This window comes from Nicotiana sylvestris, chromosome 5 (assembly GCF_000393655.2).
Source record: "Nicotiana sylvestris chromosome 5, ASM39365v2, whole genome shotgun sequence".
Lineage (NCBI taxonomy): Eukaryota > Viridiplantae > Streptophyta > Magnoliopsida > Solanales > Solanaceae > Nicotiana > Nicotiana sylvestris.
In genome coordinates this window covers 119,711,009-119,783,097 of record NC_091061.1, presented here as the reverse complement: position 1 = coordinate 119,783,097, position 72,089 = coordinate 119,711,009, and the positions used below count along the sequence as shown (strand labels likewise).

General features: G+C 36.1%; 2 protein-coding genes and 1 pseudogene across 5 annotated transcripts; 2 read left to right on the top strand and 1 right to left on the bottom strand.

The window, feature by feature from the left end:
* The first annotated feature begins 20,786 nt into the window (after positions 1–20,786).
* On the top strand, positions 20,787–23,154 carry LOC104215018 (uncharacterized). Its single transcript, XM_070146829.1, has 4 exons — positions 20,787–21,750; positions 21,849–22,061; positions 22,143–22,656; positions 22,737–23,154. The coding sequence occupies exons 1-4, from the start codon at positions 20,787–20,789 to the stop codon at positions 23,152–23,154; spliced, it is 2,109 nt and encodes a 702-aa protein (XP_070002930.1).
* A 1,868-nt stretch (positions 23,155–25,022) lies between these two features.
* Positions 25,023–38,059, top strand: LOC104215014 (uncharacterized). 4 transcript variants are annotated; one of them, XM_070174612.1, is made up of 8 exons: positions 25,023–25,178; positions 25,752–25,847; positions 26,326–26,518; positions 34,094–34,627; positions 35,695–35,756; positions 35,869–36,128; positions 36,244–36,527; positions 36,661–38,059. In XM_070174612.1, exons 2-8 carry the CDS (start codon positions 25,798–25,800, stop codon positions 37,876–37,878), a joined length of 2,601 nt encoding a protein of 866 aa, XP_070030713.1. In that variant the 5' UTR covers positions 25,023–25,178; positions 25,752–25,797; the 3' UTR covers positions 37,879–38,059. The 4 variants fall into 4 exon arrangements, with proteins under 4 accessions (XP_070030713.1, XP_009763052.1, XP_009763051.1 ...); XM_009764750.2 differs by lacking the exon at positions 25,752–25,847; XM_009764749.2 differs by lacking the exon at positions 25,752–25,847 and having other exon boundaries at positions 26,221–26,518.
* LOC138891285 (actin-66-like) lies at positions 31,976–33,888 on the bottom strand (annotated as a pseudogene).
* Positions 38,060–72,089: the final 34,030 nt, after the last annotated feature.

Sequence of the window (72,089 nt, the reverse complement as noted above, 5' to 3'; positions counted from 1 at the left end):
ATACTAGGCAAAGAAGTAAGCAAGAAAGAATGCAGAATATAAAGAATACATTGAACAGGCAGAGTTTAGACATGCTGAGCAAAGAAGTAGGCAGGAATACAAGTTGAACTCATAACTGATGAACAAGTGCAGGAATGAAACATATAGGGTTTGGATTTCAAAACTTAACTAGAGACATACCAGTTGAAGAAAAGGGTGCAGAATATAAAGTAAATGAAGTTCCAATATCTAGCCTTGACTTTCAGCCGGCTAGATCAGTATGTATCACAAATAGCAGAAGAGAAAAAGAACTTTTAGAGTGTAAGTGTGTGTTTTTTGTGAACTAATGTTCTATTTTGAAGTGAGGATAGGAGAGTGCTTATATAGCAGTTCGAGAGTAGAGTTAATAAGGTAAAAGGATCAGAAACCAGCAATTAAGGGCAAATCAGAATCCAATCATATAAGGAGTTCCGAATAGACTCCTTTAGTTAGGGGCAATTAGCCAAACAGTAACAACAGGATTTAATTAAGGCAAAAAAGACAAAACCATACCAAATAAAGAATCAGTAAGAATCCCCAAGTTATACGGGAAAGCAATAAGGGCAGAGATGACCAATTAAGGTTATAAATAAGGAAACAAATAAAGTCTATGCATACCAATCTTTAATGGAGTAATCAATCAGCCAAAATTTCAAAGTAATACTGATTTCTAGAAAGAATATATATCAATTCCCATAAATATAAAAATAAACTAAGTAAAATTTCACAGAAACATAGAACTTAGACGAAAAAATTAGGTTAGAACCCTAAGAGGTCTCAGTTAGAGGGAAAATCACGAAAGAGTCGGCAAGTTTAGCAGATAAGATAAGAAATGAATAGTTAGGATGAACACAAACATATAGAATTAGTGAAAAGTTGAATTAAGAATCTCAGTATAGGCATGTTAGGGTAAGAAAACCACGAGACATTTAAATGGATAAAGAGAAATCACTAGAACCAAAGCAAGAACACAGTCAGCATACAAGTACTTAGAAACCAAACAAAGAATATCGAAAACAGTTAGGGCTTTTAGTATAAACGAGTTGAAATCAGAGCAAACCCAACAAAATCGGCTAAAACATACAAGAAACAGGAGATTAAACACCCAAATCATCAAATGTTTTTAGAAAAAGAGATTTTAGGAAACCATAGTTTAGAGAAAGATGAAAAATCACTCGAAAATAATACGATTCTTGTAAAGAATCACAAGGTTATTGCAGAACTCATATGAAACAAGTCCAAATCGTCTCAGATCTGTACAGATCTAAGAGGTTTAGAAGAAAGAGATTAGGGTTTCGAGGAGAACAACACAGAGGTGAAGAAACATGCTTAGAAACCCATTGATCATAGTCGATATAGGACGATCTTACTCGAAATCACATTGGAATGGCCTGAAACAGGCGAGAAAGGGACCATAGATGCAAGTCACTGACCCTGGTCCCTTGAGGACCCTGGAGATGGCAGTACCAACGTGAGGGAGCCATTAGAGGCCTGGGGAGTGGTGAGGAACACTATGGAAGGCAGCAGACGACTGGCGATGTGCATAGTTTAGGGTTAGGTTTGAGAGCATTTAAGAGATGAGAGGAATTTCAGGGCGGTGGACGGTGGAAAATAAAAGGGTTTGGGGGGTCGTTTGGTTTATTTTAGGCAAGGGTCAATCCGGACCGTTGATCACAATAATCAACGGCCAGGATTTGCCCGGGTTATTGGGCTAGGGCAGATGGGTATTGGGCTGGGTATATTTTGGGTTTAAAATTGGGCTGGGTATTGGTTTGAATTAGGGCTGAAATTGAAATAAAAATAGACCAGATTTTAAGTAGCCAATTTTAATAACTATATAATTTATAAAAATAATGAATGATTTCCAAAAAATATTTTCGTGTACTAAAATGATTTAAAATAGTTATTTAATATTTAAAATATAAAAGACCATTTTACGCATCAATAATGTAATTATGCATTAGTAGGGCTATTATTGCAAAGATGTGCAATTTAGCCTAAAAATATAAATACAATTACAAAAAATGCACTAAAAATATTTAAACACTATTTTGGCATAAATAAAGAATTCAAATGAAAAAATCATCACCAAAGTAATTTGAAGGATAATTATTGGATATTTTATAAATAAAAGAGAAGAAATAAATTGATTTGGAACTTTTAAAATTATGGAAAAATTATAAAAAATGTTTATGCGTGCTTATAATTGCATATGTGCTATTTTGAATGTGTATGTGTATATATATATGGGAAAAATTGGGTATCAACAAGGGGCTCAAAGAGGATGTATTGACCGAGCCTGCTTCACCCGCGATTTTTGGTTTTGGAAAGGCGGTTTCTCCTCTGCTGCCGTCTTCTTTTTCCATCGAAGGTACATCGAGGGATACTCAAAACGCGGGATCGTATACACTAAGAGACAGTATCCCAACCGGGTTCGGCTCTTCTGGGGCTAAGAGAGCCATACTAGCAGATGTACGCTCGTCCTTTGAGGAAGCTCAGCGGCTTTATTTTGTGGTGAGTTTTGTCACAGGACTTTTGAGTTTCGCGTCTTCCCTTTCTTATTGAGTTTTCTTTTGCAGGCCTTTGACAAGCTTAAGTCCGAGCTGCTTCGCCGTGAGGCCAGGCTACAGAAGGCTTTGGATGGGGAGAAATCCTTTAGGCTCCTCTGCGACGAAAGGGAAGTCGAGTTGGCACACCTATGGTATGAGGCGAGTTGGAGCTTGAATTATGAGAGCTACCTGAAGGGACAGGTAATTTTTGTTCCGAGGGAATGTGTGTTCCTTCTTCTAGCTCCTGAGGCTCATGTTTCGTTTATTTTAGTTGCAGAAAAAGATGGAGGATCTGGAGCGCCTTTGGAATGGTGTTGGCCAAGCCAGGCATGAGTATGATAAGTTTAAGGCTCAGGTGGACGCTCAGGCTTCGGCGGAGAAATGAGCTTTGGCTAAAGCTTCTGCCCTTGAGGTTCAACTTCGCTTAGCTCATGATAATAGCTTGGTTCAAACAGATATGATTACGAAACTCGAGTCTGAGCTTTTGAAGATAAAGGCCGAGGTTGTGGATGACCAAGATGAAGCTATAATGAGCCAGACTAAGGCTGACCAAAAAATGGCAATCTATTTGAAGGACACTGCCGATGCTCAGGCTGAGCTGAGAAGGACTCTTGACCGCAAGGGAAGGAGCAAGGAATATGCTCGGTGCAAGTCTCAAAGGGAAACCTTCGAGGAGATCCATGCTAGGGGCTTTGACCTCTCGGAAAGGTGAAGCGGGCAAGGGCGGATGAACGTGGTGCTAAGTCACTTCTGTCTGACGCCGAGGATAGCAAGGATGAGGCCGACAGGCCATAGTCCCTATGGGGGACGTAGATTTCCTTTTTTGATTCTGTACATAGTACTTTCGAAGTATGTTGTATATGGAGCTTGTATTTTTCCGCATATACGTATAAAATGAAAGCTTCGCGGTTTCATTTCTCCTGCATTTCTTTTTGCCTTCATTTTAACCAGATGAAGTGGTTTTAGAAGAAATCCTTAGATTCGTGGTATGGCCCTGAGGCTCATTAAGCTGGCTCGTAGGCTCTTACGCACTTGGTCGATACGACCTTTTAGCATAATCCGGCGTTTGATCTCTTATGCTTGTGTTCTTAGGCGTGTCTGGTTAACTATTTTGGGTTCAGTCTCCGAGTCGGGTATCGACTCGAGCTCATTCGACCCTCAAGTTTTTTGAATTGCAAGTTGGCCCTTAGACTCTTATGCACTAGGTCAGCGCGACCTTTGGTTTTAGCACAGGCGACAGTGGCTCTTACGTGTTTGGTCGGTGCAACCTTTGATTTTAGTGCTAGTCTTACGTGTTTAGTCAGTGTGACCTTTGATTTTAGTGCTGGCGAAAGTGGCTCTTACGCATTTGCTTTTAGGCATATTCAGTTAACTGTTTTGGGTTCAGTCTCCGAATCGGGTTTCAACTCGAGCTCATTCGACCCTCAAGTTTAGAATTTCAAGCTGGCCCTTAGGCTCTTACGCGTTGGGCCGGTGCGACCTTTCGTGTGGGCTGGCGATAATGGCTCTTATGCCTTGGGTCGATGCAACCTTTTATATGGGCTGGCGATAATGACTCTTACACCTTGGGTCGATGCGACCTCTAATATAGGCTTTATTTTTCCCTCGTTAAGGACTTTTTGAAATAATGTTTGCCTGACTCTTCGACGGTTTAATAAAAAACCTCGATTGTGAGTTGTTATATGGCGATGATCGAGCACCTCGAAAGGTTTGGCTTAAAGGATGAGTATCTCGAAGCTAGTGTTTAGGAGCTGACATGGTCGAAGCTTTTTTACCTATGTAGAGGGTAGCCTGTTTAACCGGTTCTTTCCGAAGTATATTCGAAGTAATTGAAGGCCTATGATTTATAGCGACGGTCGTGTGTCCCCGAGTCGCGTTAGTTTGGCTGGTACAGCCTTGTGACCGGAGTCATTTGTGTTTGGTCGGAGCCTTTAAGTCCCGAGTGAAGTAGTTTCGGCGTCTATATCGAGGGTATGCCTTTTTAGGGGTCTTACAAGTTCGATATATAGCCTAAACTTTGAGATCGGGTTTATGCCTTTAGTAAAGTCTTACAAGTTTTACATGTCTTTGAGGTCTTACAGTTTTGGATACTTGGTACAAGTATGGTTCATGTCGTACTTGAGGTCTTACAGATATTGCTGTTGCCTTATATAGGCCTTACGAGACCGAGGCTGCCCGTATGTGACCATACGACCTCAGGTTTTATAAGTCAATAGAGATAGTGATTGACGGCAGTCCCCGAGTTGTCGAGGATTTCTCAGCTCAGGAGATATTACTTGAAAACTTGGTATTGCCTCTTTGAGGGCTTACGATTTTGGAGTTTCCAACACGGAGGTCATGTGGCTTTGAGTTTTCGACGCCAGTCCCCGAGTGTTCGGGACATTTTCTACTCTGGAGTTGTTTTGTGATCTCGTTGTTGCCTCATCTAGGGCTTAGGAGTTTGAAGCTCTGACCCCGGGGGTCGTATTGTTCTGAGTTGTTGATGCCAGTCCTCGAGTATTCGGGACGTTTTTTGGCTCTAGGCCATTTTTTGCAAAACATATCGAGCTTCCTTAAGATGCAAAATGCTTTTGGGAAGTATTCTTTGATTACTTGGTACAAGTACACATGCCTTTGCTGTTAGGGTCTCGGTTGTTCTATGCGGACACGGTTCATTTGACCGTTTGGCCCGGTACATTATTTTCCTATCGAGACTCCATTTGGCGTATCTTGGCTTTTCCAAGTAGGTGTCCTTCCGAGGGGATGCCCCCCCAATGTTCGAGGTTGATTGCAGAAGAAGCCTTGAATATTTGTTGAGTCTTCCTTAGGTAGCATATGGATGTTTCCTCGTTAAAAACCTTGCTGGTAAAACCCTTTTTGGGATAAAACCCGGTCGAAGGAAAAGAGTGCAACGCATACTTTTGAAACCTAAGGCTTTTGAGTTGGAGAGTGCTTTGGTCGTTTCGATCGGGAACCTGCACTCAGGTCAGTGTAGAATGTAATTGAAAGAGAAAGGATACGGTCATACCTTTAGTGTAGAATGTGTCGGCGATGTTTCGAGCCCTGATATGTTTTAGTCGTTTGTGATGAGGACGTGGTACGGTCCCCTACTTTGTTTAGTCGGGGATAGTCGAGAGTGTAGCTTGTTATCGCTATTTTACTGTTTGCTTATCCTTTGGCTCATTCGAAGGTGGAGGTACCAGTGTTGGGGCCACATCGTGCACCACAAACATTTCTCTTGCCGCATGTTATTCCCCGTAGACGGTCTTAATCCAATCCTTTGTCGGGAATTTCATCATTTGATGGAGGGTGGATGGTACTTCTCTTATGGAGTGTATCCATGGCCTTCCGAGTAAGGCGTTGTACCTCATGTCTCCCTCGATGACATGGAATTTGGCATTTTGGGTTGTGCCGACCACGTTGACTGGGAGGGTGATTTCCCCTTTTGTTGTTTCGCTCGCCATGTTGAATCTGTTGAGGACTCGAGAGGCGGTACGATTTAGTCAAGCAGTCCGAGCTGCTCTACTACCCTCGACCTGATAATGTTGGTCGAGCTTCCTGGATCCACAAGTACACATTTAATTTGAAATGTATTTACGAGAAAAGAGATTACCAATACGTTGTTGTGAGGCTGAGACAAGGTCTCGATGTCCTCGTCACTGAATGTGAGAGCATCCTCGGGTACATATCCCCGAGTTCGCTTTTCTATAGTGATGGATATTTTTGTTCTTTTCATCATGGGCTCCTGTGGGGCATCGATGCCTCCCAAGATCATGTGGATGACATGTTGTGGCTCATTTGTTTCGTTCTTCTTGGCCGCCTCTCTTTCCCGGAACTGATTTTTGGCCCGATCGCTGAGGAACTCTCGGAGGTGACCTTTACTGAGTAGTCTGGCTACTTCTTCTTGGAGTTGGTGCCAATCCTCGGTCCTGTGGCCGTGAGTGTTGTGGAATTCACAGACTAACTTATGATTTCTTTGCGAAGGGTTTGATTGCACAGGCCTGGGCCACCTGGCGTCTCTGATTTTACTGATGGCGAACATGATGTCTGATACATCGACATTGAAGTTGTATTCCGACAAGTGAGGTGCCTCCGTTGGCCCTGTGTGCCTACTGAATCTGGCTCTGTTGATGAGTCCCCGAGAATTCTGGCCTCAGTCCATCATTCGGTCATTGCGGGGTATGTTACGCCTCAGGGCGTTTCTCCTGTCATCGGTGTATGGCCGGTACCTTTCCTTGTTTGGCTTTGGCTCCTTCGCCAGAAGCCTACTTGGGTATATCGAGCCCGAGGGGGCTCCTAGTTGGTCGTCCTCGACCCCTGATTTTTGATTGATATCGATTATGAACGTCCGACCAGATCACGGCGGGATATTCGACCAGATTCTGTTTCAGCTGCTTCAAAGCCACCGAGCTTCATTCATTCAAACCTTGAGTGAAGGCCTACACTGCCCAGTCGTCAGAGACTAGTGGCAGTTCCATTCGTTCCATTTGAAAGCAAGATACGAACTTTCGCAGCATCTCATTCTCCCTCTGCTTGATCTTGAAGATGTCTAACTTCCTTGTTGCTACTTTGATGGCACTGGCATGTGCCTTTATGAAAGAATTTGCCAGCATGGCAAATGAGTCTATGGAGTTAGGAGCTAGGTTGTGATACCACATCATGGCCCCTTTCGAGAGTGTTTCCCCGAACTTCTTTAGCAAGACGGACTCGATCTCGTCGTCCTTTAGGTCATTGCCCTTCACTGCACAAGCGTAAGCAGTAACGTGCTCATTGGGTTCAGAGGTTCCATTGTATTTCGGAAGGTCTGGAATTCTGAACTTCTTTGGAATGGGTTTTGGAGCCGCTTCCTCTGGGAACGGCCTTTGTATGAACTTCTTTGAATCCATACGGTGCGCCCGGAATTTGGTCGACCCTGGAGTTGTAGGTCTCGACCTTTTGGTCGTTGGCTTCTATCTTCTTCTCGACCGATTCGATCCTCTTTGTGAGGTCCTCAAGCATCTTTACGATGGCGGGGTTGGCTGTCGACCCATTGTTGCTTGATCTCTCTGGTACCTGCTCGGCTGGGGAAGCTGTCCCCGGCACTACCGTGCTAGGAGTTTTCTGGTGACTTTGCAGCTGAGCAATCGCTAGTTGTTGTGCCTGCAACATTTCAAAAATAACGTGAAGGCTAACCTCTCGTTCTTCCCTAGCCGGAGTTTCCTGAGCTTCTTGTTGGTCTCTTTGGTGTACGCTCCTGTTGGTGTGGGAGCTTACACCGACGTGTTGAGCATCGCATGAGACCGCGCCCAAGGGAATTGGTTCTGGTGCGTTCTCAGGGTTTCGTGGTGGCACACCAACACCTGGAATATCCACACCATTCTTTCCATGGTTCTCGAGATTATTATTTACTGAGTCAGACATTTTGACCTGAAATCAAAGATTTTGGGCAAGAAAAAGTGTGAAAGATAACTTGCGTTGTGTAGTAAAACCAGCAAGAAAATAATCACTATTATTTTGAGCCCCACGGTGGGCGCCAAACTGTTTACCGCGAAAATGGTAATAACAATTAAATTTGATTTAGTGGTTCTAAAAATACATGATCTATTTTTATGTTAGTTGTTAAACAGTTGATGCTATGTGAAAGACTTAGAAACGAGATAAGAGCTTGAAAGCAAGGTGATAACCAAACTGAATGATTAATAATCGGGGCCTCGGCCTCGCCTATTCGAGGGTCTTTGGGTCGAGTATGGAGCTTGGGTGGGAACTATCGAGGGTAATCGATGGGTGACTAACAGTAGTAATAAATCAATGACGGCTCTTTATGGCCAATAATAAGCAATAAATGATGAACAATAAATAGAACACAATAAATATAAGCAATAAATGAATCAATGAGATCAAGAGAATATGTTAGAGAGCAGAGAGAATGTTCTTGTGTGTTTTGTATTGAGCAACAGATGTTTATAAAATGACAAGGATCCCCTTTATATATGAGAAAAAATCCCAACATAGTACAAGTACATTTATTACAAAGATATGGAGATGGGAAAGCTAGTTAATGCCATGATGCGGGCTTAGACTATCCTGACAGACTTTGTCGGCTCTAGTTTCACGTCTTGGGAACTCCCCACTTTCTTTCCGTAACCGTCGGCCCGTACTTCTCTGAGGTCGAGCGTCAATGACCCTCGAGGGATGAAACTCGACCGTGGTCTTGAGCCTCCGAGACGTGCCTTCGAGGCGTCGTAACGATGGAAATTTGGACCCTCCGATTTTACCGTACACAGATATGCAAAGCAACTAAAAGAAAGAACTATAAATACTAAAACTGAACTGATAATTGATAACTAATAAATGATAACTAAACTGGACAAAGGAAGTAAGGATATAAATACTCCCTCTTCTAAATAATGAACCATCTTTTTATCTGAATAAATAAACTGCAGCCTCGGGCCCAATATATATGTGCACAAGCTGCGGCCTCAGGCCCAAGTATAGTATATATAACTGCGCCTCAGGCCCAAAGATGCATAAAGCATAAACTGCGACCTTAGGTCCAAAGATGCATAAAGCATAAACTGCAGCCTCATGCCCATTTAGGTGTTCAACATTCAGGGATTTAAAATCAAGAATTGAGAATCATACTGCAACTCATGATACTGAAATACTAAACCATACTGAGTTATATGATACTGGAATGTTGAATAGAACTAGACTGAGACATGTATTCATGAACTGATTATGAAAACTGAAACTTCAACTGTTTATGATATGTTGAATAGTCTAGACTGAGACTTTGGGCATCAAACACAAGTCTTTGTTGATTACGCACTGAGCTCACAATGTTCGGAATGAAAGTCATAAACGAATTACAAAGCTTGAGAATAGAAGTCCTGCAACTATTCGATGAACTAAGCTTAACTATATTTCTGAGTGAGTAACGTTATAAAAGAAACGTAGTATAGGGAGAATCATTAACATTTTGCTCCCTTTAAGCGTACCATAAAGTTCGTCACCTCTTTCACCTGTAATCTATGGCAACATATATCACGAGGAACCAATATTAGCATTAATGCTCATATTTTGGTCACTTAATTATTTTATCAAATACTTTATGGGTTCCATAATATATCATTAGAAATGTATTTCAAAGGGCTACAACTTTTATGTTTTACGTTTTTCCAAATACTCATCAGATTTTTATGAAATTCTGTTCGAAAATAGACCTTCCATAAACTTAGTCGATTTTATCAAATCTTATGCACCTCACTCTGCGTCTTGATTCTAAAACAACTATTTCCACCCACATTCATCCCGATAGGATTTCACATATCTAAAATATCAAATTAATACTCATTTAAAACATCGACACCTAGTTCAAATTTCCGGAGTATTACAAGTTCTTTGGGTTCTTGATGGATTCTCTTGATTCCTACCAAAATCTATTATCTTGATGTTAAATTTCATGTTAAGGCGTGTCAAGCCCTAAATCTTGATCATAAAAATTAACCTCTATGGTTAGAGTGGTCAAAGAGGCTCTTGGAGGCGTGCCCTAGGTTTAGAAGATGAGAAAATTAACATAAATCATGTTTTGGAGTCTTTTATAGGCTGACCTGCCAGATGAGCGTGCCTTTTTCATGCTAAAGCACAAATATTGTTATTTCTAAAATTCTCTACAGATGACCCTTATGCCTTTTCGTGCTAAAGCACGAATATTGATGTTACTAAAAATCTATACATGCAACCTCGTGCCTTTTTACCACTCCAAGTCTTCCTTGATATATACCATAACCTTGTTAACATATTCCAAGGGATATAACAACCTTGCATGAATTTTACACATACCAAAATTTTCTAAATCATGTCATCAGGCATGTGCTTCTTTGAAAATAACGTTTTAAAATTTATGGGACTTTACAAAAGAATAGCCTAATTTCAATATATTATTTTTTAAATTAAATTAGTATGTAGTTAAATCAATTAATTCCTAATATAAGAAAAGCAAAACTTCACAGTTGAGATGGTTAATTGTTTAGTTTTGAAATATATAGGGTGTATACTAAGGGAGTCAAATATTTGCCTTTAAAGTATATCATTATATATTCATAATGAAAGCGAGCTAATTGATTAATTTTAAATAAATAGGGTTGTAAGCAAAAAAGTGAGTTATAAGTTAATTCTGTACGGGTAAAATGTATAGATGTAAAATGCAAAGGAGTTAGTTTAAATATACCAAATGTGTACTATATATATGCATAGTTTAATAAATTAAATTGCCATAATTTAATAAGTAGTTTAATTTCAATACATTAACTGTAATTAAATTTAATGATATTCATTCAAATTCAGTACATATAATTCAGCACTAAGAATAATTTAGTTATAAATTTATTGTAAATGTTCTATGTATTGAAAAGATAAAAAGCTTAGCATGCTAATGTATATACATTTTTTTGGAGAAACTCATTGGACAAAAAAAAAAATAGTGTTTGGAACCAAAAGTAAATAAGGTCATAATAGGCTTTTTATATTGTTTTCGATCCCACGCCCATTTAGCAGCTCCCATAAATCTATTACTCGGTAAACTGTGTTTTCTCAACTTTAACTAGCTTTTGGCTTTTACTTTCTGTGTCTATAATTTTACCAGAAAATTTAGAAAATGTTTTAATTGCATCGTTTCTCTTGTTGATGAAATTTAATTTAATTGCCTGTTTGGTTAAATTTTTTTATTATTGCCAAAAGTATTATTTTGGGGGCTAAAAGAGTTTTTTCCTCCCAAATTTAAGGTGTTTGGAAAAAATTTTAGAAGAACAAAAAATATTTTTAAGTAAAAGCTGTTTTTGAGAAGCTCAAAAAGTAATTTCTTCCAATATTTTTTTGAAAAGAACTTTAGAGAAAATACACTTACAACTTGTTTGGATGGTTGTTACCTATTGTATTGTATCGTATTGTTACTTTAAATACAATATTTGTTTTGATTGTTACTTAAATTTTATTGTATCGTATCGTTAAATCCGTCGTTATGTAACGTTGAAATGTGCCACTTTATGTAACGACCGATTTGGTGTGGTCGCGTCGTTACCTTGTCTTTTTCTCTCAATCTTACCCTTCATTATTATTAAATAATTTTTTTTATCATTTACCCTACCTTTTTATATACCGTATCATAATTTTTCTTTATAGTATTGCAAGTTTATTCATCATATTACTGGTGCGTGATACCATGAACGATGACAAAACGACAGAATTCATCCAAACATTGTATTCATCAAACGGTACAATACAGTACAATACAATACGATACGATACACTATCAAACAATGTGTAACAACCATCCAAACAAGCTGTTAGAAGCACTTTTTTTAAAGCTTGACCATATACTAATTGCTAGGGGTGTCAATGGATATTTAAAAATCGATCCAAACCGATTTTATGTTTCTTTTAATAAAATCATAGGTTTTTATATAAATCTATAATCATACTAATAATTAGGGTATGTTTTTTATTTTATTAAAATAAATCGAAAAAATACTGAACCGTACCGAATAAATTTACATATGAAAAATATATTTATAGATTACATTCAAAAATAATAAAGCATTAATTTTTTCTTGGGCCTTGAAATTATGAAAACGGTTACAAGCCAACAAGTAATTAAACTCAAAATCCTAATTCCCACACCTATTATGCTATTCCTACTGAAACTAAATTATTCCCAGCATATTCACTAGCAAAACACAAAATATTCTAGCGATTATGAGTAAGAAACTATAATGTATTGAATATGTTTCCTTTTGTATGATTTAGATTTATCGTTTTGAATATTTAATCTTTTATAGACTTTATTCTTGAGTTGCAGCTTGGTTAATATATTTCAGCTCATGTTATTTAGTATTTTTTTTTCTTTGCTTAGTTTCTTTTACGCTAGTGTAGAATAGTTAATGGATCTATACTCTGGCCATCTTTAGTGTTTTCTTAATTTATCACCCGTTAAACAGTAATAATGTCTAGAGAATTTTGCTAAGTCTTATATAAGTACGCATATTATTGCATTCTTCTACTAGTGACTTTTACATGACGTTTAAAAAAATTACCGAAAATTAATCGAACCGTACTGATACCAAAGAGAAACCGACATAATTGGAGCGGTTTCGAAAAGTCAAATTTTGATTATACATAATAGAATAACCGCAAAATTGGTATGGTATAAATTTTATAAAATAACCTGCCGAACCGAACCATTAACATTCCTACTAATTGGTGCTCAAAAGTTTTTTTCACGTGTACAGACGGACATAGGGTTATGTTGTAGACTGCTATGAATGTAGGGATGGCAAGCGGTGCGGGCGGTGCAGGTTTTCTCTTAACCCGCAAAATATCAACCCGCCCCGCATAGGAGTTGCATCCACGTTCACCTGCCCCGCATCCACACCCGCGCCCACCCGCCCCGCATAACTGTTTTTTCTTCTTCTTCTTTTTGTTAGTTTTACGTGTTCTCTTTTTATTGAAGCGCTTTGCACAAAGATGCCACTAGTTGTAGCTTTAGACCGCACACTGACAGTCATGATCTTAACATATCAAAATCTTGTGTTCAATTTATCTTAGAAAATTTAGTGAAAAATAATGTAAAACAACAAGTACAATGGATATATTAACTCGTTTAAATATATTTTACAATTGTTCGAAATACTTATCGTTTAAACATTCATGTAGATATATTACTTTGATCAATAAAATATATTAATAATTAATTAATCATTATGTGTTAGATATTACATTATCAGTACTTGTCATAAAAGAATACGAACTCGACGTGCAAGCATTGGGTTTAAAGTTCAAACAATATGAAACTTTATTTTGCTTCAATATATTACGTAGAATCAATTTCATCTCTAGAAAGTCAAAAAATTGAGTTTTCTTTTTGACGAAGTTTTTAAACCCGCACCCGCAAAGATTTAAATTATTTTTATTTTAATCCGTCCCACACCGCACCCATATATGTTTAAACCCGCACCGCTCTACATGTATCTAAACCCGCACCGCCCCGTTGCCCTCCCTATGTGAATGTGAATGGGGGATATATTGGAAATGGGGGGCTTACCATTGGAAAAACTAAACTTGTCGAGTGGTGACATTCAGAAAAGTATTTAAAGGAGAAAAGTCGAGGAAGGAAGGTAGCACTAGGTTTCTGAGCGGGCTATTGCGTGTATGCGTGTAATATTATTGTATGAAGCAGTATTGTATTCCCTCTTTTTCTCATCCGTCTTTCAGCCTTACGACTTTCAAGACTGAAAGGCAACAGAAGCTGGCACTCTGTAGTTTGAATTAAAGCAGTGTGACTGTGGACCCTCTTCGTTTCTCTCATTTGGATAATAAAAGTATGACAAGTTACATATTTTGCCCATAAATCAAAAATAATTATATTCATTAGTTAATATAAAAAATACATATATATTAATTACGTATAAAAATATATATTTTTATATATATATATATATATATATATATTATTATATATATTTATCTGCTATTATTTTTTGGAGGGTCTATACTATATAATTTTCCTAATAAAGTACTCCCTCTAATTCAATTTAGCTGTCCTATTTACTACTCCAACAAATAACTCGTTGGAAATGCTTATCATTTTAGAAAATTAAGATATAATTAATTTTTTTTGTTTTTAATATTAATTGTTCTTAAAAGTTATAAATATTGACTACATAGCATAAAACTTAAATATGAAGAGTAAATAAGGGTATGGTAGTCAATTTTTTTTATTAATATTTTCTTAAGGGACACGTAAAAAAATAAAAAATTAAAATGAATAGGAGGGAGTAGCATTTTAGTTTTCAAATGCTTACATTTTGTTTTTATTTATGTTACTTTATTATTCTTTGACCGGGAACGTCGTCCTGTTTAGCATGATAAGGAATATTTTAAATGTTCATTTTGTTTAATTACTTGGATCCAGTGTTGTACTAGAATTTAGATCAATTTGCAGTCCATTTGCTTGTGAAATTACATAATTTGGCATTTAATAATTAAAATAAAACACAAGTTGAAGCACAAGTATTAGTGGGATGGATAATTCATTCAAAAGATAAAAAAATACAAAAAGTAATGTAATGTATGAATTACCAGGAGAACCAATGGAGGTCTTGTACATTAGTCGAAAGGGGAAAAAAGCAAAAGGAAGAGCAAAAAGAAAGGAGCATTGAAGTATCATCACGATTTAATGATTTATTCAAATTCGATATTTAAGTAAATAATAAATCTAGGTGATAAATGATAGTAATACTAGTTTCTCGGCACGTGCAACTATGCCTAGCTATATGCATATAATTTTATAAAACACTATAAATATTATTATAATAATTAAATTTCGGTGAAAAAATCAATATAGATCATCATATGAAGAATTTTTGTCGAGGTCAAGATGATTAGTCAGCGTAAATATACATAGATGTATATGATAACTTTTACTTATTTTAATTTTATGAGGCCCAACCTAATGAAGTGTATCCCTACTAAGTTGTAATTTTATATAGTACATCAAAATATTTGCATGTGTGTAATTTTAATTTACTTTAATTAATGTACTATCTTCTCCGGGTCCATCCTTCTCGAGGAGTATTTTTCGTGTTACAACATGCAAATTACATCTAAAAAGAATGAGATTAAGAAATTAGAGATAAGTATAAAAATAATTCATAAACTCATATAAATTACTCCTTCCGTTCCAGTTTATGTGAACTTATTTCCTTTTTTATTTGTTTCAAAAAGAATGACCACTTTCTAAATTTGGAAATAATTTAGCTTAAACTTACAATTATACCCTTAATGAGAAGCTTTTATAACCACACAAATACTCTGGACCCTTTTTTGACTTGTTTAGAACCACAAATTCCAAAAAAATTTATTTTATTTTAAACTCCGTATTCAGTCAAACAATTTCACATAAATCGGAAGAGAGAGAGTATTAATTATCAAAGATAGTGTCATCACTAAATTATGTTGCCTCTTCCAAGGATACAAAATCATTTGAAATATTTGTGGGTGAGAATGTCATTAGATGATTCCTTTACTATGGTATTGTTAGTTAAAACTATTTTAACTTCCTTGTGCACTGAAGTTTGTAGGGAATAAAATAATTTAATAGTCATTAATAATATATTAACTCTTATTTGGTTCAAAGAAGTCCTTCAACTTTTTCACATGATTATTGATAGTTCCAATTTTTACACTGCATTAACAAATGCTACTGCCAGCACTATTTGTCTGTCATTACGAATGCTATAATCTATTGTCTATTGGAAATGATACAATAAATCATAATAGAAACATCAAGATCGTTACTATTATATTATTTTACTTTCGTCCATCTATCCATCTAACCATCACAGGCTCAGTTCAAATGGCGACTGGAGTAGAATTATCTAAACAATGCTTACCTATTAGCAAGGTACCAAAATACTCCTCCGATTGGGTTATAAAAGTCTTTGTTGTTCGAAGGAGTAAAGTAATTCCATACAAAAACCAAAGGAACGGAGGTGTTTTCAAAACTCGTATACTAGTTGATGAAGAGGTAATACTTTTTACATTTATAATGTATACTTTACTAATTTATATTGTCTTTCTTAATAGCATAAAATGTTTGTTGCACCTTTAATAGGGGACAAAGATCCAAGCAACACTTTTTAATAAGCATGTAGAGAAATGGAAAGACTTCTTTGAACCAAATAGGAGTTACTTCATTATAAATGGTCGCCTAGATCGTGTCAACCCAAACTACTTCTCGGTTCACAAAGAAGTTGAAATAGCTTTTACTGACAACACTATCATCAAGGAATCTGAAACAGACATTTCCACCCAACAATTCTCAAATGGTTTTTTGTTCTTGGAAGAGGCGGTTAACTGACGACACTATCTTTGGTAACTGTTTATAGGAATAAACAAATCATTTTCGTGCATAAATTCTATATACTTATAACTACTTCTCTAATGACCTACTTTGCAGATGTAGTTGCCATTTTAGTTACAGTGAAACCACTTATTGGAGAAGGTCGTAGCAGGAGAAGAGAGATAATAGTTACAAATGAAAGGTCAGTTAATCTTACGCATGTTTCAATGAAAACCAAAAATTTTAGGTATTATATAGGTTAGGTAATACAACTAATAAAATTTTAATTTAAAACACAGGTCTGATCTTACATCTATCACTTTATGGGAAGATTTTGCTGAAAATGATGGTGAACTTCTTGAAAAGATGAAATACGATAAACCAATCCTTGGCTTTTGCGATGTTAGAGTCTCAATTTACAAAGGTATATACACCAACAATTGTTTTTATTATAGTATTCACACTTTAGCCTCTATTTATATTATTCACACTTTATGGACTAAAACTATTCTAAATAATTTCAACTTCTTTAATTAGGAAATTTTGGAATATCAACTATTCCTGTCAGCAGTGTGCTAATCAATCCAACAATCCAAAAGGCAACAGAACTCCGAAATTGGTACTTATGATAATTCTATTGCATTAGTAGTCATGGATATATTGCTGGTATTATCAACTCTTGAACCTTGTTATCATGATTAAAACTATAGGACCCTTAAATTTACAATCTCTACTACATAATTTTACACTACTGACTGCTTCTATTTTTAAAACAAATTTTGCTATAAAAAAATTACACAATACAATACCAAATAATAAGCATGCTCCTCTCTTAAGTTTATTCCAAATATTATGAGGTAAGCCTCCCTTTTTTAATTGAATGACAAAAACATGTGCTGCAAATAGGGCCAAATATTTCTCAGTTACAAGGTTTTGGTTGTAAGTTTCCTTTAACAAATTTACAATCGTCACGTCTACATCTTATTCATTGTTCTAATTATTGTTTCATAAATATTTTGATGTGTTAAATTTTTTATCCTATAAATATATTATACATTTCAATAATACTTACTAAAATATAGGCGTGATTCCATGAAGGCGGAAAATAAAGATATTGCATTAATACCAACTAAGACAATGAAAAGTGCCAAAGAAGTGAAGTTAGTTGATATTATGGATGGCGTACTTGCAGATGCACATGTAACTTCCTACAAACCTGTTCTCAATATACATGTTTTATAATTCTTATATAATATAATATAATCTATTTCTTATTGTTTATGTCCAGGAAATATATTACAAGTTCAAAGTAAAAATTACAGACATTATAAATAAAGATGAGCCATGGTATTCTTCATGCAAAAAATATTTCAAGAGAGTTGATGTTATAAAAGATACTGCAACTTGTGGTAACTGTAACATAGAAAATGTTGATTATGAAAGCAGGTGAGATTGAACAACTCTTTTAATTATTTCATTTAAATGAACCAGTTATGATTTTTTTTAAACAATCGACAATATTTTAGATATTGTTTAAGAATTGAAGTTTATGCTGGAGAACGACGTGTTCGAGTTATACTTTTTGACGCTGCAGAATATTTGTTTGGTTGTGATGTCAAGGAGTATATTCAATCAATCTCTACGAAGGTCTGAATATTCTTTATTATAAATTTAAGTGTACTAATACTTTGAAAGTATTTCAATAAGAAAATACGTTTCATAAATTTTAATTTAATACATAAATTAATTTCAACTGTATTCTTGTTCTTCAATTGTGCAGAAGGAAGAATCTAATTACTACCGCAAGTTGGTGCTGAGTAAAGATAAAGAATTTATTTTTCTTGTCAAGATTGATAAGAAAAATGAAAATTCAGGAAGGAGTTTAATAGCTCAAGAGATACATGTATTTCAAGACGTTGACACAATCAAAGTTCTGGAAGAAGATAAACCAGCAAAGATACGAAGGAAAAGGTCGAAAATAAACAATGAAGATCAACGTCCTATTTCTAATAAAAGAATCAAAGTAGATAAAAATTAGTGCTCTTTCTTTATGGCCAAATAAACTATGAAATACTATTATTTCTCAAGTTGTATTTGTAGAAGTATTATTGTATTCTGTAAACTTAATTATTTTTATATCATTATGTAAAGACAAATTGTGCTGGCAGAGCATTAAATGAAATTTCCATTCTTCACTAAATTATTTTCAACCGTAATTCTTCTAATACGTTAATTGTATCCATTTTACAGATTATTTAATCTATTTTTACATAGAGGCAATTATTCAATCGGAAGAGGCATTACGCCCCAACCTATCATAGGTATATATTTAGCTAAATAATTTATTTTTATTGTAAATTTAAATATCAACTGAAATCGTTTATGAAACAAAATATTATTTTACTTAAGGAAGAAGCCTGTTGAGGTACGGACATTAAAAATTATTACTCTATATTATATTGGCTATTGTTAATTTATCTTATTCAATCACGTTATTAATTGATCTATGTAGGATAACATAAAATTATACAAAATATCTGAGAAATAAAAAATAAAATTATGTCTCATGCAGGCAAATTAAGCATGACAATTCGTGACAAACCCCAACCCAAAATAACAGGTAAACTTCACCAAGTTCTTTCAATTGATATTAATATAACCTTTTCTCAATTACTAATATCATAACATAAAAAATTTAATAGGAAACAAACGAAAATCAATTGCAATATCTAACGTAACTGATAAAGATGGAAATAATGCTACAAACAAGATGGGTCATTCAGGTGACGCAATTTATACCTTAGAAAATAAATTAACTCATGATCAACTATCCCTAAATTAAAAGAAATAAAATATATACGTTATTTAATCTTCATATTTTAATTTGTGTATATATTATATTAATTGTCACAAACTATTAATATTTGTGTATATACATACGTTTTTTAATGCTTTATCATTAAAAAAGCATTGCGAAGGGTGCAAAAATATGTTGCATCCACTCAACCTATTAGCGATGCACCCTTTGAAGATACATGACCTAAGAGGCAAAGAAGAAACTGGTCACTTATTGCTTTATCAGAAAAAAACTAAAATGGAGGTATATTTACTGCACTAACTTATTTTGATTTTCTTTATTTCATTACATTTCAAATTTCAAATAATATTACAATATAATATTTTTCGCTGCTTCATTTAGACGGAACTACTTGCAACTTATCATCTTCAAATACTCATAAGTTGGAAAAAATCCCAGAATGTACATTTTGTCATGCCAAGAGGTTTCAATATGAGCCTCCAAAATTTTGTTACGGAAGTGGATATATCAAATTGGCAACCCATGACGTTCCGTCAGAGTTATATAAATTATTTGTAGCTAAGTCTGAAGAAGCCAAATTATTCCAAAAAAATATCAGAGCATATAATAGCATATTTTCTTTTCTGATATTTTCTTTTACATCTTTTGGAGTTAAGCTCGATAAAGAAATATCATCTTCAAGGAAAGGAGTTTATACTTTTAAGGCACAAGGACAAATATATCATCATCTTCCGTCATTAGTTCCACATGATGATAATCCATGCTATTTTCAGTTGTACTTCTATGATACAGATAATGAATTGTGCAATAGAATATCAAAACTTCAGGAAGCAAACTTATCGGAGGAAATCGTGGCAAAAATCAGGAAAATAATGGATGAAAATCCATATGCACAATTCTTTTCCCAGCTAAAAGATCAACCGACATTTCAAAATTTACAAGTTCGAATAGCAGCGACTGCTTTTTTAGATCAACGGGTGTACAACAAACCGACAGTAGATCAAGTTGCAGTAATTTGGATAGACGGAAACAATCCTAATATCCATTTGAAAGAGATATTTTGGTCCATGAACATTCAGGCAACAAACATCGAGTTAGACATTACTATGGTTATTATGACCCCCTGCAATATCCTTTACTTTTTCCTAATAGTTGCAGTACCACAAATGAAAGTGCCAGTTCCAGCACAAATGCACAAACATTTGTATCTGCAAGTGAGGTGTTTGCCAATGAAGAACAAGATAATATTTTTGAATTAGGCAAATACATTTTTAAGAGTTTAAAATTATTATTAATTATCACTTTAAAAATCATACTTATAGGTGTCCATCGTGAAACTGAAGGATATGTGTCTTGTAGAGAGTATTATTATTACAAACTACATATTCGCAAAGAAGATAATTGCATAATACTACTATGTGGTAGATTATTGCAACAATTTGTGGTTGATATGTATATAAAATTAGAAACAACAAGACTGGAATATTTTAGATTTGAACAATCAAATTTCAGAAGGGAGATATATCAAGGTATCGTGGATAGTGTCATGGCAGGAGAATGTAGAGGAGAAAAAGTTGTTCAAAGGGTATTACTTCCAACATCATTCATTGGGGGTCCTAGGGATATGCGGCGACACTACATGAATGCTATGACTTTGGTTCAATATTTTGGAAGACCAGATATATTTATTACGATGACATGTAACACTGAATGGGTAGAGATTCAAGAAGAGTTGTGCGAAGGTCAACTCCCTCAAGATAGACCAGATTTAGTGACTAGAGTTTTTAGAGCAAAGTTGCAAGACCTTAAAGACCAAATTTTCAATAAAGAAATATTTGGCCCTATTGCAGCACATGTTTTTGTCATTGAATTCCAAAAGAGAGGCTTACCTCATATACACCTTTTGGTCATACTTAAAGAAGGTCACAAGATAACAACACCAGACCAGTATGATAGATTTATTTATGCAGAATTGCCTGACAAGGACAAACAGCCGCACCTGAATGAATTAGTTATAAGGCCTATGATGCATGGACCTTGCGGTGAAAATCGGCGCACAAGCCCATGCATGAAGGATGATCAATGTAAATTCCATTATCCACGACCATTCAGTAACAAATCAATACAAGGAAAAGATGGATATCCTATTTATAGGAGAAGAAATGATGGAAAAACAGTAAATGTTCGTGGAATGAATATGAATAACCAATGGGTTGTGCCTTATAATCCATATTTGTTGATGAGACATAATTGCCATATCAATGTAGAAGTTTGCTCAGGAGTAAAAGGAATAAAATATCTCTACAAATATATATATAAAGGGCATGATGGGTGTGCAGTTTATATTGAGTCAGATGATGGCGAAAAAATAGTTGATGAAATTAGAAATTTCCAAGATGCACGATGGGTCTCTCTGCCAGAAGCACTATGGAGAATTTATGAGTTTAATCTAAGTGAAATGCAACCTCCGGTTATTAACCTTCAACTACATCTACCCGTCAATCAAGCAAGTACTAAAATTAATTAACTCTTATAGCAATATTTAATGCAATTTTTTTACCTGCAACTACATCAATATTTATGTTCTACTATTGTAACCATACTTTAGTGTACTATTGGAAGAAGCAAAATCTCAGAAATGTGATGGCCTCAGACACTGTAAAGCATACTATGCTCACCGAGTATTTCAGGATGTGCTCAATAGACGATGATGCACGAAATTATCTTTACAGAGAATTTCTAGAGCATTATGTTTGGAATCCGCAGCCTAAAATTTGGACAAAAAGAAAAACACGATCTGTGATTGGTCGGATTGCTATTGGTAAGACAACTATTACTTAAATTCAAATAATTGTTCGCTTCTTAAATTATGCATATTAACATTTATAAATAAATAATATAGCTAATCCCCGAGAAGGTGAAAGATATTACGAGAGATTATTACTGAACCACGTTAGAGGTCCATTTTCATTTGAAGATTTGCTAACTGTTAATGGAAAAAAATGTGAAACATTCAAAGAAGCTGCCAAACAAGGAGGATTATTAGAATCAGATAATAGCATTTCTGAATGTTTACGCGAGGCTGTCTTTTTCAAAATGCCATCAGCTCTTCGAAGTTTATTTGCAACAATTTTAGTTCGTTGCAATCCAACGGATATTAGAAATCTATGGGAAACATACTACGATGATATGTCAGAAGACTTTCGAAGGATGCATAGAAATTCACCTGCTACTCAACTCCAATGTACACTAAAAAGTGTTAATTATTATCTGGAGAGTATGGGTAAAAGTGTTGAAAAATATGATTTACCAAAAATCAACCAACAGTCATGCCAAACAATCACTTCAGAATGTAGAGAAACAATTGAAGAAACGTCTATGAAAGTACCTGTGGAAGATTATGAGGCACAATCAAAGTTGAATCATGAACAAACACAAGCTTTCAAGACCATATTACATAGTGTAGACTCTGGAACAATAAGATTATTTTTTGTAGATGGACCTGTGGAACTGGAAAAACATTCTTATATTGTGCATTACTAGCAAATGTTAGATCAAGAGGTATGATAGCTTTGGCAACTGCAACCAGTGGTGTAGCAGTTGCAATATTACCAGGAGGTCGTACAACTCACTCTAGATATGGCATACCTCTTCAAACAAATGATACAACTATAACAAAAATGTCAAAACAAAGTGCTGCTACTAAGCTAATAGGACAAGCAAAATTAATAATATGGGATAAAGCACCCATGACAAAGCGTCAAACAATTGAAACAGTTGACAGGAGTTTTCGAGATATAATGGATGTCAATGTACCTTTTGGTGGAAAAGTAATGGTCTTTGGAGGCGATTTTCGACAAGTATTGCAGTTGTTCCAAAATCTACAAGAACAGAGATGGTTAACGCAAGTTTAGTGAAATCCTATTTATGGCCTTTAATGGAAAAAATACATTTTATAACTAATATGAGAGCAAGAGCAGATCCAAATTTCAGTGGTTTCTTACTACGTGTTGGTAATGGGGACGAGCAAACAGTAAAGGATAACTTATTACGCCTTCCAGAACAAATAGTTGTCAAACACAATAGTGTTGAAAGACCAGATGAATGCTTGATAAGAGAAATATTTCCATCACTACATCAAAATTCCAAGTCTGCATAGTTCATACCAGAAAGAGCTATCTTAGCAAGTAGAAATGAATTTGTAGATCAACTAAATGAAATGTTGATAGCCAAGTTTCCAGTGAAAGCAAGATATTTATTAGTTTTGACTCTGCAGAAGATGATACCAACAACTACTATCAAGAAGAATACCTCAATATTTTAACACCAAATGGTCTTCCTCCACATAGGTACATCGTCAAACCTAATATGTCACTACAGTTTCTTTTAAACTATTTCTTTCACTCACTCTCTCTCTCTCTTTGTATATATATGTGTGTGTACTTTTTAATTTACAAAAACACAAAAATTTAAACATATCTATATTTACATAAATAGGTTAGTTTTGAAAGAAAATGCACCCATTATGCTACTTAGAAATTTGGACCCTTCAAATGGCTTATGCAATGGTACAAGGATGATCTGTAGAGGATTTGACAATAATGTTATACATGCCGAAATTACAACGGGTCAATCTGCTAAGAAACATGTTTTTATTCCAAGAATCCAACTTAGTCCACCTAAAAATGAAGGATATCCTTTCAAATTCGTGCGGAAACAATTCCCTGTACGTTTATGTTTTGCCATGACAATAAATAAAGCACAAGGACAAACAATACCCAATGTTGGATTGTATCTACCACAACATATTTTCTCACATGGACAACTTTACGTTGCACTTTCAAGAGGAATATCAATGTCAACAACAAGAGTGCTGGTTATGACAGAACAACCAAAACAGATGGAAGGAACATACACGAGGAGTATCGTCTACAAGAAAGTATTAGGTGAGATACACTTAGTTATAAGTTATTAACCTCAAATTCATAAATAAATATTCAAATCACATGTATGTAATTACACTTTGATTGTTTATCTTCGTAGGTTCGGATGAATAAACCAATTGAAGATGATCCTCAATGATCATTCACTGAAATTTATATTATATTCTTTCATGTATACTTATACTTGCTTAAAACTTTATTTTCATAATTTTAATGTTAGTTTGCGATAACGTGCATTAATGAACTCGATGCACACGTGCAACGCACGTGCCAAGAAACTAGTATATACAGAAATATATATTACTCCATTTGTCTCGATTTATGCGACAATATTCCTATTTTGAAATTTAATCATTTTTTTACCGTAATTTTTCCATTTATCTTTTAAATATTTTAAATTGCTAATTATTATGACTAATAATACCTTTTTTACATCATTTTCAAATATGTAAACTTTATTTAAAAAAACTTAAAGATGCTTTGTCTGAATTCATGACCAAAATTAATTCGTTTGGCTCTTGAAATTTGAATAGCATTACACAAAATTGAGATAAATATATATAATTATTATTAGTGATAATTACGTATATAAAAGATACTCTATGTTAGCTTCTAAGGGTATAATATAATGATTAATAAAATAAAAAAATTACGAGATCTCAAATTTAAATTCTCTAATAGAAACAAAAATATTACGCCATCATTCGAAAAAGATACAATACCAAAATTTGTCTTATGGAATATTTAATTGAAGAATAAATTTAGTGAAGATTTTGAAGAATAAGATAAGTGTGCAACAAAAAGCTGACTAGTGAAAGAGTCCAAAAAGAGAGTACGCATACATTACATACATACACTCTTTCTCCTTCCCTTTAATCTTCGCACACTACTCTAGAGAAACACAGCTTAGTACAAGCTAACACTCACTGGCGCCACTGTCAAACCGAGCTATATTTTGTCGGAAAGTTAGTCGCCGTCGATTATCTCCGTTTCCGGTACTCCTAACTTCTTTCTCCCCATATTTCTTTCTTCAACTTTTTCTTTTCTCTTCTATTTGAAGGAATGCTCTCTGTGTATGTAGAGTACTCATTATCCTTTGAACCCCCCCCCCCCCCTCCCTATTTTTGTTCCATTTTGATTCATAAGTTTATCTTTTCAAGTGTCTGCTCCCTTGGTTGGAAGTACCTAACTCCTTTTTTTTTTGTTTAATTCATTCTTTTGAGAAGAATCTGGGACTACTTGCATGTTGGGTTTTTGAAATTTATTGGTCTTTTCTGTTGGTATGTTGGGTCTAAGCTGATTTTGCCTTTCATGCTTTTTTTTCTTTTGTGTGTGTGTTTGTGTGTGTGTGATATTTAAAGGTTTTGGTGAAGGAGATAATATATGCTATTCGTAACAGATAAGCTTGTTTAAAAAATGGTCGGATTCTGCTGAGTATAATGAATGTTGTTGCTTGATATGTTCTATTTTGCTCCTGGTTATTCAGGCCTATAGCCATTGTGTTGAATTGGAAAAGATAATGTTGCATATATTAGCCCAGAATATATGGTTAATTGCATGCTTTGTAGGTTGAATGGGCCTACGTGGCGCGAATCCGGATATAGTCGGGCTCCAATGCGGGTACCGGACACCGGGTGGGAAACCAAAAAAAAAAGAAAAGAAAAGTAAGCTGTATTTAGTATGAATCTGGAAATTAATTCATTTTCTAGCAACGAAACACCAAAAAATATTTTCCTTGAAAAATAAAACATCTTTCTTAATTTATGTTTTTTTCCGGTAGTCCATTTGAAATAATTTCTAAATTTAGAGTGTTGCATAGTGAGACAAAGTTTCTTCTAAAACATTTTCTAGAAATCACACCAAACACATCTTAAACGTTGCTTATACTTTTTCTCGCTTGTTGTTTGCCTAAATTGTAAGGAGAGGACATAGTTAAAATTCAATAATGCGTCCATGCTATGAGGTGCAAAGTGTTTCGAACAATGTTGAGCACGTGTGATGTCATTTTGATGTAGTTTCTTTTTTATGGTTTTGCAGCATATATGTCGTGTGGCTTTAGCTTCCAGTCAACGACTTTGCAATTCGTGTTGTTTTAAGTTTGTTGCTGAAATTTTCGTACCTTTCTGTATAACCTTTACAAAGCTTAATGATTCGGAAAAAAGTGTTCTTGACTTACAAGCGAAAGAGGCAACCAAGTTCAGTGGATCTTTATCGGGAAAATGGGATTCCTAATACACCTTCTGGATGTCAAAAATCAAACGGCCTAGCCCCTTTGCTGAAGAAAGAGGAGAAGTATGAGAACCATAGCATTAAGGATGAAAACAAAGACTTTGAGGTGATATATTTGGTATACAGTACTTTCCATTTGGGCCTAGCCCCCTTTGTTGTGCTTGTGATTGAGGTGTAGCTGTAGTAGTTGTTGTATGAGGTCTTTGTTGCGGCTTGATTTTCTTTGGATACTCATGTTCTAAGTTATGTTGTCACATTTATAAATGAAACCGTGGCAACGATTCTGAATCAAAACTTAATCTACATTTGGTCCCTCTCCTAGTTTCTGACTTACTAGTGATTCTTGGTAATCAATAAACACAGATGTGTAGTGTGGTGCATGAGCTAACACTTGTGTCTCTTGCTTTCAGAAGTACATTTTACAAACTGTAAACTATATGATTCTTAGCTGCCATTCTACAATGTCCTTGTTTTTGACCTGTCAAATGTGATACTTCCTTTGTTACAGTTTATGTGAACCTATTTCCTTTTTGGTCCGTTCCAAAAAGAATGACCCCTTTCTAAATTTGGAAACAATTTAGCTTAAACTTCCAACTCTATCCTTAATGAGAAGCATTTATAACCACACAAATACTCTGGACCTCTTTTTGACTTGTTTAGGACCACAAATTCTAAGGACCCGTTTAGCCATAGATTTTGCCAAAATATATTTGGTTTTTTTTTGGGCAAATACATGTTTGGCCATAGATTTTATCTACATTTTGGCAAATTCCCAAAATCCAATACTCAAATCCCAAATCACGATTACATTTTTTAAAAATTGCCCCAAACTTTTGTATTTTATAAAAGAGCCCACAATTTATTATTTTGTAACAATGTTGGTTCGTCTTCTCGCTCACCTGATAGCGTATTATGTAGTTCATTATAAAAATGATAATTGTATACCACAGGACTATGATTTGCGATAATATACTGAATGTTATTGATAAAGGTACTGTTTTTAGAACTTGTGGGTACAAGTCATGTTTCGTGTTTTTCCAAAAAAAAAGAGTAAAATATGATTTGAAAACTTATTCCAAACACATTTTCATCTTTAAACCAAACTTCACCCAAATCAAAATTTTCAAAACAAATTTGGGAATCTATGGCCAAAGGCTAGCTAAAAAACTTCATTTTTCTTAAACTCCGTGCCCAATCAAACAGGTTCACATAAAATGGAACGGAGGGGGTAGCTTATTTGACAGCTCAAATAGCCATCTGTTGATTGGCTTAATTATTAGGAAAATATTTGATTCTGATTGGGAAAGATTTGATTCGGATTAAGATTTGACTTTATTCTGATTGATTATAATTTATTTCCCTTCCTAAAATAGTCAATAGTACCTAGTGTATAAATACATTTGCTTAGGGATGTAAGAAATATACAGAAATACAAGAAGCCTTTTCTTCTTCTCAAAATCTACATGGTATCAGAAACATTGCTGCCTTTTTGAGGTGAGTTATCTCCCTTGCAACACTAGGGTTCCGTTTTTATCAAAGAGGTCGAGTTTTCTCTCGTGATGGTTGTCCGCAACACAAACTCCTTCTGGTCAGTTGTTTTGGAATTTCCTTTCTATTAGGGTCGCTGGAACATTCCTAGCCTATCCCTACAAGTTTTGATTTTTCCGTTCACCGGAGTTAAGGTTCCGTTGAGACAAATTTGGTTTTTGGCGAGACAGATTATTTTTGAGCAATTTTCTTCAGATTTTCTTTTGATTGGGTGGAAAATATGGAGACATTCAAGGAGACGATTTCTGGAGAAATCTTGACTTCGGATGAAATTCAGCTTCTCTATCGCCTCCTAGTCAAACTTGACTCCGCTAATGTTGCCACATTCAATTATGTGCAATCTGGTACCGCCTTTGTTGCTCACCTTAATTTTTGGATTGTTGATTCTGGTGCAAATAGACACATAACAGGCTCTTCTAAAGGCATTCAAAACGATTATTCGTGTCTGAAAGGGGATAATGTCAAAATAGCCAATGGTTCTTTAACACTTATCTCTAGAACAGGTTCTGTCGTTTATACTCCTAATATTAAACTATCATTCGTACTCCATGTCCTTGAGTTCCTCGTCAATCTTTTATCTGTTAGTGCCATCACCAAAGCTCTGAATTGTAAAATCGAGTGCTTTCCCGATCCTTGTATTTTCTAGGATCTTCAAACAGGGAATAGGATTGACAATAATAGATTGCGTGATTACTTTATATATTAGATGAAATTCAAAACTCTGGTCAAGTCTTCATTGGGTATTCTTCCACACAGGAAGGTTACAAATGTTATCATACTCCTTCTAGGAGATCTTTTGTAAGCATGGATGTTACTTTTCGAGAATCTGAGCCCTATTTCAGTATTATCTCATCACCTCTTCAGGGGGAGAGCAATAAGGAGGAAGAGGTGATTCTACCTAGTTCCATTACTGAACCTCTTAATGACATTGCCACGAGGGAAAGTGAAATTGGAGAAAGAATTCAGGCGGAGACTATTGGGCGTTTGGATAGGCCTGATTTGAAAACTCACTCAAGGAGAAATAAAGCAGAAGAAGCCATCATGCAATCTACCGAAGCTGAACCTTCTTCTACTTGTAAGTAATCTACATTTCCTAATGAGTTAGATATGCTTATTGCTCACAGAAAAAGGAGTCACATCTTCTACCACCAAACACTATTTATCTAATTTTGTCTCCTATAATTATTTGTCTCCCTTCTATAGAGCCTTTGCCTTGTCTATTCCCCAGAATTGTAGGGAAGCTTTTGCAGATCCTAAATAGAAGTAAGCTATGATTGAAGAAATGAAGGCCTTGTCAAAATGAAGAAATGAGACTTGTCACCTCACCACCCGACAAGAAGTTGGTTGGCTGTAAATAGGTCTTCACTGTGAAGCACAAAGTTGATGGGTCGATTGAAAGATTCAAAGTAAGATTGGTGGCTAAGGGATCCACTTAGACTTATGGAGAGGATTATCAGGAGACATTTGCCCCTATTGCTAAGATGAACACTATTAGAATTCTTTCGTCTTGTGCAACTAATTTTGATTAGGACTTGCAATAGTTTGATGTGAATAATGCATTTCTTCATGGGGACTTAGAAGAAGATGTGTGTATGGAAATTCCTCCTGGATTTGATACTGCACAAAGTCAAGGAAAGGTATACAGATCGAGGAAGGCCTTGTACGTACTGAAGCAATCCCCAGAGCTTGGTTTGAAAAATTCAACAAATCAATCATCTCCTTCGGTTACCAACAAAGCAATGTTGATCACACCCTCTTCATAAGACATCAAATGGGTAAACTCACTCTTCTTATAGTATATGTTGATGGCATAGTAATGACAGGAGATGACAAAGAGGAGATGGCCCGATTGAAGAAGTTGTTGGCACATGAATTTGAGATCAAGTATCTAGGAAAATTGCAGTACTTCTAGGGAATTGAGGTTGCTAGATCAAAAAGAGGAATCTTTATTTCTCAAAGGAAGCATATTTGGATCTCTTAAAAGAAATTGGTATTATAGGTTGCAAACCAGCAGAATCGCCCATTGAAAGTAATCACAAGTTACAAACATGAGTTGGAGAGCCAGTTGATAAGGAGAGATATCAGAGGTTAGCTGGAAGACTCATTTATCTCTCTCATACAAGACCTGACATAGCCTATTCAGACAGCTTGGTGAGCCAGTTCATGCATGATCACCGAGATCCTCATATGCAAGTTGTCTTTCACCTTCTGCGGTATCTGAAGTCTGCTCCAGGCAAAGGTCTGCTTTTCTCCAAACGTGGTCACCTTCAGGTAAAAGCCTATACAAATGCGGATTGGGTATCTTTAAATGATAAAAATCTACATCCGGTTACTATACATTCGTAGGAGGGAATTTGGTACTTGGAAAAGCAAGAAACAAAGTGTAGTTGCTAGATCAAGTGCGGAAGCATAATATAGAGCTCTGGCCCAGGGTGTCTATGAACTTCTTTGGTTACTAAAAATTACTTGAGGAATTGAGACTGTCTGAAAAGCGGAAACTTTCCTTATATTGTGACAACGAGGCTGCCATCAATATAGCTCATAATCCGGTCTAGCATGACCGAACAAAGCATGTCGAAATTGATCGACACTTCATCAAAGAAAAAGTTATGGGTGGTGTCTTGAGCTTGTTTCATGTGTCATCAGAAAAGCAACTAGCTGATGTGTTTATAAGGGTCTCAACAAACTGACTTTTCATATACTGGTTTGCAAGTTGGGCATGTGTGACATCTTTGCACCAACTTGAGTGGGAGTGTTGATTAGCTTAATTATTAGGAAAGATTTAATTATGATTGAGAAAGATTTGATTTTGATTGAGATTTGATTTTATTCGGATTGATTGTAATTTATTTCCCTTCCTAAAATAGTCATAGGGCCTAGTGTATAAATACATTTGCTTAGGGATATAAGAATTATACATAAATAGAAAAAGCGTTTTCTTCTTCTCAAAATCTACACCATCCAATTTCTCTCTCTCTCCCTCTCACCTTTCTGCTTTATGGAAACCTTTTACTTGTTATTACTAGTGACAACTAGGATGAGGAGTATATGAGGGTAAATTCAAGATTTCATACTAAAATATATCTGCTTGTGCTGACGTGATAGACATGGTAGGGGTGGGTACAAGCTTAACTCAAACCCACTGAAACAAAAGTTAAAAAAGAACTCTATATGACAAGGTGTAAGCTTAGAAGTTAGTCTGAAAAGTGTGACAGCATAGACTCTTGCAGAATATTTATAAATAAAATTTGATTTTTAATTTTTGTCAAAAAGACTCAGTTTTTCATAGTTCTAAAGGTTATTGCTATCTTATACATGGTCCCAAAGGGGATGGAGTAGTGGTTGAAGTATGGGAGTGACAAGTTGCTGGTCCCAGGTTCATATCCTGGCTAAAATACTTGTGTGGGCTGATTTGCTCCAATATTGGTGAGCAGGATTTCTTTGGCAATCTTATGCTTGTGGGTTGGACAAGTTGCTGATGAATAGTTGAGGAGCGTGCAAATTGATCTCTATTGTGCGTAATAAGCAATCACTTGTTGAGTTTGTATCCAATGAAATATGCTACTAGCATCATACAGGGCGTCATAAACTTATGTTACTTGAACTTTTTTGAATAGGGTGAATACAATCTTCTCCCTCTTTTGTCCTATTATCTAATTAGTTCTGAAGATCCAGTCATCCCCTTTATTTCTTGAACTTCTAGTATTTAACTTGCAAAGCTCTTGTGAGAATTCTTTGTTCCATCATGAACAGATCTGTGGACAGGAGACAGCCTTGTTAATCTAAAGGGAGAACAATTCATAAACAAAAGCTTGTTGATAGGATTCATAAATTTTTTCCTGGGCCTTTGTGGATAGTGTGAGATCCATGTTGATTAGTCATTTAGCTCTTTCTTCTCATGTCAGCCTGGCTGGAGGAAATTCCTTCAGTTTTTGAATTGCTCCTCCTCAGACCTCCTTCCTTTACTCTCACTTGTACCTCTGCCAATCCTGCTGCATCAACTTCATCTGTTCGTTCTTCTTTCTTTCCCTTCCCTGCTGCCCAGTTGTAGCATAACTGGACCACCATAATCCCTTTAAAGCTCTTCAAGTTTGATGAGCACCATGAATCCCTATGCACATTTCCAAGCATAAAATAGTTAATAATTAGGACTGGATTCTTTCCAAGCAAGCAATGTTGCCAAAAAATTCCTTCTGATGACATGACACTCCGTGATGGAATTGTAAGTTGTTTCACGGATTTCAGCAACTTCTATTCCATTGAGTGATGGCTGGAACAAGACTTCCTGCTTCAATTTTGATCACCTGAGCATCTGGTAGCTCGTAGCTTTTCTCAACGCAGAGCTACTCTTTATAGCCTCCGACTCTTGCTCAAATTCAAGAGCAACATATGCTAGCTTCTCTTTCACATTGCATACAATTTCCTGCGCAACACTAGTACTGAATGGATACCCTCTCTTCGTCAGGATGATCAAATAATCAGGAAGATCACGATCAACAAGATTCAGTAGATTGCATGGAAAGGGCATAACCTTCATAAATTGGCACACACACACTCTCTCTCTCTATATATGTATGTATGTATGTATATTTTGACATAGTAACATGGTGACTCGAACCTCCAAAGGGGGATTTCCACTTGAGCTACCCTTTCTTGTAATTGGTGCTGTGTGTTTCATACCATCACTCGAATGAAGAACAATACCTGATGTATCACTGCTGGCATAAAGAGACAGCACTGGCTGAATAACGTGCAAGGTAGGTAGATTGAAAGTTTCAAACATGATTTGGGTCATTTTCTCTCTATTAGCCTTGAGATTCAGTAAGTAGAAAAAGGTAGTGTAGGGAGAACCCAAGGGTGGCCTAGTGGTCAATGAACTAGGAGGATAGCCATTAGAGGTTCAAATCCTAGCTAAGGTAAAATCCCTCCGTCCCATTTTATGTGACAATGTTTGAGTAGGTACGGAGTCTAAGAAAGAAAAATTTGTGAATAAAATAAGCTATAAACATTTATGTGGTTATAATTCATCCCATCAAGGTTAACATGAGAAAGTATAAAGTTAAATTATTTCTAAATATGAAAAGATGATGTTCTTTTTGGTACAGACTAGAAAGGAAAGTCTGCCACACAAATTGGGACAGAGGAGTAGTTGATTCTTCCCTTCTGTCTAATTCCTGGTGCCAGAGTTACCTGATAAGTGTGCTGTTGGGAGGTAGCAAGTACTCGATGGAATAGTCGAGGTACGCATATGCTGGTCCGGATACTCACAAAAAAAGTATAGGGTTGTAAAGTGTGATACCAGATTTTCTTCATGGCATCCAATTTCTTACTATGTCCAGCAATTTACACAAGCAGAGATCCTTCTCCATGCGTTCCTAACATTTTCCTCAATATCTGTATCTTCCAGCTTGCAAAAGCACCCTTTACTTAAAAGCATATCTAATGAACAATGGAAGGGACATCATCTTCCATTGGTTGGAAGATGTTGTGAGAAGCTAAGGTTGATCCTCTAATCCAGACACTATACTTCCTTTCATGAGGTGTCACCACCTTGATCTTCATGCTGCGGAGCAAGGGCAGTTATTTCTTTGCTTGTACGATCAGCAATACCAGGAAACAACTTGGATCCACCACTGAGAACAATTTTTCCATAAGGATCCTTTCTGATATCAACATCACACTTCATGATGGAATTGTGAGTTGTATCACAGATTCCAGTAGCTTCTATTCCAACTGAGTGATGGCTGGAACAAGACTTCTGGGCATCTAAACCTCTCTGCTCCAATTATAATCACCTGGCTGCCTGTCCATCTGGTAACTCGTAGCTTTTCTCAACAGCAGATATGCTAGTTTATATGTCACATCTCTGACAATTTCCTGCTCAGCACTATTGGTGAATAAACACTGTCTCGTTGTTAGGACCTTCATCAAGATCACGAAAGATCCAATAAATACTGTTAGTCAGTCGAACTGAGCACGAGGGATGGATTTTGAGCTTTAATGTGGCTTTTGGTGGCATTGTGGTTTCTATTGAAAGAATTTTCTTCTTGCGTCTACATGATTATGATTCCGGATGTTAAAGTTGTCTTAGTTGTTAACTTCCTAAGTTGCTTCATTGCTGTTATCTTCGCAGGATAATTCTGAAGAAGCTCACTCTTCAAAGGATTCCAGAGGGCCTATCTCTGAAGGAGAACCGAGGAGTTCAGAAAAGAGATTATGTTCTTGCATTACGTCAGGTTGTGGATGTGATAGTAAATGCACCCAGAAGTTTTCACTTTCCCCGTTGACAGGATTGAATACTTCTAAAGAACAGGATTTGGTCACTCCAAATTCTGGTGTCGAGAAGAGATGCAATTTTCAGTACTGTGATACCTCTGATTTGGGAAAACTGAGTCTGGAAGAAGCTGACACAGTAAGAGACATATCTCAGAGCCTCTCTGTAAATGCAGTAAGAAAAAGCAAGTTGGCCTCCGCTCTGATTACTTTCCAGCGGAGAGCCAAGCGGGACAAGGATGCAGGTCAAGCAGATGCGAAGTTCGAGCTTAAAGTTGAAGATGTTGCTTGTTTATCAGTTAATACTGCGTGTCCTGTTGCTCCTCATGGCTCTGAAGAATCAGTTGCTAAGAGCTGCTCTATGGATCGTTCAGCAGATTTTAAGCATCCGAAGGTTAATCCTTATCCCAGGACAAGATACTTATTGTTAGGAATGAAGGAAACTTTTGTCAGTTGACTTTTAAATTATATTTGAGAGGGAGCCATATTAACCTTATTGAGAGTAATTCAGAAACCATCTGAAACCTATTTTACCAGTTTTTGGAGATCAATGCTGATGATTCATATTTTTCCTGATCAACTTTATAGTGATTTGAATTCCTAAATTAAAAGAGCAAAAATGGCAGATAAAAACTTATGAATATATTATTCATTTGTAGGATAGTCATAGTATTTCTCAAGACTCTTACTTTGAATACATGAGTACATGACACAAATATTTCTACTCCCCTTTCCTTCGAATATTACAAACTTTATATTCTATATTTCTTGTATGAGTAGCTCTTTAGTTGATGAAGTCATACGTTTAACCACGATCATGCGGATTAAAGCTAAAACTTTTATCTAGTCTCTGCTGACTTTTGCAGTATGGAGTATTAAATTGGTGTCTGGATTTTATTTTATATGAGGGCGCTTAGATTTGAAGCTAATATTGTTTTATTTATTGTCTAATTTGTTTTTGTTTTCTTTCTATGAATGTTTGGATTTGGTTTTGGGAGACGACTTTTGGATAATTTCGAGAATTTTTTGTGTTTATTTCTATTTTCAGAACCATAAAAGCAAAGAATATTTGGACAAGAAAACAAAACCACTATGTGCAAAAACAAAACATTCTGTTTCTATGTCCAGACAAGGCTCAAGTAAAATTAGTTTCAGAAGGATTATGTAGGCATAATTGCTTTTTTGCACCTGCAAATATCTGGCCTACAGGTTCTGTATTTTGAGAGACAATTTCACTTTGCATGACAATAAACTTTCTGCGTCCTGTTCAAACTGGATACATTGTTTCTCCTTTTGACATGTTAAGCTATGTGAAGGCATTGATAACTCCTTCGGAACCTGCTTGCTGCTCAGCTCATTTTTGCTGTCCTACTAAGACCTGATGAACACAGACTTGTTGATTATTTCTATTGGAAAATCATGTAATTTACAATGTTAACCAAGTCTCTTATTTTGTTATAGACAACCAGCGGAGGTGACCATTATCAATGTTCTTGTGCTGGATCAGCTTCGCGGATGAAGATGTAAGCTTAACTATCTTCTACTCCTGCCTTATGGTGAAGTGAGGAGACAGGTTTAATGAAAGATTTTTGTTTGGAAATGTTCATTCTTATTTCCTGGATTTTGCTTTTACAGATTGATAGATGTTAATGAACAGCCGATCTCAGTCAAGGAAGCTTCACCAATCGACAAAGAAGCTATTCCAAATTCTGGAATAGGTTTCTCTGGTTTTGACAACAGTTTTGCTTCAGATGCTGTCAAGGACTCATCATTTCGTACCACTCAGGACCCTTCTTTTGATGCTTTATCCGGAATAGAAGGGCCAATATCGTCTCCGTTAGAGGCTGCGAGTGACAGAGGTTCCCGAGCTTTAGATCTGTCCATTCCTTGTGACAGTATGTATTTTTATTTGGTTTTGTCCTCCTCGAATGTAAGATATATGTTTTTGTAGGAGTTTGTGGTCATGAATCTGTATCTCAGTATGCTTTTGTTTTAAATTACCTTGTGCAGATAGTGATGACAAAATCGACTGCAATAGTATGTCAGAACAGGCATCTGATGAACACCTTATTCCAACGGCAGAAGAAGTTCAGCAGAACCCTCCTTGCTCCTTGAATGAAAATGTTTCTACGTTTTTACAGAAGGTGCCTTCTGATAAAAGTTTGGAATTACTTGACAACAAACAGGAGAAGATATCTCCAATTCAAGCAGAGGTACCTGAAGCTGGTTGCTTACCTGGAAAAGCAACGGCTGATTGTAGCGAGGGCATTGCTTCAATAAATGATTTACCGCAGGTAGATATAAGAGTGCAGTTGTATAGAAACTGCTCCTCATTAAAAGTCTCTACCAGTTTTCAGTAAATCTGTGCTACTTCCAATGAAGTGTCTTTGATGTTTGATTGAGATGAATTAAATTGTTTGCTTTCAGCTTTTTCGGGAAGAGGGAACCTACAACTTTTTCCCATTAGCAAGCACGCAGCAAAATGAGAGTGCTCCTGTGAATTCTAAAGGAGGAGGAAAAGTTTGCTCGTCAGAAGACAAGAAGCGTAGTGGGACTACTGTAGCGGAATCCTCAGATTTTCTTGGTTTGTCACTGCCAACTGAATCCATGGTCGGTGGTCCAGCTTTAAGCTCAAGCTCGTCACAGCTGGCTGATATGTGGAATCAACCAAGGGAAATTATTCAAGGAGTTCCTCAGTTTCCTTTTGATGCGTCATTGCTTCATCGGCATCAAATGATCCTGGATAACATTCTTAATAGAGCAAGATCACAGAAGAGAAATAGGAGGAGATTTGCAGAAATATTTGAGTCTCCAACAATGTGGTCAGAAGAGGAGCTAGACTCACTTTGGATTGGTGTGAGGAGGCACGGAAGAGGTAACTGGGAAGTAATGTTGAGGGATCCAAGGCTGCACTTCTTTTCCTGGAGGACACCAATGGATTTGGCGGAACAATGGGTGCAGGAACAATCGAAACTTTTCCATGGAAAATCCATTTCCCCTGTGGGACAGTTACGAAAAGCTGATCTTTTGTTCCATGGTACGGATGATGTTCGACTTTCACTGGGGCATGCATATTTTCAGTCAGAGGACATCCAGAGCCAAATACCTTTCCATTTTGGAAATGTTCAAAATACTTCGTCCAAACTACTTCACCTGGCTACAACAAACGTAGGGTCCTTAGACTCGCTCAGTCATAGGGGAAATCGCGGAAGAGCTAGGTTGAATCAATCCGAAAACTTTGCAGGTTCGGGTGTTGACTGTTCATTCAGTTCTCATATTATGAACAGAGCATCTGAAGGGGGTAATTTGCCTCACTGGCTTAAAGAAGTGGTTGCTATCCCACCGAGGCCTCCTGGATTTCCCCCAGATTCTTCATGGATTTTCCATCCGTGGGTTGGTCTACCCTTTCCCGAACCTGACAAAGCAAATTGTGAATCAAGGAACATATTAAGTGACTTGTGCACTTCACCAAGAGCTGAGCTGAATAATGGCAGTTCTGATCATGCTCATCTACCAGCAGTGCCTATGAGAGAGGGGAAGCAACATTGTATGTCAGAGGCGAATAAAAGGGTTGAGCTAATTGTCATCAATAGCGACGCCTCATCTGAGGAAACAATATCGGATGATTGTAATGTAAGGTGTTAGCTTAAGTTGGGATTTTAGAGTTTAACTATGGTTAAGCGTGTATAAAAGGTTGGTAATCCGATTAACTCGGCTATTTTTGAGAGCGAGGTTAACTGAAATCAAGTAGGTTTTTGCCAATTATTACAATCAGTTGATTTGCATATTCTCATTTTAGTTATTTGCAATAGCTGTATGTTGTGAACTCATCCGTTCCCATTGAGTTTTTAAATTAGGATTTGGATCAAAACCAAGCAAATCCAAATGTCATCAAGAATGGTAAAAGCTATTCCCTTGCAAAATGTGTAAGAAATCCTTGATAATACGGGCTTATGAGACTGGCTCCTATTGAAGATTCTTTCCGTTCCTAGTTCTCCACAAATGAGATGGAACTGATCACAGACTACAGTTTACACTCCGTTTGGATCATTGTTATCCATTGTTTCATAATATATTGTATTATATCGTATCTTATTGTATTGTATCGTTTTATGAATACAATGTTTGGATAGATTGTCTTGTTTACTGTTGTTAAATAACATTTTGCTGTTTGGTTTGACTATATCGTATACCAAAATAAGTATACCAAAATATCCTCAGTTATTTTAAATATTAAATTTATCAAGAATTATGGATAAAAATAATTCAAGAAAATCCCTTTCTACTAAAATAAAAAATTAACTATCATTAGAAAACAAATAATAATGAACGATGATAGAGAAACAAACGAAGACCGTGCAGTTGGCAAAACAAAAGAACGAATATAAATAAGTAATACTTTGCACACTTGAAAACAACCAATAGTATACAACTAATTGGAGATTAAAGTAATTAGAATTGGAGTTAAAATCAAAGTAGGAGAAAAAAAGAAGACAAAACCTATTCTTACTACCTTTGACGTTGGAGTTGGGAATAGTAAGCGGCAGAAGGAAAAACATAGGATGAAGATAAAGTAGGTTAAAGGTTGGAGATTTGGAGTTAAAAAAAAGAAGGTAAAGGGTAATATATAATTTTAAAAGTAATAAGTTAGGACATAATTGAAAGAAAAATATGAAACAATTCCACCGCACCAAATCGGTTGTTTCAAAATATAAGAGACTTTTCATTGTTTCAGAACAATAACTTTAATAATACAATATAACCAATTTTAACAAAACAATCAAAACAAATATTATTTTGGGATAATAATACAATACGATAAAATGGGTAACAACCATCTCAACAAGCTGTCACTCAACATTTCAGTGATGAAATAATGGGTAACATGTTTTGTCCCCTTGACAAGGAATTTCCATTTTTTTCATTTTAGTTTGATACATAATAATGTTTACATATATGAACAAATCTGCTCTTTTTCAATTTTTTTTTGTTTAATCTTCTGGTATCAAAATTTTAATAGTCTCACCACTGTGAATACCTGCGGCGTAGACACACTAATAGGTATTCATCATTATTTCATCGACAAGTTATTTATTCATATATATATATATATATATATATATATATATATAATTATAATACTGCAGAAACTAAGTTCAACATGCTTTCTTTTAAATTATATTGACGGCTATAATTACGTATTTTAATCGATTATTACATTTCAATTTACTGCACTATAATTGAGTTTGAGCTTTAATCGCTAATGTTTTGCACTAAGTGTGTGTTTTATGCCTTGTAGGAGTGATTCCGAGCTATGTAAATGTTATGGAATGAATTCAAGTGATTTGAAGCTTTGAAGTCTGAGTAAAAGCCCAAGAAATTAAGCCAGGATCGTGTTCGGGGATCAACGGATAATACAGCAACGAAACGACGAATCGAGTAGGCATATTGCACACTGTCTAGTAAAATGTACATAACGTTTCTCTGAGAACTCCATTCCGGCTCCACAATATATGGTTCAAAAGCTAACTCAAAGGGATACAACTTTCATGTTTTACGTTTTTCCAAATTCCAAACAGAACAGGGTGAAACGTGCGTGTCAAGTACGCGGCCGCGCATTGACCGCTCAAATAGGGCAGAACACTGGTCAATATGCGCGGCCCATCCGCGGTTGATCCGCGGCCGCGCACGTCATGTCCGGGAAAAGTGTCTTTTTTTGCGTAGGAGAAGGTATAATTGTTTGGGCCCGACCCTACTTGGTATATATACATGGAAAGATGGTATTTTGAGGACTTTTGACATAATTTAGACCTAAGGAGGCTAAGAAGATCGGAGATTCGACCTAAGGAGGCAAAGACACACTAGGAGCAAGGCAGTGAATTCTTCTACGAGTTTTTCACTTCCTTCTTCCTATTTTCACTATTGGTTATGAATTCTAGTATTGTGGTTATGCATACTATTAAGAATAGCTAATTTGTTATCTAGGGTTTTGATGGAACCTCTTGAATGATGATTTTCCTGTTATGTTAATATAGATTTGCCGTAGTTTTTCTCTATTTGTTCAACTACGTTTATATTGTGGTTGGTTGAAGAGCTCTCAATCGACTGTACCTATTTAGTGTGTATTACTCGGGAGAGAGTGCATATTTAGGTAGTTGTTGAACAACATCACTCCTAACGTATATGAGGGATCAATACAGAGGGTTTAAATGTAGGATTAGGGATAACGAAACCTTGGTGCGATTTGAGTGAGCCGTACTTAATGCCAGCTAGCGTAATTCGGGAGAATATGTCTAGTAAATTGTGATAATTACTCGGGAGAGAGTTACGACATTCAGAGTGCTCATGGTCGATAGAGAAAACTTAGGCAAATTTATAGAAAACGTAGCGGAAAGGATTCCGACAATAGGGGAAATCATAACTCTAGACCTCCTTAATCTTGTTTCTAATCCTTATCCTTGTTAGTTGATAGTTTTACAGCTTTCTAGTATGTGTTAGTTGATTAGATAAAAATAAATATTATAATCTTTATAGTTAGAAAATTGTTTGGACTTGTGTTTTTTAGAAATATTGAAAAGTTGTAGCTAAACCATAGTTCTCTGTGGGATTCGACTCCGGACTTATAAATCAGATTATATTTGTAACGACCGCTTAGTCCTTTTATAAGTCATAGTTGGGCGTGATCAAAATTTGGCGCCATTGCCGGGGAACTAACGGTGTAGTTGTAGCTGTATATATTGCTAGATTTCGAGTTTGAACTTTTTTTTTTGGTTTGTTTTGTTTGTTTTTGTATTTGTATTTTTATTTTATTATAACTGTTGATTTGAGATACATGACATCTTGGAATTATGGGAATTTAGGTGTAGATAATTCTACTATTGATCCTCATACATATTGTGAAGGAAACAACCCATATCAAAATTATCAAAATATTTCTGAGAGCGAGTTATGTGCACCAACTCAATCTTATTTGTGGAATGTGTGTGATGTGTGTGGTGGTAAAAATAGTCACTTTCATGGTTGTGCTTATATTTCTTATCTTCCCCCAACGCTTTACTTTGATGGTTCTTCCTTTTCTTGTGAAGTTAATAGGAACAAAGAATTTGGGGACACGGACCTAAAGGAGATCAAGGATATGTTAAAGTGCCTTATGGAACAAAATAATGAGAAATAATTGCAGATAGAAAGGCAAGAGGCAACTATTCGCAACTTGAAGGCTCAAGTGAGTTAAGTGGTTGGAGCTTTTAATGCTCAACAAGCCAATTTTAGGGATACAAGCCAAGAAGAGCGTGAATTTGAGGTGCTAATTGAGGAGGTCAGAGTAGAACATCAACAAACTAGCCAACTATAATTTGAGGATGTCAATGTTGTAGAAGTGAGACTATAGCCAGCCAAGAACATTGAGGATATAAATTTTATTGACTCTAGTATCATTGATGTTGAGGATGCAGAAAGTCCTGAAGTTCATGTGTGTGAGCGCATTGGTCCTCACTCGAAACATTTTTCTACATTGTGCTTGGATAACGATATGAAAATAGGGTCATCCGAGCCAATTGAGAAGTCAAGGAATGAGGAACAAGGTGCCTACATTCTGGAAATTTTTTTGCTAGAAATACAAGACTACATACCTCATCTAAAAGTCAAGAAGTGTAGAATAGTACAATGGTTGCTTGGGCCAATTAGTTTTGTTCCTCCACCCCTGGAGCATAGCCGAAAACTTGATGCCAAATTAGTGGTTCAATTCATAAGCTCGAGATGGAGGCAAAAAATGATTCGCATCGTGCCGCGACGTTAAATCAAGCGTTTGTTGGGAGGCAACCCAGCTTTCCTTTTTTTTTTTAAATTTTTTTTTTAATTATTGTATCATTTTTGTAGTGTCGATTTTTGATTTTCTAGGAGCATGGCAAACAAAGATATTGGAAGGATGCAACAACAAACCAGATGGTTGGAACTAAGTGTGAGGTACCCGCACGAAGGACCAAGCCTGGAAGAAGTCTGAGTACCCCATGAGCTGCTAGTTCTTTGGTCTTTGGCTTACCAGAGAGTTTCTTTTACCCTCTTATTAGTATATTGTGCATTGGGGACAATACACGATTTTAAGTGTGGGATGAGGAGATTGTCTGGGTGACTTCCTATGCTATTTTAGTTGTATTAGTTTAATTGAATAATTTTTTTTTTAGAAAATTGAAAAAAAGATTGGACTTTTTCCGACGATGGATATCCTAGACAATTTTCTTGAGTGATTTAAATCTAACGAAAATAAAAGATTTTCTTTGTAGGTAGTGTAGTAACTCCCCTTGATTTTCTTGTGCCGCGATTCTTTTCCAAGGGTTTTGTTTGAACCAGGTGTAGTTAGTTTTTTTAGGGAGTAGGAGCTAGCGTGATATGAATTGAATCGCAACGATATCTATTGATTTTGTTATGTGAGTGTAAGCACGTGATTTTTGCCCTATATGAGAATTACTCCCAAAAAATTCAAAAATAAAATGATTTTTCTTTGGTGTGCAATTTTGTGATATTTTGAAGAATTATTTGTATTTGTCTGTGCGTGTTTATTCGCTAAATTAATAAAAAATACAAAAATATGTCGCATTTTGCATGTAGTATTTAATTCTACAATTGTTAGTAATTAAAATTGTTTTACAAAAATTAAAAATTACAAAAATAGGCATCGTTTGCATTTTTAGCATTTAATGTCCAAATATACAATTTTATGCTTAATTAATACTTAATTGTGCGTTAATTGTTATTGGGAGTTAATTTGCGCTTTTATAACTTAATTTAGTTCTTAATAATAGTTTAAGTATTTTTATAATTTAGTTTTAGAAAAAATAAAAGAAGAAAAGAGAGCGAAAATATAAAGAAAGTCGGAATTAGGCCTCTTCTTCAATTTCAAGACATAGGCCCAAAAAATGGCCCAATCTTCCCTACGACCCAGTCCATTTCGAACTGGGTCGACCCAGTCCATAACCCAAAAGACCCAATACCCCTATCTTGCATTTCAAAGACACAAAACAAAACAAAACAAAAAAAAAAAACCCTAAAAATGACCTAAGTCATCCGCCCCCCCTATCATTCTTCTTCTTCTTTTCTTCTTTCTTCTCCAAACTCTAAAACACACATCCATGGCTGCCATGGCTAAGCTCCAGCAGCTTAATCTCCTTCGACACAAGCGCACACACCACCAAGAAGCCCATCTTCTCCATGTCAAGCTCAAAAGGCTCGTCCATGGCTGCGTCTTCGTCGTCAACCCATCGCCATGTTTGTTGCTTTTTCTTGCTGCCTCTGCGTCGTCCATGGCTTCCCGAACTGCTGCTCCATTTTCTCCATAAGCTGCTGAACGCAGCAGCAGTAGACGACCAGCTGCTGCCCGTGTCCAGCTGCGACGAGCAGCCATGGCTGTCCGCGACGCTGCCGCTGCTCCTCCTTCCTCCGCCGCTGCTTCTACTTCTTCTTCGTCTTCGTCGTCCTTCGTTCGAGCTTTGGTCGAGGCTTGGACAGATTTGTTTACAATCAAAGTTCGTCGTTGATTCATCTCCGGTTAGTTGTTTTTGAGTTTTATTTTTGTTCATATTTTGTTTGATATTTTCCGGATCCAAAATCGTTAAATGATTTAATCCTTGTTTTGTTCGTTGTTCATCTTTGAAATAATTTTCTATTGTGTTCATGTTGTTTGTTAAATTAATTTTCAGATTTCAAAATAGAAGTTTAATTAGTTGTTTTCATGTTTATTTCATGTTTGTATTATTGTTTAAGTAAGTATTTGTTAGTTTGATGTTTGTTAGATTCAAATTGAAATTTAATCAACTATTTCTTCAATTTGTTTCATGTGTTTATGTATTGTTAGAAATTGTTAATATTGTTAAGTTCAAGTTTAAGTTCATAATTGTTTCTTCGTCGATCTTGTTATTTGTTTAAAGAATTTAGTTGTATTAAAGGAATATATTGTTTTAATCGTTTAATCCGTCATGTTTGTTGTCTTAAAATAGATTCATTCATGTTCATACTTTGTTTGGATGATCTTGAATCCGAATTTTGTATAGTTTGATTTCTTGTTTACCATTTATGATTATTGCTTGAATTGTTCTCATAATCTTGTTTTAAGTTTAATATAAGAATTGTTTGTTGTAATGTTGTTAGAGTTGATTTTAAGTTCAATATGATTGAATTTAGAAATCTTCATACTTTGATTGTTGTTGTTGTTGAATCCGAAAATAGGATTGTTTGTTGCTAAAATATTGTTCAATCAAATTTTAGTTGTTCTTTGTTGTTCAATTCGTGTTCATGTGATTTGTTGTTGAAATGTTGTTAAAATCGTGTTCATGTGATATTGTTGTTATGATGTTCATCCATGTTCATATTGTTGTTTGAACATTGTTAGAAATTGATCATATTGTCTATATTTTGGTTAAGTTTGATTAATTGATGTGTTATAGCTGATGGGTAGTTTGGTAAATTTGTAGTACGTTTAGGGGTAGTTTGGTAATTTCAGTAAGGTCGGAAGGGGTAGTTTAGGAATTGTACATTTTGAAATTGTTTATTTGAAGCATGGGGGACAAAATGAAATGGGGTGGGTTGTGATATGATTATTTAATATAAAGGGGGACAAGATTTAAATTAAAGGGGAATCTTGCATTATTTTAAATAAAGCATGGGGGACAAAATATAATGGGGTGGTGTGATATGTTTATTTAATGTAATGGGGATGAGTGGAAAGATAATGGGTTGGGTAGAGAAAAAGTATTGATTTAATTGATTAAAAGGTTTATGAGATGTGTTATATATGTGAAGTCTTGAAGAAGAAAGAGAAGAATACAGATAGAGAAAAACACACAGAGACAGATACGAGAGAAAAAAAACACAGATAAGAGAAACGAATCTGAAAGAAATAATAAGAGAGAGAAAAAAGGCTGAACATTTAAGAGGGAGAAAATTCCGAAAAATATTTAAACTTTCAAAAATAAAAACTAAAAAAAATATTCTGCTTTCTTTCATTGTTTGAAATCAGAATTAATTGTTGTTTCATCAAAGCTTGAAGCTTTTGTTTTTGGGATTACTACTCCACCGGTCTGTTACTGGGTTGTTACTGTTGCTGGGCAGTTGTTGTTGCTGTATTGTTATTACTGTTGCTGATTCTCATCTTCATTTTCTTTTGCTTCCAATATCAGGTACACAATTGACACGCTGGTTATTGTAATCCGAAATATGAAGCATGAATACATATGAAGAATGAAATTTTGAAGTTTTAATTTCGTTTTTCTTTATTCATTTTGTTGATTGTATTTAAGCTATTTCATGTATTACTAAATAATAATTGGAATAAGAAAAAATAACATAAGTTAGTCTTTAATGAATCAGTTCGGCAAAACAGGTTAATTCACTAGTTATGAAGGCTTCAAGATTATAGGTTGATCATGAACAAGTAGCTAAATTTAGCTAAGACACGAATTTAAATTAAACATCGTAAATTAGGCATTAAGGCATGACTTGAGCTTAAGCAAGATTAAGAGAACGTTTAAGTCTAATAAACTTTCTAATAAGCTTTAGTAATTATGGTTAAATCTAGTTTCAAATGATTGTGAATAATTAATCTCAATAATTTTTTTTAAAAAAAATAACAATGCTGAGTTTTAATCTAGCTATATTTGTTTATTTTGAATATTAGTTGTTGAATTTTTATTTTATTTATAATTTCGAAATTAAGAGTGAAATTCCTTTTTCATCAATATTTGTATTAATCAAGCAATTAGCATGTCATGTCTTCTTAAATAATAAAAGCTAGTAATAAATTAGGATTTTTCTTTCTTTATTTTAGAGACTCATTTTTATAGAAAAATGTAGTCGTTTTAAGATTTGTCCAAATAAATGAGATGAGCCTCGCTTAATGAAATGTATAGATTGCGGGGCCCTCAATAAATGTACATTTAATCGCTTAGAATTAGGGAGGAGCCGTTTTAGCAAATTTCACGGCCCTACCCAAAATAATGATACGCTAGACTCTTTAGGCGCGATTTAATTAATTTTACCTTTTTAAACTCGGATGCGCATTTCATGCGACCCAAATCTAAATCCTAAAACATTGAATAAAAATGTGTTCCGGATTGCGGGTGCATTTCATGTGACGTAATCCAAAGACATGTTTTAAACGATGTTCACAATTTTTTTTAAAAATAATAATAATAATAAAGTGGTAAAGAGTTAAAATTGGCACATCGGTTCATAATTGTATTAAAATCAGATAAATAAGCCAAATATGACAGTTGAGCGACCGTGCTAGAACCACGGAACTCGGGAATGCCTAACACCTTCTCCCGGGTTAACAGAATTCCTTATCCGGATTTCTGGTACGCAGACTGTAATATAGAGTCATTCTTTTCCTCGATTCGGGATTAAAATTGGTGACTTGGGACACCCTAAATCTCCCAAGTGGCGACTCTGAAATAATTAAACCAATCCCGTTTCGACTGTCCTTTAATTGGAAAAAACTCCCTACGCACCTCGCGGTGCCGGAAAAAGGAGGTGTGACAGCTCTGGCGACTCTGCTGGGGACTTAACCCAGAACCAGTGGTTCAGGGTTAGAAATTCGAGCTCATATAAATTGTTATATTTGGTTTTATCTGATTTTTACATGTTTGAGCCTAATGTGCTAAATGCTGCTTTTACCGCTTTGATATTACGTGAACTGTGTATAAACTGTGCCGAAACCCATCTCCTCTCTGAGTCTTCTAAATCATGAAGAAGGGTGTACTTCGTACGACTTCTTTTCTGTATAGTGTAAAATCCCAATTTAGAACGAGGTTCGGACAAGTTGCTAAGCCGGTGAAGCTTCTGTATTCCCGGTACGCTACCCCCCTCGGCTCGAGCTGTCCGCTCGGGTAAGCCAGGTCTAGAACAAACACCCAGGTTCTGAACCTAGTATAACAAAGCCACATGCCGGATCCCTAGTAGGAACGTTTGTTTGCATCACGTGCATCTGACTTTGGAGGCTCAACACAGGGGTTGGGTCTGTCTAGGACAGGTGCACCAAAAATGAAAATGACCATCCTGATGCATCTTACTTGTTACTACTTGCGCATTAATTTGATTCGGACTTGTGTGTTGACTGACTTGTGAATATCAGGAATAATATTTTGAAATTGAAAAAAAAAGAAATAAATGTTCGGGAATTGATTGTTTATTTTTGAAAAGAAAACAAATGCCCAAATACTGTCAAAACTCTACCGAAATTTTGAGAAAATAAAAAAATGTCTTATTAGTTTGTTTTATTAAAAGCTAAGGAAAAAAAAGAGTCGTTGTTGTGTTTTATTTTTCAAAAATAAAAATAGAAAAAATATATAGTTTGTCTTGCCATGAAAATGAAAATGAAAAAGAGTCTTATTTTTAAAATAATTTTTTTTTATTATTTATTTGCTTATGAAAATGCAAAAAATAAAAAAATAAAAAAAAAGTCTTTCATTTTTTTGAAAAATAAAACACAACAACGACTCTTTTTTTTCCTTAGCTTTTATATATTTCATTATTTGTTGCAAATATATATATATATATATAAATCCGAAAAGTTTTTTTTCTTTCCAAAAAATATATATATCTTTATTTGTTGCAAAGAGTATTTGTCTTGCCAAGAAAATTCAAAGTAAAATTCCAAAAAAGATATGTCTTGAAAAAAATAATATAAATATCTTTATTTTCCATTGTTGATAAAACAAAAATAATAAAAATGTTTTCTTTTTAAAAAAAAAAATCCGAAAATATTTTGATACTTCTTTCAAAATTGAAAAGAAAATTCAAAATTCAAAAAATATTTTTTAGAAGCATTTCTTTTATCAAAAGTAAAATTCCAAAAATATTTTTTTTCTTTAGAATAAAAAAAAAAAAACAAATGGAAATTCAAAAAAAAAAAAAAAACTTCCTTTTACTTTCGAAATTCTCAAAGTTCAAATCAAAAGAAAAGGAATTTTTACAAGTCTTTCTTTCAAAAAGAAATCAATCAAAAATATATATATATACTTCTTTTCTTCTTTTGAAGCAGTTCTTTCACAGTTCCAATTGGAAAAAAAAATATTAGTTCATTTACTTATTCGCGAGGCTCGAACTACGCGGGTTTGATTCTCACCGGATGTGAGATACGTAGGCAACCCTCATCGGGTCCAACCCCACCTTTTACTAAAATAGCCAAAAATCAAAAATTTTAATCTTGTCATGAATAAGTCGGGTGGTGTCCAACCTTCCCTTTTGCTAAAATAGCTAAAAATTAAAAAATTTAATCTTGTCATGAATAAGTCGGGTGGTGTCCAACCTCCCCTTTTGCTAAAATAGCCAAAAAAAAACATGTCAAAATTTTAATTTTGTCATAGAGAAGTCGGGTGACGCTGTTTTATGAAGACATAGCCAAATGTTCCCGAAAGGGACGCCAGGAGGCTGACTTTGCATAAACAGCCACCTTTGGGTCATTTTTAAGATTTTGACCAGTTGACCCACACAGCCTTAAAAATCTTCGTCCCCGAGGCGTTGAAAGGCCGTGTTTGCAATATTGACTTTTCTAATTCGAAAAATGATAAAAAGAGTCATAAATAAGTCGGGTGATGCTGTTTTGTCAAAAATAGCCGAATGTTCCCGAGAGGGACGCCGGAAGGCTGACTTTGCATAAACAGCCACTTTTTTTGGGTCCTGTTTAGGATTTTGGTCTAGTTGACCCACACAGCCCTATAAATCTTCGTCCCCGAGGCGCTGAAGGGCCGTGTTTGCAACATCAGGTTTTTAGTATAATTTGAAAAGAAAAAAAAAGAGTCAGCGGTCAGGTGAATACCGTTTGGATTTTTTTTAGTCAAAATAACCCGAGCCAACTTCGGCCGCGTCTTGAACCGTTCTTGCCGAAATAACCTTAGAGTATCTGTCAGTTGTCGAAAGGTTATTTTCGTAAAAGAATGGACAAGTGTGTAAAGTGTCATAAAATAATCCTCCCCGGCCTCAAATTCATGTGAAAGTTGGAAGGGGCCACATTTGCAAAAATAACCGTTTGGTTGCATTTGTCAAACGGGGAAAGAAATTGGCCGTTTGTAAATCTTTTAATTAGAATATGTGGGTTGTTTGATTTTCCAGCTTGTAGGTCATCTTCAAACCTTTGAAACTCAGTTTGTTTTAACATGAAAATTGAAAAAAAATGTTTAGCATTGTTTATCTTTTATTGGGTCCGAACTACGCTCGGTCTGATTCATGCGGGGTCATGATACGTAGGCAATCTCCATAAGATTCGACCACCACCAAAATAAAAAAAAATATAAAAAAATATAATAATAAATAAATAAAAGAGAGTGTGGAAGATTTTCAAGGGGGGCACAATTGTCTAACTGCTTAGGTACATTGTATCTCTGATACATGATTGTCTGTCCAATGCCCTAACACTAACGTGATGGCTTCTCTTTGATGTGTCCATATATAGAAAGTGGTTGGTTGTGGTAACTCCTCCCTGCAAAGCAAAATCAAAGGACAATGGCTCAGAACCGCAGAACCGAGTGGATCGATACTGATGACCGACAACAATTGATCGAACAGAACAACAGGTTGGTAGAAGAAGTGAAAATGCTGAGACAGCACGTGGCAGACATGTATCAGGCATGGATAACGGGAAAAGCACCACCCCCTCCACCGCCAAGCCTCTTGAACTCGGTCATTTCCCAAGCACCCAACACCATAATGGAAGATTCTCCATACTCTCCATCCCAACCCATTTATGGCAGCTTTCCCAGCTATCCGAGTAGCTCCATCACTCTTCAATGTTTCTCCGCTCCCCAACACCACTTCTTTCCCCGTGACCTCAAAAGCCATACCTCACTTCCCAGGTACCCGACTCCACGAAATGCTTACCCACCCATACAAGCCTACCAAAAGCCATCTGGATCAGGTTTCCGGCCCTGTCAACATGCAAGAATGAAGAGGTTGCTGAAACGAGAAAAGGCTCTCACCCCTATCGGGGTATCTTATGCCAGTCTGTTTGAAAGGCTAAGGCATGCTGGCTCGATTGAACCACTCCCCGCATGTACTCCAAATCCACTTGCAAGGAGCTTTGATCCGGCAGCGCGATGCGCCTACCACTCCAATGTCATAGGGCACAACATTGAGAGCTGTCATAGTTGGAGAAGGGAAGTAGAGAAAATGATCCGAGAAGGGCGGGTTGTGATTAATAACAGTGACATGGAGCACTCGAACCCCCTCGAGAACTTGCCGACGGAGGTTGATGAGATTGAAGCTGGTAATGGTCTCGGCAGTATTGATGCAAAGCTCAGTGGCTAAAATGCCAATTTTGATAAAGTGGGAGGACGTTTCGTTCCTTGGTCAGCAAGAGAGAAGCTTGTGGTGGCTCATTTTGTTGTCATTTCTGTTGTTCGGATTATTAGGGTTATAAGTCGGATGTTGTCTTGTCCAGTTTGTTTTAGGATTTTGTTCTGGATTGTTTTGTTTGTTTTGTTATTTAAACCATTTCACCGGTAGTCTAATACAAAATCCGGTCTTTTATTATTTCCAGTCATCTTTTTGTTTAGTCCTTTTATCATTTTTGTTCAATGCCGATTCTAGGGACATGACATGCGCACCCAGTTTGGGCCTAGTCTTAAAAGTTAATCATAAAACCCTGAGAAGGTGATCAAAGCATTTAAAGGAAATAAGAACGGTTTGAGATTATTTGGAGCCCGAGTCATGTGGAACTGGGGCAAACACAAAGAAAACCGTTAAATAAAGATTCGCCTAAATTGGCATGAGGGTCGTTCATAATAAAAGAGAATGAGAGTGTCGCCCAACGGTGCTTTAGAAGTGACAAATGAACAAACATATGTTTAACATAATTGTCAAGCCCAGCACCGTCGGAAGAGACTATAAATCTATTGTTTGTTGTGTTGTTTGCATTTGGCATGTTTTGAAGACTGGAATGACGAAGGCATTTTGTTCTGCTACCTAAACACTTTATCCTTCGTTACCCCTTTTTGAGCCTTACTTATTTTTATTTCATACCCCTCGTTCGGAATCAGTAAAAACGACTAAAAAACGCGAGCATGGCATGAAAACATGAAAAAAAAAGAAGAAAAGAAAACAACAAAACGAAAAAGAAAAGAAAATAAAAATGGTAACAAAAAAAAAAAAGTCAAATGAATAAAGAGGAATTGGGAACTACGTTTGACCTGATTCCTCAAAGAGGATACGTAGGCGCTTCACGGCTCGGTCATAGTTTTGAAAATATATAAATCAATCAAGTAAAATATCCCCAAGCAAGAAACTGGGGCAAAAGTTGCGTTTGTGGTAAATAAATCTAGTTCCGAAAGTTGTAACTAATAACCCAGAATTAATGCATTTTTGAGCCTTTAATACCCTTTTTTTTCTAGCCCTATCCAAAACCCACATTACGGTCCAAAGAAAGACCTTCTGACCAGTCTTCAAAAGATGCCAAGTCAGACAAATGAGAGTCTTACCGGCGAACATAACATTCTGTTCCACAGCAGAAAGGACTCTAATCTCCAGCAGAGAGAGTCATACCGGCAACACTCCAAATCCCCAGCTGGAAAGTGATACAAATGAGAGAGTCATATCGGTGAAAACCTTCACAGGCACCATAAGGCGATGAAAGCTGAGAGAAGAACAAAAAATGAGAGAGACTTGATAGTGAAAACCCTTTGGGCACTACAAGTCGAATAAGATTAAGAATCCAATGGGGAATCGCCAATTGAAGATCTTGAAAAATGATTGACGGTAGAGGATAGGCCACATACGCATGTCATGGCCATTAGAGTCGGTATCTGCGTTTGATAGGTTTTTATTTATAGTTTCTTTTGTAAAAGAGTCATCATTTCCTTTGTCTTTTATTTTGTTTCTTTTATCTTTCTCCTTTCATAGAAAAACTCCCCAATAGAGTCTGTCTGGTCATAACAAGTGTGAATTGACTTCAAAATATGTCATCAGCTTCCCAATTATACAAAATGAGATCTGACTAGTGCATCCAAATGGTGTAGTCAGCGAGGAACAAACGCGAGGCCAGTGTCAAGAAAATATCCCCAGCAAAAGGGAATTGACAAAAGGATTGACGAGTGTCAAAAGGGATATCCTTGCCAAAACCAAAGTTATAAACCTCAAGGCCAAAGCCAGTGGGCAAATCAAGGAGAGCAATGAGCATGATTTGGGAAATTCATACTAGGACTAAAAGGTCGGGGAAATGTCAGCTTCCGAGTTATGTCACAAAAGAAGACGGATATCCCCAGCAGGAAGGGATTATCCCCAGCACATAATATCATCCCCAACAAGCTGTGGAACGCAGAGCAAGGAAGGAGAAAGGGAAAATCCATCCCAGTAGGGGTATCACAACCAACCACCATGTTTTAAACTAACAAATTTTGTTTGATTTGAAACAGGTAAAGGACATGGCATTGATGCCAGAAATGCATGCCGCAAGGGATATTATCAAACTGGGGCAGAAAATTTTCCTTCCGCTTAGAAAATTTTCTGGAAGTCAGGTACCCATGCGGGAAAGAATAAAGATAACGCCAGTCTCAAGGGAAGTGGTCTTAGAACCAGTGTTGCCCCCAACATAATAAGTTCTATGGAGGAAGTTGTTCCCCAGCAAAGGGATGAAACTTGAGCTCAGTGAAGCACTAGTTCTGAAAGAATCAGAATCCCCCAACAGTGTTATCCTCGACAGCGTTATCCCCAGCTGATAACATTTTACCCCCCCCCAACAGGTAAGTAAATAATTCCCCAACAGTGTTATCCCCAGCAAGTATTCGAGGTAAGACATTTTCAAGTCTTAAGGATATTTTGGGTTCATCCGCCCTCAAATAGGATATTTTGGGTTCATCCGCCCTCGAACAGGATATTTTGGGTTCATCCGCCCTCGAACAGGATATTTTGGGTTCATCCGCCCTCGAACAGGATATTTTGGGTTCATCCGCCCTCGAATAGGATATTTTGGGTTCATCCGCCCTCGAATAGGATATTTTGGGTTCATCCGCCCTCGAATAGGATATTTTGGGTTCATCCGCCCTCGAATAGGATATTGTGGGTTCATCCGCCCTCGAATAGGATATTGTGGGTTCATCCGCCCTCGAATAGGATATTTTGGGTTCATCCGCCCTCGAATAGGATATTTTGGGTTCATCCGCCCTCGAATAGGATATTTTGGGTTCATCCGCCCTCGAACAGGATATTTTGGGTTCATCCGCCCTCGAATAGGATATTTTGGGTTCATCCGCCCTCGAATAGGATATTTTGGGTTCATCCGCCCTCGAATAGGATATTTTGGGTTCATCCGCCCTCGAACAGGATATTTTGGGTTCATCCGCCCTCGAATAGGATATTTTGGGTTCATCCGCCCTCGAATAGGATTTTATTTTCAAAGTTGTTGTTGAAGCCAGGCGCCCACCTGAATAACGAAAGGAATACTTTTCTTGTCTGTCCATTGCATATTTTAGGTGCCCACCTGTATAACAAGGGAATACATTCCACACCTTTGCCAATAGGAGACGCACTTCCTAAGTCTAGTTCTGCCAATAGGAGACGCACTTCCTAAGTTAGTTTCACCCATAGGAGACGCATTTCCTCCTAAGTTTAGTTTTACCCATAGGAGACGCATTTCCTCCTAAGTTTAGTTTTACCCACAGGAGACGCATTTCCTCCTAAGTTTAGTTTTACCCATAGGAGACGCATTTCCTCCTAAATTTAGTTTACCCATAGGAGACGCATTTCCTCCTAAGTTTAGTTTACCCATAGGAGACGTATTTCCTCCTAAATTTACTTTTACCCATAGGAGACGCATTTCCTCCTAAGTTTAGTTTACCCATAGGAGACGCATTTCCTCCTAAGTTAGCATTGAAGTTGGGAGCCCGCCCATATAATAGAGGCATACATTTCTGTCCTTTTACTTTCAGTTCTAGGTCGCCCACCAGTAAAATGCGGGAATACATTTCAGTTCTAGGTCGCCCACCAGTAAAATGCGGGAATACATTTCAGTTCTAGGTCGCCCACCAGTAAAATGCGGGAATACTTTCTGTTCTAGGTCGCCCACCAGTAAAATGCGGGAATACATTTCAGTTCTAGGTCGCCCACCAGTAGAATGCGGGAATACATTTCAGTTCTAGGTCGCCCACCAGTAAAATGCGGGAATACATTTCAGTTCTAGGTCGCCCACCAGTAAAATGCGGGAATACTTTCTGTTCTAGGTCGCCCACCAGTAAAATGCGGGAATACATTTCAGTTCTAGGTCGCCCACCAGTAGAATGCGGGAATACTTTTAAGTTCTAGGTCGCCCACCAGTATAATGCGGGAATACTTTCTGTTCTAGGTCGCCCACCAGTAAAATGCGGGAATACATTTCAGTTCTAGGTCGCCCACCAGTAAAATGCGGGAATACATTTCAGTTCTAGGTCGCCCACCAGTAGAATGCGGGAATACATTTCAGTTCTAGGTCGCCCACCAGTAAAATGCGGGAATACATTTCAGTTCTAGGTCGCCCACCAGTAGAATGCGGGAATACATTTCAGTTCTAGGTCGCCCACCAGTAAAATGCGGGAATACATTTCAGTTCTAGGTCGCCCACCAGTAGAATGCGAGAATACTTTTAAGTTCTAGGTCACCCACCAGTATAATGCGGGAATACATTTCACTTCTAGGTCGCCCACCAGTAGAATGCGGGAATACTTTAAGTTCTAGGTCGCCCACCAGTAAAATGCGGGAATACATTTCAGTTCTAGGTCGCCCACCAGTAAAATGCGGGAATACATTTCAGTTCTAGGTCGCCCACCAGTAGAATGCGGGAATACTTTTAAGTTCTAGGTCGCCCACCAGTATAATGCGGGAATACTTTCTGTTCTAGGTCGCCCACCAGTAAAATGCGGGAATACATTTCAGTTCTAGGTCGCCCACCAGTAAAATGCGGGAATACTTTCTGTTCTAGGTCGCCCACCAGTAAAATGCGGGAATACTTTCTAGTTCTAGGTCGCCCACCAGTAAAATGCGGGAATACATTTCAGTTCTAGGTCGCCCACCAGTAAAATGTGGGAATACATTTCAGTTCTAGGTCGTCCACCAGTAAAATGCGGGAATACATTCATGTTCTAGGTCGCCCACCAGTAAAATGCGGGAATACTTTCAGCTCTAGGTCGCCCACCAGTATAATGCGGGCATACATTTCATAATTTTGCATTGAAGCAACTTTTTAGTCTTGTATTACAGAGTTTGGAATCAGTAACCCCACCAGAAGGCGGAAGGTTACAACAGGAATCCCCAGCAGTAAACAATAAAATCCCCAGCACCGGGAAGCAGAAGGTTGCAACAAGAGGTCCCAGCATAAACTCAAGTCCATGTGTCAAAAGGAAGAAAAGCATCGGAAGAAAAGCACCGGAGGAAACACAAGCCGACAAGAAAGCAAGGCAACAAGAACAAATTTTAGTCTAGCCTAGCTTCTTGTTTTCTTTTAAGCACGGTGTAACAAGGAGATCGGTAAGCAGTAGTAATAGCATGCAACAACAGTAACAGTGCAGTCCAACGGTAGTCCCAGCTACCAAAGTTTTCCGAACTACATTGACCTGATTCCTATTTAGCCCAGGATATGTAGGAAACCTTTGAAGCAAAGGTTCGGTCAAATCTTTTTCAAAAAATGCTTCAACGGAGTACTCGAATGGGCAAAAAATCGCTCGCTTTATCTTTGCACGAAAACCCTTCGTGTCTTCGGGCAAAGAGGGGCAGCTGTAAGCACGTGATTTTTGCCCTATATGAGAATTACTCCCAAAAAATTCAAAAATAAAATGATTTTTCTTTGGTGTGCAATTTTGTGATATTTTGTGATATTTTGAAGAATTATTTGTATTTGTCTGTGCGTGTTTATTCGCTAAATTAATAAAAAATACAAAAATATGTCGCATTTTGCATGTAGTATTTAATTCTACAATTGTTAGTAATTAAAATTGTTTTACAAAAATTAAAAATTACAAAAATAGGCATCGTTTGCATTTTTAGCATTTAATGTCCAAATATACAATTTTATGCTTAATTAATACTTAATTGTGCGTTAATTGTTATTGGGAGTTAATTTGCGCTTTTATAACTTAATTTAGTTCTTAATAATAGTTTAAGTATTTTTATAATTTAGTTTTAGAAAAAATAAAAGAAGAAAAGAGAGCGAAAATATAAAGAAAGTCGGAATTAGGCCTCTTCTTCAATTTCAAGACATAGGCCCAAAAAATGGCCCAATCTTCCCTACGACCCAGTCCATTTCGAACTGGGTCGACCCAGTCCATAACCCAAAAGACCCAATACCCCTATCTTGCATTTCAAAGACACAAAACAAAACAAAACAAAACAAAAAAAAACCCTAAAAATGACCTAAGTCATCCGCCCCCCTATCATTCTTCTTCTTCTTTTCTTCTTTCTTCTCCAAACTCTAAAACACACATCCATGGCTGCCATGGCTAAGCTCCAGCAGCTTAATCTCCTTCGACACAAGCGCACACACCACCAAGAAGCCCATCTTCTCCATGTCAAGCTCAAAAGGCTCGTCCATGGCTGCGTCTTCGTCGTCAACCCATCGCCATGTTTGTTGCTTTTTCTTGCTGCCTCTGCGTCGTCCATGGCTTCCCGAACTGCTGCTCCATTTTCTCCATAAGCTGCTGAACGCAGCAGCAGTAGACGACCAGCTGCTGCCCGTGTCCAGCTGCGACGAGCAGCCATGGCTGTCCGCGACGCTGCCGCTGCTCCTCCTTCCTCCGCCGCTGCTTCTACTTCTTCTTCGTCTTCGTCGTCCTTCGTTCGAGCTTTGGTCGAGGCTTGGACAGATTTGTTTACAATCAAAGTTCGTCGTTGATTCATCTCCGGTTAGTTGTTTTTGAGTTTTATTTTTGTTCATATTTTGTTTGATATTTTCCGGATCCAAAATCGTTAAATGATTTAATCCTTGTTTTGTTCGTTGTTCATCTTTGAAATAATTTTCTATTGTGTTCATGTTGTTTGTTAAATTAATTTTCAGATTTCAAAATAGAAGTTTAATTAGTTGTTTTCATGTTTATTTCATGTTTGTATTATTGTTTAAGTAAGTATTTGTTAGTTTGATGTTTGTTAGATTCAAATTGAAATTTAATCAACTATTTCTTCAATTTGTTTCATGTGTTTATGTATTGTTAGAAATTGTTAATATTGTTAAGTTCAAGTTTAAGTTCATAATTGTTTCTTCGTCGATCTTGTTATTTGTTTAAAGAATTTAGTTGTATTAAAGGAATATATTGTTTTAATCGTTTAATCCGTCATGTTTGTTGTCTTAAAATAGATTCATTCATGTTCATACTTTGTTTGGATGATCTTGAATCCGAATTTTGTATAGTTTGATTTCTTGTTTACCATTTATGATTATTGCTTGAATTGTTCTCATAATCTTGTTTTAAGTTTAATATAAGAATTGTTTGTTGTAATGTTGTTAGAGTTGATTTTAAGTTCAATATGATTGAATTTAGAAATCTTCATACTTTGATTGTTGTTGTTGTTGAATCCGAAAATAGGATTGTTTGTTGCTAAAATATTGTTCAATCAAATTTTAGTTGTTCTTTGTTGTTCAATTCGTGTTCATGTGATTTGTTGTTGAAATGTTGTTAAAATCGTGTTCATGTGATATTGTTGTTATGATGTTCATCCATGTTCATATTGTTGTTTGAACATTGTTAGAAATTGATCATATTGTCTATATTTTGGTTAAGTTTGATTAATTGATGTGTTATAGCTGATGGGTAGTTTGGTAAATTTGTAGTACGTTTAGGGGTAGTTTGGTAATTTCAGTAAGGTCGGAAGGGGTAGTTTAGGAATTGTACATTTTGAAATTGTTTATTTGAAGCATGGGGGACAAAATGAAATGGGGTGGGTTGTGATATGATTATTTAATATAAAGGGGGGACAAGATTTAAATTAAAGGGGAATCTTGCATTATTTTAAATAAAGCATGGGGGACAAAATATAATGGGGTGGTGTGATATGTTTATTTAATGTAATGGGGATGAGTGGAAAGATAATGGGTTGGGTAGAGAAAAAGTATTGATTTAATTGATTAAAAGGTTTATGAGATGTGTTATATATGTGAAGTCTTGAAGAAGAAAGAGAAGAATACAGATAGAGAAAAACACACAGAGACAGATACGAGAGAAAAAAAACACAGATAAGAGAAACGAATCTGAAAGAAATAATAAGAGAGAGAAAAAAGGCTGAACATTTAAGAGGGAGAAAATTCCGAAAAATATTTAAACTTTCAAAAATAAAAACTAAAAAAAATATTCTGCTTTCTTTCATTGTTTGAAATCAGAATTAATTGTTGTTTCATCAAAGCTTGAAGCTTTTGTTTTTGGGATTACTACTCCACCGGTCTGTTACTGGGTTGTTACTGTTGCTGGGCAGTTGTTGTTGCTGTATTGTTATTACTGTTGCTGATTCTCATCTTCATTTTCTTTTGCTTCCAATATCAGGTACACAATTGACACGCTGGTTATTGTAATCCGAAATATGAAGCATGAATACATATGAAGAATGAAATTTTGAAGTTTTAATTTCGTTTTTCTTTATTCATTTTGTTGATTGTATTTAAGCTATTTCATGTATTACTAAATAATAATTGGAATAAGAAAAAATAACATAAGTTAGTCTTTAATGAATCAGTTCGGCAAAACAGGTTAATTCACTAGTTATGAAGGCTTCAAGATTATAGGTTGATCATGAACAAGTAGCTAAATTTAGCTAAGACACGAATTTAAATTAAACATCGTAAATTAGGCATTAAGGCATGACTTGAGCTTAAGCAAGATTAAGAGAACGTTTAAGTCTAATAAACTTTCTAATAAGCTTTAGTAATTATGGTTAAATCTAGTTTCAAATGATTGTGAATAATTAATCTCAATAATTTTTTTTAAAAAAAATAACAATGCTGAGTTTTAATCTAGCTATATTTGTTTATTTTGAATATTAGTTGTTGAATTTTTATTTTATTTATAATTTCGAAATTAAGAGTGAAATTCCTTTTTCATCAATATTTGTATTAATCAAGCAATTAGCATGTCATGTCTTCTTAAATAATAAAAGCTAGTAATAAATTAGGATTTTTCTTTCTTTATTTTAGAGACTCATTTTTATAGAAAAATGTAGTCGTTTTAAGATTTGTCCAAATAAATGAGATGAGCCTCGCTTAATGAAATGTATAGATTGCGGGGCCCTCAATAAATGTACATTTAATCGCTTAGAATTAGGGAGGAGCCGTTTTAGCAAATTTCACGGCCCTACCCAAAATAATGATACGCTAGACTCTTTAGGCGCGATTTAATTAATTTTACCTTTTTAAACTCGGATGCGCATTTCATGCGACCCAAATCTAAATCCTAAAACATTGAATAAAAATGTGTTCCGGATTGCGGGTGCATTTCATGTGACGTAATCCAAAGACATGTTTTAAACGATGTTCACAATTTTTTTTAAAAATAATAATAATAATAAAGTGGTAAAGAGTTAAAATTGGCACATCGGTTCATAATTGTATTAAAATCAGATAAATAAGCCAAATATGACAGTTGAGCGACCGTGCTAGAACCACGAAACTCGGGAATGCCTAACACCTTCTTCCGGGTTAACAGAATTCCTTATCCGGATTTCTGGTACGCAGACTGTAATATGGAGTCATTCTTTTCCTCGATTCGGAATTAAATTGGTGACTTGGGACACCCTAAATCTCCCAAGTGGCGACTCTGAAATAAATAAATAAATCCCGTTTCGATTGTCCTTTAATTGGAAAAAACTCTTTGTACCCTCGCGGGGGCGGAAAAAGGAGGTGTGACAGTGAGTACTTTGGTTGTGACGCTTATGCTCAGTTTTTGACTCTTGTATAAGTACCTTAAATCGTATGATCTTGAATTTACTTAACTACTTTGACTAGAGTGTCTTGATGAGTCTAATCCTGAGTGAGTTATGTGACATGTGTGTTTAAGCTTTTGTGTTATTCTGTGCGTGCATTTGATGTCTAGAACTTGACCCGTGTGTTTGCAAAGCAAAATAGTAGTTTTGTTCAGTCTTGGAAGTGATATAGGTGTTTTTTTGTTAAGCCAGATATATATATTTTACCCGCCTAATTGTTATGTATCGTAATTAACCTTTTGAGCCTGTAATCCTATTTCTTTGGCAACCACATTACAAGCCTTACCCATTTGTTTGAATTAACCATCTATTTAAACCTTTTAACCTCTCATGAGCACTTGAATAGTTATGAACTTTGTAAAAGTTAAAGTATGAGATGGTTGGGTTGGATTTTGAGTGGAACTAATAAAATAAGGAGAAGGGTGCATTATTTTGCAAAATTAAGAGCCACTTGATTTGAAAAAAAAAAGAAGAAAAAAAAGAGTTGTATTGTTCTGAAGAATATTCCTTGATGGTGGCGGAGTTTGATGTAATTGTGCATAAAGAAGTCTGGGGTAATATACATTGAGGTGAAGGTAGAGTTTTGGTTTGACATAAGTATGAGCTTGAATGTTAAAGTATATGTATTAAAGTGCTTAGGGAGGTGTAGTCACTCTTATATCTAAATGCATCCTACCCCCTACAACCTATATTACAACCTGTTAAAGTCCTACTTGATCCTAAACTAAATGTGCTCGATGAGTAGAGTAGTACATTATATGCAAGACTATGGTGCATCTTTTGCGGCATATGAATGTTATTTCTGAGAGTGAGTGAATTCTTTCTATCTTGAGTTCCTAAGTGTTCTTAAATTTTATTGTGTGGAACTACTCTCTTTTGTGTGTGAGGGCACTTGATTCATGAAGGAAAGGTAATGTCAGTGACCTCTATGTTAGAGTAACTGGGTGAATTGTGAATAATGCGCGGTACTTGTAAGTCAAATCTTGAGGTGAAAATGTTACACTTTTGTGCTTATTCTATTTTAAATATTCTTAGTGTGATGAGTTATGAGAATTGATTAAAAATGTCGTGTCTATATAAAGTGTAATTTGATTGCTCGAGGACGAGCAATAGTTTAAGTGTGGGGTGTTGATAATAGGTTATAATTACGTATTTTAATCGATTATTACATTCCAATTTACTGCACTTTAATAGAGTTTGAGCTTTAATCGCTAGTGTTTTGCACTAATTATATGTTTTATGCCTTGTAGGAGTGATTCCGAGCTATGTAAATGTTGTGGATTGAATTCAAGTGATTTAGAGCATTGAAATCTGAGTAAAAGCCCAAGGAATTAAGCCGGGAGTTTCTTTTACCCTCTTATTAGTATGTTGTGCATTGGGGACAATACACAATTTTAAGTGTGGGGTGAGGAGATTGTCTGGATGACTTTCTATGCTATTTTAGTTGTATTAGTTTAATTGAATAATTTTTTTTAGAAAAATGAAAAAAAAGATTGGACTTTTCCTGGCGATGGATATCCTAGACAATTTTCTTGAGGGATTTAAGTCTAACAAAAAAAAGATTTTCTTTGTAGGTAGTGTTGTAATTCCCTCTTGTTTTTTTTGTGCCGCGATTCTTTTCCAAGGGTTTTGTTTGAACCGGGTATAGTTAGTTTTTTTAGGAAGTAGGAGCTAGCGTGATATGAATTGAATCGCAACGATATCTCTTGATTTTGTTATGCCTTGAGAATAGTGAGTACTTTGGTTGTGACGCTTATGCTCAGTTTTTGACTCTTGTATAAGTACCTTAAATCGTATGATCTTAAATTTGCTTAACTACTTTGACTAGAGTGTCTTGATGAGTCTAATCCTGAGTGAGTTATGTGCCATGTGTGTTTAAGCTTTTGTGTTATTCTGTGCGTGCATTTGATGTCTAGAACTTGCCCCGTGTGTTTGCAAAGCGAAATAGTAGTTTTGTTCAGTCTTGGAAGTGATATAGGTGTTTTTTTTGTTGAGCCAGATATATATATTTTACCCGCCTAATTGTTATGTATCGTAATTAACCCTTTGAGCCTGTAATCCTGTTTCTTTGGCAACCACATTACAAGCCTTACCCATTTGTTTGAATTAACCATCTATTTAAACCTTTTAACCTCTCATGAGCACTTGAATAGTTATGAACTTTGTAAAAGTTAAAGTATGGGATGGTTGCTTTGGCTTTTGAGTGGAACTAATAAAATAAGTAGAAGGGTGCATTATTTTGCAAAAGTAAGAGCCATTTGATTTGAAAAAAAAAGAAGAAAAAAAAAGAGTTGTATTGTTCTGAAGAATATTCCTTGATGGTGGCAGCATTTAATGTAATTGTGTTTAAAGAAGTATGGGGTACTATACATTGCGGTGAAGGTGGAGTTTTGGTTTTACATAAGTATGGGCTTGAATGTTAAAGTATATGTATTAAAGTGCTCAGGGAGGTGTAGTCACTCTTATATCTAAATGCATCCTACTCCCCTACAGCCTACATTACAACCTGTTAAAGTCCTACTTGATCCTAGACTGAATGGGCTCGATTAGTACAGTAGTACACTACAGGCAAGCCTATGGTGCATCTTTTGTGGCATATGAATGTTATTTCTGAGAGTGAGTGAATTCTTTCTATCTTGAGTTCCTAAGTGTTCTTAAATTTTATTGTGTGGAACTACTCTCTTTTGTGTGTGGGGGCACTTGATTCATGAAGGAAAGGTAATGTCACTGACCTCTATGTTAGAGTAAGTGGGTGAATTGTGAATAATACGTGGTAATTGTAAGTCAAATCTTGAGGTGAAGATGTTACACTTTTGTGCTTATTCTATTTTAAATATTCTAGGTGTGATGAGTTAGGAGAATTGTTTAAAAATGTCGTGTCTATATAAAGTGTAGTTTGATTGCTCGAGAACGAACAATAGTTTAAGTGTGGGGTGTTGATAATAGGTTATAATGATGCATTTTAGTCGATTATTATATTCCAATTTACTGCACTTTAATAGAGTTTGAGCTTTAATCGCTATTGTTTTGCACGAATTATATGTTTTATGCCTTGTAGGAGTGATTCCGAGCTATGTAAATGTTATGGAATGAATTCAAGTGATTTAGAGCTTTGAAATCTGAGTAAAAGCCCAAGGAGTTAAGCCGGGATCGTATTAGGGGATCAACGGATGATAGAGCAACGAAACGACGAATCGAGTAGGCATATTGCGCACTATTTAGTAAAATGCACATAATCTTTCGCTGAAAACTCCATTTGGGGTACACAATATATGGTTTGAAAGCTAACTCAAAGAGCTAAAACTTTCATGTTTTCAAGTTTTCGAAATTCCAAAAAAACAGGGTGAAACGTGCGCGTCATGTACGCGGTCACGCACTGGCCGCGCAAATGGGGCAGAACAATGGTCAATATGCGCGGCCCATCCGCGGCCGCGCACGTGCTGTCCGGGAAAAGTGTCCTTTTTCGCGTAGGAGAAGGTATAATTGTTTGGGCCCGACCCTACTTGTTATATATACATGGAAAGATGGTATTTTTAGGACTTTTGACATAATTTAGACCTTAGGAGGCTAAGGAGATCAGAGATTTGACCTAAGGAGGCAAAAACACGCTAGGAGCAAGGCGGAGAATTCTTCTACGAGTTTTTCACTTCCTTCTTCTTATTTTCACTATTGGTTATGAATTCTAGTATTGTGGTTATGCATACTAGTGTGAATAACTAATTTGTTATATAGGGTTTTGATGGAACCTCTTGAAAGATAATTTTCATGTTACGTTAATATAGATTTTCCGTAGTTTTTCTCTATTTGTTCAACAACGTTTATATTGTGATTGGTTGAAGAGCTCTCAATCAACTGTACCTATTTAGTGTGTATTACTCGGGAGAGAGTGCATATTTAGGTAGTTGTTGAACAACATCACTCCTAACGTATATGAGGGATCAATACGGGGGGTTTAAATGTAGGATTAGGGATAACGAAACCTTGGTGCGATCTGATTGAGCCGTATTTAATGCCAGCTAGCGTAATTTGGGAGAATATGTCTAGTAAATTGTGATAATTACTCGGGAGAGAGTTACGACGGTCAGAGCTCTCATGATTGATACAGAAAACTTAGGCAAATTTATAGAAAACGTAGCGGAAAGGATTCCGACAATAGGGAAAATCATAACTCTAGACCTCCTTAATCTTGTCTATAATCCTTATCCTTGTTAGTTGATAGTTTTACTGCTTTCTAGTATGTGTTAGTTAACTAGATAAAAATAAATATTATAATCTTTATAGTTAGGAAATTATTTCGACTTGTGTTTCTTAGAAATATTGAACAGTTGTAGCTAAGCCTTAGTTCTCTGTGGGATTCGACTTCGGACTTGTAAACCAAATTATATTTATAACGACCGCTTAGTCCTTTTTATAAGGCATAGTTGGGCGTGATCAAATTTTGGCACCGTTACCGGGGAACTAACGGTGTAGTTGTAGTTGTAGTTGTATATATTGCTAGGTTTCGAGTTTAAGCTTTTATTTTATTTTGATTTGTTTTTGTATTTTTATTTTATTATAACTGTTGATTTGAGGTACATGACATCTTGGAATTATGGGAATTTAGGTGTTGATAATTCTACTATTTATCCTCATACATATTGTGAAGGAAACCACCCGTATCAAAATTATCAAAATATTTTCAAGAGAGAATTATGTGCACCAACTCAATCTTATTTGTGGAATGTGTGTGATGGTAAAAATGGTCACTTTCATGGTTGTGCTTATATTTATTATCTTCCCCCAACCCTTTACTTTGATGGTTCTTCTTTTTCTTGTGAAGTTAATAGGAACAAAGAACCTGGGGACGCGGACCTGAAGGAGATCAATGATATGTTAAAGTACCTTCTGGAATAAAATAATGAGAAACAATTGCAAATAGAAAGGCAAGAGGCAATTATTTGCAACTTGAAGGCTCAAGTGAGTTTAGTGGTTGGAGCTTTTAATGCTCAACAAGCCAATTTTAGGGATACAAGCCAAGAAGAGCGTGAATTTGAGGTGCTAATTGAGGAGGTCAGAGTAGAACATCAACAAACTAGCCAACTACAATTTGAGGATGTCAATGTTGTAGAAGTGAGACTATAGTCAGCCAAGGACATTGAGGATATAAATTTTATTTACTCTAGTATCATTGATGTTGAGGATGCAGAAAGTCCTGAAGTTCATGTGTGTGAGCGCATTGTTCCTCACTCCAAACATTTTTCTACATTGTGCTTGGATGGCGATATGGAAATAGGGTCATCCGAGCCAATTGAGAAGTCAAGGAATGAGGAACAATGTGCCTACATTCTGGAATTTTTCTTGCTAGAAAGACAGGACTACATACCTCATCTAAAAGTCAAGAAGTGTAGAATAATAAAATGGTTGCTTGGGCCAATTAGATTTGTTCCTCCACCCCTGAGGCATAGCCGAAAACTTGATGCCAAATTGGGGGTTCAATTCATAAGCTCGAGGTGGAGTCAAAAAGTGATTCGCGTCGAGCCGCGACGTTAAATCAAGCGCTTGTTGGGAGGCAACCCAGCTTTACAATTTTTTTTTTATTTTTTTTAATTATTGTATCATTTTTGTAGTATCGATTTTTGATTTTCTAGAAGCATGGAAAAGAAAGATATAGGAAGGTTGCAACAACAAACCAGATGGTTGGAATTAAGTGTGAGGTACCCGCACGAAGGACCAAGCCTAGGAGAAGTCTGAGTACCCCATGAGCTGCTAGTGCTTCGGCCTTTGGCCTACCAGGGAATTTCTTTTACCATCTTATTAGTATGTTGTGCATTGGAGACAATGCACAATTTTAAGTGTGGGATGAGGAGATTGTCTGGGTGACTTTCTATGCTATTTTAGTTGTATTAGTTTAATTGAATAATTTTTCTTAGAAAAATGAAAAAAAGATTGGACTTTTTCCGATGATGGATATCCTAGACAATTTTCTTAAGGGATTTAAATCTAACGAAAATAAAAGATTTTCTTTATAGGTAGTGTAGTAACTCCCCTTGATTTTCTTGTGCCGCGATTCTTTTCCAAGGGTTTTGTTTGAACCGGGTGTAGTTAGTTTTTTTAGGGAGTAGGAGCTAGCGTGAGATGAATTGAATCGTAACGATATCACTTGATTTTGTTATGCCTTGAGAATATTGAGTACTTTGGTTGTGACGCTTATGCTCAGTTTTTGACTCTTGTATAAGTACCTTAAATCGTATGATCTTAAATTTGCTTAACTACTTTGACTAGAGTGTCTTGATGAGTCTAATCCTGAGTGAGTTATGTGCCATGTGTGTTTAAGCTTTTGTGTTATTCTGTGCGTGCATTTGATGTCTAGAACTTGCCCCGTGTGTTTGCAAAGCGAAATAGTAGTTTTGTTCAGTCTTGGAAGTGATATAGGTGTTTCTTTGTTGAGCCATATATATATTTTACCCATATATATATATATATATATATATATATATATTTTACCCGCTTAATTGTTATGTATCGTAATTAACCCTTTGAGCGTGTAATCCTGTTTCTTTGGCAACCACATTACAAGACTTACCCATTTGTTTGAATTAACCATCTATTTAAATCTTTTAACCTCTCATGAACACTTGAATAGTTATGAACTTTGTAAAAGTTAAAGTATGAGGTGGTTGGTTTGGATTTTGAGTGGAACTAATAAAATAAGGAGAATGGTGCATTATTTTGCAAAATTAAAAGCCACTTGATTTGAAAAAAAAAAAGAAAAAAAAAGAGTTGTATTGTTCTGAAGAATATTCCTTGATATTGGCGACATTTAATGTAATTGTGCTTAAAGAAGTCTGGGGTAATATACATTGAGGTGAAGGTAGAGTTTTGGTTTGACATAAGTATGGGCTTGAATGTTAAAGTATATGTATTAAAGTGCTTAGGGAGGTGTAGTCACTCTTATATCTAAATGCATCCTACCCCCTACAACCTATATTACAACCTGTTAAAGTCCTACTTGATCCTAAACTAAATGTGTTCGATTAGTAGAGTAGTACATTATATGCAAGACTATGGTGCATCTTTTGCGGCATATGAATGTTATTTCTGAGAGTGAGTGAATTCTTTCTATCTTGAGTTCCTAAGTGTTCTTAAATTTTATTGTGTGGAACTACTCTCTTTTGTTTGTGAGGGCACTTGATTCATGAAGGAAAGGTAATGTCAGTGACCTCTATGTTAGATTAAGTGGGTGAATTGTGAATAATGCGTGGTACTTGTAAGTCAAATCTTGAGGTGAAGATGTTACACTTTTGTGCTTATTCTATTTTAAATATTCTTGGTGTGATGAGTTATGAGAATTGTTTAAAAAGGTCGTGTTTATATAAAGTGTAATTTGATTGCTCGAGGACAAGCAATAGTTTAAGTGTGGGGTGTTGATAATAGGTTATAATTACGTATTTTAATCGATTATTACATTCCAATTTACTGCACTTTAATAGAGTTTGAGCTTTAATCGCTAGTGTTTTGCACTAATTGTGTGTTTTATGCCTTGTAGGAGTGATTTCGAGCTATGTAAATGTTATGGAATGAATTCAAGTGATTTAGAGCTTTGAAGTCTAAGTAAAAGACCAAAGAATTAAGCCGGGATCATATTCGAGGATCAACGGATGATAGAGCAATGAAACGACGAATCGAGTAGGCATATTGCGCACTGTCTAGTAAAATGCACTTAACTTTTCGCTGAGAACTTCATTTAGGCTCCACAATATATGATTGAAAAGCTAACTCAAAGGCTTTAACTTTCATGATTTTTGTTTTTCCAAATTCCAAACAGAAAAGGGTGAAACGTGCACATCAATTACGCGGCCACACAAATGGGCCAGAACACTGGTCAATATGCGCGACCCATCCGCGGTTGATCCGCGGCCGCACACGTCCTGTCCGGAAAAAATATCCTTTTTCGCTTAGGAGAAGGTATAATTATTTGGACCCTACCCTACTTGGTATATATACATGGAAAGACTGTATTTTGAGGACTTTTGACATAATTTAAACCTAAGGAGGCTAAGGAGATCGGGGATTCGACCTAAGGAGGCTAGAACATACTAGGAGCAAGACGGAGCATTCTTCTACGAGTTTTTCACTTCTTTCTTCCTATTTCCAATATTGGTTATGAATTTTAGTATTGTAATTATGCATACTATTATGAATAGCTAATTTGTTATCTAGGGTTGTGATAGAACCTCTTGAAGGATGATTTTCCTGTTACGTTAATATAGATTTTTCGTAGTTTTTCTCTATTTGTTCAACTACGTTTATATTGTGGTTGGTTGAAGAGCTCTCAATCAAGTGTGCCTATTTAGTATGTATTACTCAGGAGAGAGTGTATATTTAGGTAGTTGTTGAACAACATCACCTTAACGTATATGATGGATCAATACAGAGAGTTTAAAGGTGAGATTAGGGATAACGAAACCTTGGTGCGATCTGAGTGAGCCATACTTAATGACAGCTAGTGTAATTTGGGATAATATGTCTAGTAAATTGTGATAATTACTCGGAAGAGAGTTACGACAGTTAGAGCGATCATGATCGATAGAGAAAACTTAGGCAAATTTATAAAAAAACGTAGCAAAAAGGATTCCGATAATAGAGGAAATCATAACTCTAGACCTTCTTAATCTTGTCTCTATTCCTTATCCTTGTTAGTTGATAGTTTTACTGCTTTCTAGTATGTGTTAGTTAATTAGATAAAAATAAATATAATCTTTATAGTTAGAAAATTGTTTGGACTTGTGTTTCTTAGCAATATTGAACAGTTGTAGCTAAGCCTTAATTTCTTGTGGGATTCGACTCCGGACTTGTAAACCAGATTATATTTGCAACGACCGTTTAAGGTAGAAGGTTAGGGTAGAAGGTTACCTTTCTCAAACCCCACTCGTGAGAAACTACTGAGTTTGTTGTTGTTGTTGGAATGTTTTATTTGGTAGTGCAAGATTAGCCGGTATTCTGCTTATGGTATAAAAGAAGCTTAGAATCAAGACATATAGAACTGTGTCTCCTGATTTGTTAATACCAATTTTAAGAGGTTTCCTTTCCCTTTTCCTTGTAAAATTTGATAGAAATGTTAGTTTCACTTGTAATAAGTTAGTTTCTGTTATTTTGCAGCAAAGCAAGTCCTTCTCTTTGGGCTCAAAGAAGAGCTGAAATTTTCTCCCATTGCTCTGCCAAATATTACAGTCCCATTCTTCTGCAAATTGTTTGGTCAGTGGATACGATAATACTTCATGGGAGGTATAATTAGCAAATTGAGCATATTATATTCCTCTACATTAACATATGCTTTTGTACAGTTTGGGGTGAAAAAGTTTGCTTTACTTTGACAAGTGAATTTTTGCAAAACTTTTATATTTATATTGAGCTACTGAAATACTAGAAAAGAAGGCATTTGGTTAATGTTCAGTCGGCAGGTTGTTGTGTATTTTGAGTTGCTTAAATAAGGCGATATCGTCATAAACTTGATACATAGATAGTCTTGGTAACATTTGTGAGAATTGCACTTTGAACATAATTGAATGAAAACGACTTTAAGGTTTTTGGGATGGAGGACAAGTCTAATGGTAGCTACAAAAAGTAAATAGATAACGAAAGATTCCAAGTTCTATTCACCTTTTTAGGACTTGTATTGATTGAAAATGCCAAATATCCATAAACTTATGGTGATACCAAAAATATAAATAAGTGTTAAAGAATGAATGTAGACATAAAGAATGAATGTAGCCAGATTACTTGTACTATACATAGATAGAATAAGTATTGAGATTTGATAGCAGATTTTTAGAATTTTCCTTTTACTTCTTTCCATAGCTAGGATCCTATGTACATGTATATATATGTATCACTTCGTGGAATAAGATACCAACTTTGATTCTTCCATACCTTGTTTGTCACATGGTATCAGAGCCGGTGTTAAGTTTGAAATCCGGCCGAGAAATAAACAGTCTCACTGGAACTTGACCGGTTTTAGGAGAATCATTTGGCCTGGCGAAGTAACTCTCACCATCAATCCTTTTGATATACATGTTTCCAGAATCTGGTGGTCAGATTCATTGTTTGTGAAGCCCACGCACCGGCGGAGGAATTCTGACATAATCTGCCTCGACGGCGCGTGAGGGTGCGTGAGAGATCGGTTGGAGACTTGGTTCACTGTTCCTAGGTCACGTCATTATTTTCAGCGTGTGTCGGGTGGTTTATACTCGAAATGACCACAATTTGATAAGGCTTTCTTGCTCCCAGAAGTGCTGCTCATTAACAGTCTTATTTGAAAGTCCTAGGTTACTAATTTCCATCTAAACTTTGTTTCTTCCATCTTGATTTGCTCCTTCGTAGCTACCTACCTATTTGGAATCTGAAGATAATCTAGTATTTCTGAGTTCTTTTAGTGGTGGAATATACTTCATTATTCTTGGTTATATTTTTTGGTGGAGTATATTACTGGTTTGTGTGATTAGTTGGTGCATCATTGGTTCTTTGGTTCAGTCATATTTGTGGTAGAGTATATCTTTATTGGCTATCTGCTTGGAACTTATTTAATCTCTTCTTGAATATATTTCGTGAATTTTATTAGAATGACTATATACAGTAAGCAAGGAGGAAATAACGCTACAACTCCTAGTCCAACAATCTTGGTCTCAGATGAGTTTCTTGAGTTCCTTCAATATCATAAATCAATAAGGGAATCTTCTTCAGTTACTGCTTTTGCTGGGTCAGATAATACATGTCTTATCACCTCTTCAAATAAATGAGTGATTGATTCTGATGCCACAAATCACATGACAGGTAATCCGAATGTTTTTTCTAGCTTTAGATCACACAAAGCACCCTCTTCAGTTACTGTAGCTGATGGAAGAACTTGTAGCAGTGTTGGATCTGGGACTGTTAAACCAACTTCCTCTATTACCTTCATCTGTATTAAATCTACCAAACTTGGCCTTTAATTTGATTTTGTTAGTAAAATCACTAGAGACCTTAATTGTTGTATAGCGTTCTTTCCCAATCATTGTTTGTTTCTAGATCTTATGACGAAACAGATTATTGGTAAAGGATATTTATCTGGTGAGCTCTATATCCTTGATGAATGGGAGCCACAGTCTATTGCATGCTCTAGTATCGTGTCTTCTTTTGAAGCACATTGTCGATTGGGGCATCCTCTCTACCTTTGTTGAAGAAGCTCTGTCCTCAGTTTCAGAATATTTCTTCATTGGATTATGAGTCATGTCGATTTGCAAAACATCATCGCATCTCGTTAGGTCCAAGGGTTAATATGCGAGCTGAGTCAGCTTTTGAGTTAGTTCATTCTGATGTTTGGGGACCATGTCCTGTTGTTTCTAAAACTGGGCATAAGTATTTTGTCACTTTTGTAGATAATTTTTCCTGGATGACTTGGATTTACTTTATGAAGAGTCGCTCTGAAGTGTTTACTCACTTTTCTGTCTTCTGTGCTGAAGTCAAAACTCAATTCAATGCTTCAGTGCGTATTCTAAGGAGTGATAACGCTAAAGAATACATGTCAGAGTTATTTCAGTCCTACATGAGACAACATGGTATACTACATCAGTCTTCATGTGTTGATACACCCTCTCAAAATGGAGTTGCTGAGAGGACGAATAGACATCTACTTGAGACAACTCGGGCACTTTTGTTCCAAGTGAAGGTTCCTAAACAGTTCTGGGCTGATGCGGTCTCCACGGCTTGCTTTTTGATTAATCACATGCCATCTACTATTCTTGGTGGCAATATGCCTTACAATGTTCTTTTTCCAAACAAGTTATTATTTATCGTGGAACCTAAGGTGTTTGGAAGAACATGTTATGTTCGAGATGTTCGACCATCTGTTGCCAAGCTGGATCCCAAGGCATTGAAGTGTATTTTTCTTGGTTATTCTCGCCTTCAGAAGGGGTATCATGTTATTCTAATGAACT

Coding starts and splice junctions, on each gene's coding strand:
- LOC104215018 (XM_070146829.1), top strand. CDS start 20,787: ATGGCAGGAGAATGTAGAGGAGAAAAAGTTGTTCAAAGGGTATTACTT. Junction 21,751..21,848: donor TCTACCCGTCAATCAAGCAA/GTACTAAAATTA, acceptor ACCATACTTTAG/TGTACTATTGGAAGAAGCAA. Junction 22,062..22,142: donor GATTGGTCGGATTGCTATTG/GTAAGACAACTA, acceptor TAAATAATATAG/CTAATCCCCGAGAAGGTGAA.
- LOC104215014 (XM_070174612.1), top strand. CDS start 25,798: ATGCGGGTACCGGACACCGGGTGGGAAACCAAAAAAAAAAGAAAAGAA. Junction 34,628..35,694: donor CAGATTTTAAGCATCCGAAG/GTTAATCCTTAT, acceptor ATTTTGTTATAG/ACAACCAGCGGAGGTGACCA. Junction 36,528..36,660: donor CAATAAATGATTTACCGCAG/GTAGATATAAGA, acceptor GTTTGCTTTCAG/CTTTTTCGGGAAGAGGGAAC.